Source organism: Pagrus major, chromosome 16 (assembly GCF_040436345.1).
Source record: "Pagrus major chromosome 16, Pma_NU_1.0".
In the NCBI taxonomy this organism is placed as follows: Eukaryota; Metazoa; Chordata; class Actinopteri; order Spariformes; family Sparidae; genus Pagrus; species Pagrus major.
This window is the reverse complement of record NC_133230.1, coordinates 1236004-1308092: the sequence shown is the minus strand read 5'-3', so window position 1 is coordinate 1308092 and position 72089 is coordinate 1236004. Positions and strand designations below refer to the sequence as shown.

General features: G+C 43.5%; 1 protein-coding gene across 1 annotated transcript; it reads left to right on the top strand.

The window, feature by feature from the left end:
* Positions 1–22372: 22372 nt before the first annotated feature.
* Positions 22373–45737, top strand: prkd1 (protein kinase D1). Its single transcript, XM_073482926.1, has 20 exons — positions 22373–22502; positions 29151–29282; positions 29380–29552; positions 30125–30148; positions 30475–30682; positions 31846–31923; positions 32013–32214; positions 32301–32424; positions 33054–33131; positions 33273–33440; positions 33700–33811; positions 35256–35308; positions 38209–38281; positions 39135–39241; positions 39741–39902; positions 40021–40119; positions 42215–42375; positions 42625–42731; positions 44823–44908; positions 45519–45737. The coding sequence occupies exons 1-20, from the start codon at positions 22388–22390 to the stop codon at positions 45735–45737; spliced, it is 2481 nt and encodes an 826-aa protein (XP_073339027.1). The 5' UTR covers positions 22373–22387.
* Positions 45738–72089: the final 26352 nt, after the last annotated feature.

Sequence of the window (72089 nt, the reverse complement as noted above, 5' to 3'; positions counted from 1 at the left end):
CAGATTGCTCCTTTAATGAGTAAATTAGTTTTTTAAACGTACGTCTTATTTGTGTGTTCTTATTTCCACTTTACCTGTCAGCTTCTTTCCCTCAGCAGCTTCGTGTCAGAGACGCTGACGCAGGTGTGAAAATCTCAATTATCAACCTGTTGGAAGTGTTGAAGTCGTCAATCAGAAGCTCATTTGGCTGATCGTCATTACAAGTGATCAGCGTCCTCAAACCTTCAGTGGAGTCAGTCAGAAAAACTTTAATATAAACTCAACATGTTTTGATAAGTCTGTACCTGTATGTTGGAACAAAGGTCCTCATGTCACGTCTCCCTTCAGTTTTTCTTTACCTGTCCACCAGATGTCTCACCTGCCCTGCAGTCACCTCTTCACCCTCACCTGAGCTCCTCCACACCTGCACCTCAGCACCCTCATCAGTACACCAGCTCAGATCACTTCACCCATGTTGCTTCATCAGTTTCTTGTTTTCGAGTTTCTTTTATTTAAAATGATTACCTGGATCTACTCACCTGTTACCGACCTGTACCAGGTGAGCCAAAAGCCAAACCCTCTGCCGTCCTCTGTCTGCATCATCTGAGTGTGAAACCCCACCTGGGAGTCTCTGGACTGAAGCTGTGGTGGTGATTTCTGTAGAGAAATGCTGCACAGATGGAAGAGAAGAAGAAATAGACGAGGAGAGAAAAGAGGTGACGAAGTGTCATAAATATGCCGACGCATACGGACCGTTCAGTTAGAGCCTCATCAGACGGGTCAGACGGGCAGACGGCCTCAGCTGTCTCAGACTGTGTCGTGATTTTTCAGGTGAAACAACAACGAGTCACTTTGATTTTGCACAGCATGAAGCTTCTGTGTTCACATATTTGCACGGACCATGTTACTCAGTGGTGGGAAGTAATAAAGTACAAATACTTAGTTACTGTACTTCTGGAATGGGGAGAAAAGGCGTGTTAGTGTCTCGTATCTGCAGAGAGTTTCTTATTTTCTCTCTTTGTTGCTGCTCGGGACGCTTTACCAACCCAACATGTGGCTGTTTGACGTCCTGGGAATGAGACTCAACAATCAACTATCTTTGTGGTGCGTTCAGGAACAGCTGGGACAAATCCTACTGACTCAACCTTTAACTTTAATAGTCTTTGAATTATATTAATATGACGTGAGCTTCAGTTAGCTTTGACCACAAATGTCCTTCAGAGGGAGACTTTTTACTCTGATACTCTGAGTACATGTCAGAGCCTGTACTCGATTACTTTTACTGGAGTATCTGAGTGTGTGTTGAAAACACTGAGAGGATCTGACACTGATTCCTGACTCTGGCTTCAGTTTTGGTTTCTGCTGTGATGACGAGTTGAAGAGTTAATGAGTCGTCAGCTGAAGCAGAAGCTGCAGAACAATCAGGATATTCTTCATCTCTGAGAAAAACACTCTCACACTTGGCGTCTCGTGTTTGTCTCAGTGTTTTTAATGTTTTGTGAAAGCGAGGTACAATCTCAGAGAATGTGAAAGTAATTAAGACAAACTGTAACATGCGGGAGGCGTGACCTGTGACCCGCAGACTGACACGTTCCGGTTTCCTGCGGCGCGTCCCACCGCCCCTCCCACCGCTGCCCTCTGACTACTGTTGTACCTCGCCACGCGCCGCCGTCGGCAAACTTCCCCTCAAAACATTTGCACAACAACATACAACAACGACAGCAAGTTTACTGGGAAGAGACGGCGGCTTTTTAGCACTCTGCCGCAGCTCGCACACCCCACGGTGACGGGAATAGCACCCATGGAGGGAGGAGGGGGCTGTCAAAATGTAACAACGGGTGGTGGGTGTCAAATCTGTCAGAGAGAGTGTGTGTGTGTGTGTGTGTGTGTGTGTGTGTGTGTGTGTGTGTTCTGCTTTAGTCATGTACGAGTGTGAATGAACAGTGTGTGTTCGTGTTGCCACAATGGTGTGTGAATAACTGAGTATCTGAGCTGTTTGTGTGTGTGTGTGTGTGTGTGTGTGTGTGTGTGTGTGTGTCTGTCTGTGTGTGTGTGTCTGTGTGTGTGTTGTGAGGTGTTGGAGGAAGTCTGATCTGAGCGTGCTCAGTGTGGCGAGGCAGACAGCCTCCATGTTGGAGCAGAGGAGTCCCTCTCATGTGAAAAGTCAGACGTTTTAATCACAGTGTGTTTGAATCCGATGATTTGTGGAGCAGACTGTGTGAGTGTGGAGGTATACTCTCTCTCTCTCTCTGTTGTCTGTTTTAATCGTGCTGTGAGACGCCTCCACAGACAAACTTCATCGCAGAAAAAATTAAATATGAATCTAAAAAAAAACAGCTTAACACCACGTCTCACCAGAATAAATGCTGGCAATACACGTTTCTTTCTTCAGGTTGCGACTTTGTTTTTCTCCTCCAAAAAGCTGCACTTGAACTCACCAGACAAAACTACAGCCGACGGCCAGCTAGCTCGTACTTTATGGTGAGAGGAAATAAGGCCTCTGGAAATATCCACAGCTCTCCTTAAAAAAACACCAGTTAGAGTGGATGGAAATGTCTCCAGGGATCCTTCAAAAACCACCTGGTTAGGGTTAGAAAATCATCATGTTCTGGATTAAAATACCTGGTTCTGTCTCCGCAAACACGGCTGGAAAATGTCCAGATGGTTTGTTGGATGGTCGTTGGATGTTGGATGGATGGTCGTTGGATGTTGGATGATTTGTTGGACTGTTGGCTGGTTTGTCAGCAGGATTACACAAAAACACATATTTCCACCAAACCTGGATGGAGGACGGTCTCGGCCCAGAACAAACCCTGTTAACTTGCGGTGTGGTTCCTGATAAAGGGACCGGTCCAGGAGTTTCCCTCACTTTCTTTAACATTGTGAGAGAGGAGGCGTTTCTCAGGGAATCATGTGTGGACCTTGATGAATAAAAATCAACATGACAATAAAGGATTTTTAGCAAAATTTCTCCTTTTCTTTCTTTTCTTTTTTCTTTTCTTTCCAGTTCTGTATCTGGTCAGGCCACGTGTCCTCAGTGTGTCCTCAGTGTGTCTCCAGTGTGTCTTCAGTGTGTCTTCAGTGTGTCTTCAGTGTGTCTTCAGTGTGTCCTCAGTGTGTCCTCAGTGTGTCTCCAGTGTGTCTTAAGTGTGTCTTCAGTGTGTCTCCAGTGTGTCTTAAGTGTGTCTTCAGTGTGTCTTCAGTGTGTCTCCAGTTTGTCCTCAGTGTGTCTTCAGTGTGTCCTCAGTGTGTCTCCAGTTTGTCCTCAGTGTGTCTTCAGTGTGTCCTCAGTGTGTCTTCAGTGTGTCTTCAGTTTGTCCTCAGTTTGTCCTCAGTTTGTCCTCAGTGTGTCCTCAGTGTGTCTCCAGTTTGTCCTCAGTGTGTCTCCAGTGTGTCTTCAGTGTGTCCTCAGTGTGTCTCCAGTGTGTCTTTAGTGTGTCCTCAGTGTGTCTTCAGTGTGTCTTCAGTTTGTCCTCAGTTTGTCCTCAGTGTGTCTCCAGTGTGTCTTCAGTGTGTCCTCAGTGTGTCTCCAGTGTGTCCTCAGTGTGTCCTCAGTGTGTCCTCAGTGTGTCTCCAGTGTGTCCTCAGTGTGTCTTCAGTTTGTCCTCAGTGTGTCTTCAGTGTGTCCTCAGTGTGTCTCCAGTGTGTCCTCAGTGTGTCCTCAGTGTGTCTTCAGTGTGTCGTCAGTGTGTCTTCAGTGTGTCCTCAGTGTGTCCTCAGTGTGTCCTCAGTGTGTCTTCAGTGTGTCTCCAGTGTGTCTCCTCTGCTGGTGGTTGTGACTCTCAGTTGAAGTGTGTTCACAGTGCTGTGGTCCTGTTGGTTTCAGGTCTGCAGAGTCTCTGGACCCACAGATGGACTGACAGAGATCAGACGGTGTCTCAGAGCTGTCAGTGTCACAGCGTGCTTCACACATAACAACACATACACACAACACATACACACAACATACAGTCACTATGAACTTTACGGAGACAGATCAGAGTCCTGACTGCATCGATAAACTGACTGACTTCCTTTTTGACTTATTGGTTCACTGATTGGCTGTTTGTTAAAACCTGTCAGCCAGTTATAGCTGGCCATTCTTCATGAACTGCATGATGCCATCAGGTGGATAAAATGGTCGACCTGGGAAAACTGGATCTTCTGTTATAACCAGTTATTTTTGTGCTGAAGAGAAACATGCAGCAGGTCGGCGAAGCGACCGGACAGGAAGAGTTTCAGGATCAGAGTGGGAGTCTGCGTTTCCTGAAAGCAGATGAGTCACCTCACATTAAAGTATGAATCAGTCAGAGTGATTCTTGTGCTCGCTCACAGCAGCACCGGCTGATGTTACACACCACAGAGCTGTTTATGGAAATCCTTTAGTGAGTTCTGAGTCTATAAACGGATTCGGATGTCATCCGCCTACGTCCTCTAACAGCTCCTCAAACCTCAATGATAAGCGAGCTGCGTTTGTCCAAAATCATTTCATATGAGTTTAGTTGAGTTCAGCCGGTTTAAACAGCTTCATTAACGTGTTAAACTCACGTTCTGTGCGTCAGATCATCAGCGCTGATCACCTCAGTCACACCAGCATTCATACAGCAGCAGTCACATTTGGGATTTATGAAAACCGTAATTCATCTCAAAACGACGACGACACAGAGCCTCAAACTGCCAACCAGAGATTCACCCACTGGATTGTCAGTTACTGTTTTGAAGCCTCCAGTTTGGCAGTGCAGACGTTGCTGTACCACATTTGGATGAGAAGGTGGAGCCGGGGAGGATCTCCTGATTGGATCTGACTGAGGCCCGGAGTCATTTCCTGCTTTATCGTCTATTTTACTGTAGATTTTATCTTTATTCACAAAATGAACATCGTGCTGTGGTGAAGAGGCCTGCAACCATAAACTCATCAGGAAACTGCAGTAGGGTCATTTTCTCATAAGCTTACATGCAGTCAGACTTGTTTTTCGAAACCGGTGCAGGTTTGCAGGTTGAAGGCTTCACTTGTCAGACCCGGAAGCTCGGTCCATATCTTAATGGTCGGGACTGTTTCTCGTTAGTCTTTGCTGACGAATGAAGTTCCTCCGTCATGAAGTTCGGTGCCAAAGCATCATCTGCTCTGATTCACCACCATCTTACTGTTTTAACACACTCTCTATAAATAAGGACGATTACTAGACTGCACATTTCCAGCCTGGGTGGATCTACAGGGAGCTGAACCCTGGCACAGTGAATCACTGCTGAGAGGAAGACGCGTCTGCTCCGTGAACATTTTACAGCTTCGTACGTGATGATGTACAAACTGCAGATGAAGGCGGGAGGGGAACTCGCCGTTAACGCTTCCTTTGATGGGATTACTGCTGGATGTGATGAAAATGTAATCTCACACAGGAGCAAAGCACTTCCTCCAGGTTAATCTGTCACCAGGACGCAGCAGCAGCAGCAGCAGCAGCAGCAGCGGATTAATCCAGACGGAGATTTTTAAATCACACTTTCATTTATAATCTATAGATTTATGTGACGTAACCTTGATTTTCAACCAAAACAAGATGTAAACTGTTTGAGACTGAATGTTTGAGTGTTTTTATTGATCTGGTGTGAATAAACGACTCACTGAATCATAAAAAATGTAATAATATGACAAAATAATATTAATTACAAGATTTATACAAAGACAAGGAGGCTCAAAACGACCACGAAGAGACTTGAAGCGACGAAGGCGAGGAGGAGACTCGAAATGACGAAGAAGAGGAGGAGAAGGTTCGAAACGAGGATGACGATGTAGAAGTGATTGGAAATTAAGATGACAACCAGGAGGACGTTCGAAACAATGAAGACGAGGAGAAGACTCCAACCAAGCATGAGAAGGAGAATCGAAATGAAGAAGACAAGGAAGAGACAGTTCGAAGCGATGAAGATGGAGAGGAGGAGGTTTGATAGGAAGAAAATAGAGGGGTTGGTATTGATACAAAGATGACGACGATGAGGAGGGTCGAAACGAAGACGAGGAGGAGGACGTTCGAAACAACGATGGAGTCATGGAGGTGGTTGGAAAGGACGAAGACGAGGAGGACAAGGCTCGAAACGACGAAGAAGAAGAGGAGAGCGTTTGATACGAAGACGACGACGATGAGGATGTTCGACGATGAAGACGACAGTATTTAGTAACTATGACAGAAGCTGTCTGAAGCTCTTTGTTGTCATCTTCATCCAAACACCGACCTGCTGACTTGGAGTATCTCTCTAACACACACACACACACGCACACACACACACACAGCGTATGCCACGAGTCTGGCGTCGTCCTCGGTAATAAATGGAAGTAAATTGAAGGCAAGGTTGAAGCGTAGGAGGGCTGTCAGGAGTGTGACTCTGTGTATACATCTATGTGTGTGTGTGTGTGTGTGTGTGTGTGTGTGTGTGTGTGTCTCCTAGCAACCAACACACTTCACTCTGTCTGTGTCGAGCCGACAGCAGCAGCAGCGCTCTGAGGAATCTGTGCTCACACTCAACAGGTGTGTGTGTGTGTGTGTGTCACATCAGCAGTGACCGACGTCTCCGTCCAATCAGAGTCTTTGTCAGTCGACACGTCTGTCCAGCTGCTAACATGTCGTCCTCTCCGTCTGTCTCTGACTCCAGGAGGACGATGTCCATCTTATTAAAACCGCCTGCAGAGCTCTGATTGGCTCGGTGGTTTGAATCCCTGAACCACTCCACGACAGCAGCAGTTCAGAAGCTGCAAACAACCTCCTGCAAATATCACAACGTCACTGTTGATTTTGGTTTGTTCAGGTTGGATTTTCTTTCTCTCTCTTGTCACATCACTGTGTTTCAGCTCTGGTTAGGTTCAGGAAAACATCGTGGTTTGGATTAAAACCAAAAACTTCAGAGGAGGTCCGACTTCCCCTGAAAAATAGCCGATTTTGACGCCACAAAAACAGATGGAAACGTCCTGATATCTCCTTAAAGATATCCGCTGGTGAGACTCAAACTGCGGCCGTGTCGGCTATAAAAACGTTCATATGAAATCAAAAATAAAACTCAAAGCTGAAAACACTTCTTCATTTGTCCTTTCACTCCTCGAACACGATACTGTCTGTCTGCGTCGATTACAGGACATGACGCAGGAGAGGACACTTGGTGGTCTCCTGCCTCCGTTACTGTTTGTTTTACACTGCTGTTAACTGCACTGATATCGTATCTGTGTCTGTATTTATACTGTATTATTATACTGTCCATCTTTAATTGCAAATTGTTCTTATTCTGCATCTTAATCTGATAATCTGATACGTCTCAAACTTGTATCTTGTGTTTTTCCTTTTTAAAACTGCACTAACAGGATGAGTTTTATTCTTCGGGGCAGCTTGTTTCTTTAATTGTGTTTGACAATAAATGACTTTTGCGTGACTGAGTCTACGTGCACAGTATTTGTTTATGCACAAATCAACTGCCAGTAAGAAACAACATACATGAACGCTCCTCACCGTGGCAGCGACAGGCTTCTGGATCTTTGTCGTACGCTTTCTGTAACTTCAGCTACGTTGCGTCTGACTTCCTCCTTTGCTGCTGTAATAGTTACGACCACCACTAGAGGTCGCCGCCTGACAGCAAACATAAATATGAGTCATAATGAGCCGTGTTAGTCGACCTTTAGGGTCATTTTCCCGATGAGGACGGATCGATACCGGATTTCTTTTTACCTACTCCTAATATCAGAAGGAATCCAGTATCAGTCCGGCTTTAGTTACTTTTGGGTATCAAGTAATGGACTCCGTTTCCATCCGTCCACGTCAGGCTTTTTCAGTCTCATTAAAGTCACTACATGAAATCCAGATTCAGTGTTTCTCCACCAGAATCTTTCCTTTAAAGATCTCAATCCACCCGAGGGGCTTTATTAATGTTAGAAAATGAAAAAGACAGCGAGCGCGACGCCGTGCAGTCTGGGACTAATTATTGTGACAATAGAGACAAAGTTCTGAGAGTTGAGTTTTTAAACAGATGGGACAGCAGAGCAAATCCAATGTGAAGAATCCAAATAATTAAAGAGTCCTGGGAGGGTTCTGGGTTCTGGACTCACGAGACTCATTTTTAAGGGCTTTTTTCTTTTTAACTTTAATTTAACAATGAAGAGCTACAGTTTGTTTAAAGATGATTAAAACACCTCCAACCAAAAATATAAGAGCTCCTCCTGAGCTCCATCTCCTCCGTCCTCCATCCATCTCCATCTCCATCAGTCCGAGGTTTCCCTCTCTCCTCTCCTCCCTCCTCCTCCTCCTCTCCAGCCACTGTTGACGTCCATGGCTCTGTCACCGCATCACCGGTCTCCACGCTCCTCTCCTCTCCTCTCCTCTCCTCTCCGGTCCAGTCATGTAGTCATTATGTCTCTTTAATTCCCTCTGTATTCACATCCTGTCTCTGTCTGTCTCCTCTGCTCTCCTGCAGCATCTTCTCTCTCAGTTTTGTTGGAGTTAGTTATTAATCAGTCGTCATCGTTTCTGTCGGAAACTCTTGTTTTTTTTGCGCTTTGGGGACTTTTTTTTTCGTGCGTCCGAGCATCCCGCACCTCTCCACGCTTTTTTAACCCGCTCCACCTGGACCCGCCGGCTCCACCTGGACCCGCCGGCTCCTCATCCACTCACCCGGGCGGTCACTCATCATCTCCGCGGCTCCTAATTGTTTGTTGGCAGGTTGGAAACCGCCGGGGAAAAGGCTCATATGAGTGCGCCTCCGCTGATCCGTGCGCCCAGCCCGCTCCCGTTCTCAGGGGGGACAAGCAACACCGGCAACGGGGGAGGAGGAGGAGGAGGAGGAGGAGGTGTTGCAGGAGGAGGAGGAGGAGGAGGAGGAGGTGGTGTGATCTCCTTCCACATCCAGATCGGTCTGAGCCGGGAGCCGGTGCTGCTGGACGCCGCAGAGCTCAGCCTCAGTCAGGTCCGGGAGGTGGCGTGCTCCATCGTGGACCAGAAGGTAAACCAGGTCCTGAACAGACCCGAAACTCCTGCAGAAGTTCTGATAATGAGCCGAAAGTTACAGGAGCTTCAGTCTCATTGTTAAATGTTAATGCAGGATTTTTTTTCTCACCATAAAACTTACAAAATGATTTTTCACCTAAAAATTAAGAGATTTCTAATCTGGTTTGGTTGGAATCTGTCCAGAAGAATCTGAAAAAAATAAAAAAACAAGTAATATATTGATTTAAATAGGCTGCTTTGAGTGAAAACATTAAAAAGTAAAACACAGAAAAGTTTCTGAACGCTTTAAATCACGGCCTGATAAAACTGATGAAGGTTCCCGGGGCAGAAATGAGCCTCTGGGCCCCACACGGTGCTGTTAATCTGTAAGAGTTTCACTGTGGTAATCTGATTAAACGCACACATGTAGGAGTTTGTGTCATTAGTAGAAACTTCTTAAAGGAGCTGTGGCGTCTGTGTGATAATCAGGGTGGACTACTGAAAGTGTTTCGTCACACTAACCAGTTCCTCCTTGAGTCCACGTGGAGGTTCCCCTCAAGGTGTTCTTGAGATATCATGTGATTGGTTATGATGTGGTTGTGATGGAGCCCCGGGAGGCGTGAAGCCAGTTCTCATAGTGGCCAAACGTGACGCACTGCAGCCCAAAGGCTTTTTCCCATAAGCTTACATTGTGAAAGAAGCGTCTGTGAAAGGTGGTGCAGAAATGACTCGTTTCACTGTCAGAATTTGATCCATTCGGTCGGATAACATTTGAAAGGCTAGAAGAAGATTAGTTAGCTGGACGCTAAACCGGAAGTTAGCCGGCTCGGTTGGTGGAAGTCTCTGGTGCGCGGTACGTTCTGCGGGCCGCACAACACGGATGATCTGGGCATGACTTCACCCGGGAAGTCGAACTCTTTTGGCTTGGAAATAGGAATGAATGTGGCTCCGTCTCCAACACTGTAACGTCCTTGGTTATGTTGCTCAGACTGAATTTGCTAAAAAAAGACAGCAGATGTAAACGCTTTAAGTCGACCTGAAGCCAAATCAAAAACATCTCAATCTCACCGACAGACGAAAACAAGTTTCATTCGGAGGATTAAGTTCTGAAACCGTCAACGAAATGAAGCTGCGAGGCAGAGCCTGGAGTTACAAAGTGGTCTCATTTCAAGCGAGAGGCCGAGAAGTGAGCTAGAACATCAGTACGGTCCCTGAAAACTGGCTCTCGCTTAAATTGCGTAATGGCAGCGTCCTCTAGCGACGCCAAGGCAGCTGTTCTATCACGGGGCACAGCCACCACGCACTGCAAACATAAAACAACCACAAAGAGACTTAAACGCACCACAGACGGTGTAACAGGACTGCAAAGAGGTGTAAATAACCATTAAAAGGCATAAAGCAATCACACAGAGGCTCACAACGACCGCACAGACCCAAAATGACAATAAAGAGACCTTAACCTACTGCAAAGAGACATAAAACGACCACAAAGAGACATAAAACAACCACAAAGAGACTTAAACGACTGCAAAGAGACATAAATGGCGTAAAATGACCATAAAGTTATATAACGATCGCACAGAGACTCAGAACGAGCACGAGAACAAACACAAACTAAACTAGTGTGAACATGTTAGTGATTGTTGAGTCAAACAGTCTCTGACTCGACTTCATGCAGACACACATGTACTGAACGAGTGTGTGTGTGTGTGTGTGTGTGTGTGTGTGTGTGTGTGTGTGAGGGGGAACATTCAATAACTAACATGTATGGATGGTGTGCGACGCCACAGGCGAGGCCGTCTATAGTAACACTCACTGAGTCAATGACTTTAACCTTTGTGACCCTCGTGATGGACAACAAGTCACATGACACACGTCACACAACACAACACACAACACGTCACACGACACGTCACATGACACGTCACACGACAAGTCACACGACACGTCACATGACACATGACACACAACAAGTCACACGACACGTCACATGACACACGTCACGTCACATGACACACGACATCACACTCTCTCCTCCTGAGCAGTTCCTTCATTAATCAGCGTCCCAGAAGCTCAGCCGGGGTCTGTAGTTCGTGCAGCACATGTGTTTTTGTGTGTTGTTGTGTTGTCGTGTTGTCAGGATGAGAGGATCAGATTAATTATAACCAATAATGGATTTAAGAAAATGACACGTCTCATTTTTCCAAACAATGAGACGACAACAGAGGCACCTTGTTGTTGGTCTCAGTTTGCTGCTGGTGACAGTGTGATGTTTGTTTCTCTTTATTTTCCTGTTTTATTTCATCATTTTATGAAAAAATAAAAGACGATGCAGGGAGGAGACGGAGGGACATGTTTGATTTTGGACGTGTTTTTGTTCTGGGACGTGTTACATCTTAAATATGTGTCCTACGTGCACGGGTGTTTCTTAAAACTAAGCTTTTTCTCTGTGTTTTGGCTTCCGTACACATAAACGGTGTTTCAGGTCACTGAAAACTGAGCTTTTGGGAAACTCCTGCCAGGGTGGAGACATTCAGAAACGCCATTTTCAGTATGTGGACAGGTAAACCGGCGCGTTTCCTCCGCGGCGATGTGCCGTGACCGGCTCTAGGTCGGCTTGGAAAGGCTCGGAGCGAAGGTGGCTCGCGGCTCCAACCGTGAGCTTTACAGCGACCTCCCGCCCGGACCTCGCTGCCTCCTGAGTGCTTGCTGGCCTCTTTCTCCCGGTGCGACTGTCGATCGGGGCTGACTGTCCTCAATGCTCCCCAACCACGACGCCAGGGCGGGGACCGGCTCACGCGATGTTGGCAACCCACCGACCCGTCTTGAAACAAAGACCAAGGAGTCTAACGTGGGCGCGGGTCAGAGGGTAACGTGACAGCAGGGTTTCACCGAGCCTCGTTGCATCGTTGCTTTGGCGTGTGCTTGACAGCCTGCGATTACGTTTAATGCTTTTTTAAATACTGTTGGTGTGGACGGGAATTTATTTGAATACCCGTGTACGTGTGGACTAGTTCTTAAAGTCACCTTTAATCCAGTCTAAGTGCTGGCTGTGAACTTCCTCTGAAACACTGTTATATATTTAGATTCAGGAGCTAACAGACCGTCGCAGTTTTCATCCAAATGTGGCACAAAGTTTAACCACTTTTTGAGAAATTTAAAAAAATAATAATATCGCAATCTTATTGTTTTGATCACGATCACAATTCATGATCTGGATCTTTCTCTCCGTAGAACACAGACACACTTTAAAACTTGATTTTCTCCACTAAAACAAAATATTGCCTTAAAGACGGTTCTGAACTCACATCGCGTCCCTTACAGTTTATCACCCAAGGAATATATAAGATACAGGAGCCGCTCTACAGTGTTTGAGTTAGGAGACGACGTCACTAACGACACTGTTGGCTGTGACGTCGATAATGACGCATTTTCACAGTCTGACGTTTCATTAGTTTGATGACAAACTGACAAACATCATCCGTGTGATTCACGACACAATTCAAACAGGATCAATACATTATTTGTCTCCAAAGATACGTGACTTCGGCTCTCTGGAGAAAGTAATTGTTTGGTTACATGAAGTTTGAGGATATTAAATACGACAGTCTCTAAGATTTGGAAGCCTTCAGCTTCAATCACGATCTCAAACCACCGCACCGTTTACTGAGGTGTAGATATTAGGAGTTGGTTCGTTGAGATAATCAGCAGGTGAAGCTTCTCCAGACGAAGTCAAAGATCAAACCACGTAAAACTGAAAAACATGATGGAAATCTGACATTTCTGGTGGTTTCATGTGTTAATGTGAAGAAATGTGAGTTTATCTCCTTGTTACTTTGCTTTATTCAATAAATAATCTCTTCCAACTTCCCTTCCTTCCCATTTTCTGCTCGTTCTCTCAGGTTTTATGTGCTAAAATTAAAAATCCACATGAAGACACAGCTGTTGTTCCTCGGTGACGGACAGAGTCGCAGTCAGTATTTGTAAAGCGTCTTTAAACATCGCGGCCGCTGACGAACACATAAACACACAGCGTCCCTCTGACGGCTGGCAGTGTGTTCAGCAGTGTTTCCCTCCCTCCATGTGTAACTCGTACAGTATGTGAGCCCGGGAAGCAGTTAGTCAGTGTGGTGACTCACTCGGAGGCTCAGTCACTCGTCGTTGGAAACAAGATGAATTCTGCCTTTGTTCGCTCGCTCTGCAGGGGTTTCTCTGTTTTTCTGGCTTTTGCTTCGTGAACTGAAGCCGTTGCCAAGCGTTCACAATCGAACACACGCACACAGACAGTGTCAGTGTCCTTATGAATGTGATAGATGTCCTCGTTCTCACATAAACAAGTCATGAGTTTGTGAATGTGAGCTTGTTTTTTTCTTCTCTCAGTTGCACAGTAACAATCATGTTGTTATGAATGTGATCTCTCTGTCAACAACAGACCGACCAGCGTCTCTCTCACACGTGACACATCCAACCCTGCATGTCAATATGCCCGTGAAGTTATTTATTTATTGATTCAGAAGCTTCATAATCTCATTTTATTGGATTTTGTTTGTTTATATTAAGTTTTAATTGGCTCATTTTACTGTGATATAAGTTCAGTTATCTCAGGATGAGGGTCAAGATGGTACCATGACCGGATCAGGGTGGGATTGGGAATTGGATCGGGAGCAGCGGCTTGTGTAGATGAACTGGATTATAATGTGATTTAGTATAGGATCAAAATGGGGTTGGAAAGGAACCGGGTCAGGATCAGGATTAGGACTGGGTCAGGATTGAACCGCCAAGGGAACGTGATGGGTGGAATGGAAGCAGGATTGGGATGGGACCAGGATGCTCTCCGAATTGGATGGGAGGAAGTTCGGGATTGGGATCGTTGTGGGATTTGTGCTTGATTTGGACGAGATCGGGTTTGGCTCGGAACTGGATTGTGGAATGATCGGGATGGAATCGGACCAAAATGGGATTGAAAAGGGATTCAGACAAGATGGAAACAGAATCGGGATGAGATCGGGCAGGGATGGTTCTTGGATGTGACCAGAACAAGTTGACAATGAAATTGGGGGAAGAATGGAGTGAAAATGTGACGCCAGGATCAGCAGTTAACAGAAAAAGGTCCTGATTGTTTCGTTCTTTGTCAGGAAAGTCAGGAAACGTGACGGATGTTCAGTCCTCGACAAACTGTCCCACTGAGGCCGACGCCACAACATGAAGACGGCATCTCCAGATTTTCTTGCTCCGGAGAACAAATCAGAAAATGGTGGAAAAACATCTGCTTAGTGTGACTGCAGGCCAGAAATAGAGATAAAAAAGGCAAATTTATGCAGATTAGTGTGGTCACGCTTTCTCTTACCCACACACACACATAATCACGATGATGTGTCCATTATCTCTGTTCAGACTCACTAATCGTCTCATTTCAGGTGAAAATCACCTCATTTTCCCACAGTGAGACTTTTACACCTGAACGCAACTCACACACACTTACCTGAAACCTGAGAGCCGGGACGCTAACGGCTTGACACCGTATGACACTCTCTCACACACACACACACACACACAGGTTGTTGATTAAAGTGATTATCAGCAGGTTGTTGTGTATTCTGCAGAGGAATAAAAGTACAGCGGGTCACCTCGACACCTGTTCACACACCAAACCAGTGTGACATCGCTCGAAACATGCAGCGCTTAACACTTCAAATAGCACCAAATGAACTGATTAACAGGGTGTGTGTGTGTGTGTGTGTGTGTGTGTGTGTGTGTGTGTGTGTGTGTGTGTGTGTGAGAACAGGTGTGTTTGAAATGGCTTTTAATAAATATTCTGAAAGGTTTTCAGGAACTCAAACAAACTGTTTCTCTGCAAAAAGTTTCTCTTCCTCTGAATCTGTCAGTGTCGGATCTGAGGCCGTCTGTTTGAGGTCTTTAGCTGCCTGCTGATTGGCTGTTGTGTCTGATGAGGGCGGTGGTGATGTTTGCAGAGACTGTGGCTGATGTCAGTGTTCAGTCTGCTGTGTTTGGACAAATATTGAACTCTGGATTTGGGTTGGAAAGGTTGTCAAAGTTGTCTTTTAGCTCTGTTTTTGGTCTCCACCACCTCCTGAGGGAAATATCTACTTCTTTAGCTGCTGAACGCTCCACTATGATCACCAACTAGTCTCAGCAGGTCGTGTGCAGTGACAGTGACCGCGTCATCCTCTGACCAAATTACGCTTTACGTAGCCGAGTAACTGAAACCCAAACAGCTGCAGATTCATCACTACCAGAGACGCCCAACACGTTGTCGCATCATTTCCACTCATTTCCTTTGTGAAGGGTTGTATGATGGGTCTGGAGGTGTTGAGGAACCCAGGGAGTGAGACCCGGTGTGGGGGCCACGCCTCGATGAGCTTCATCATCCCCCTGTGGTTCATGTATTCAGAGAGGAGGAGGAGGAGGAGCAGGGTTACAACCTGAGGAAATGATTTGGAAACTGGATATTATTGCTGATGCATTTTTTGACTTTTTGCCAGACAAATGTAGTGGTGTGAAAAGTACAATACGCCTGTACAACAGATGTATGGATTAATTAATTGAATATCCACTGAGAGCTTGACAGGATGAAACGACCAAACAGCCAAGACAAACTACAAACCCTGCAGACAGCCGACATTTATAAAAAGTAAAGTTAACTTAACTTTAACAGGTTCTGTACGTTAACATTACATTCAGGCGGCCATCTTACATGTTGCTACTAGAAGGAGTACGTTCCAGGATTAACGTCAACGGTCAAGTCGCACCTGTGATCAGCTTCTGACTGATCAGCTGCTCTGCAGTGGGGTGAACAGCTAGCTGGGCTAATGCTAATGCTAATGCTAATGCGAGGTGAGCAGGAGCGACAGAGAAAGTGATTCATAGAGATTTATACAAGCAGAGTGAGTCTGTTGTGTTACTGCAGAGTTACATGAACAGAGCCTCACAATTAACCTCGAGGTGGACGAGAACATCACCTGTAACCATGGTAACTGTACACAACAGAGAAACTAGCTAATTTTAAAAAAAATTACTAAAACTCGTCGATCAATCAATCAGGTGATCAGAGATAAATGTTATTTTTAGGCTTTGGCTCGACGACTTTTCTCCCAGTGATGACACAAAACGCTGTCCAACACTCACACACACACACACACACACACACACACACACACACACCGCTCTGTAACAGTAATAATAAAGCTGTGTGTGCTGTGTTTCTGTCGGTGGCGGTTTCTCCTTGTTGCCTGGCAACTGATGATGATTGCGGCTGTGAAGTGTCCTTCTGAGGGCCATTATGAGACACACACACACACACACACACACACACACACATGCACACACACACACACACACTGAATGAAGCAGAGGAGAACAGATGTGTGTGTGTTGGACTCATTGTTCTCTCTCTTTCATCTCCTCACTTTTTTCATCCATTCATGTCTCTTTATTCATCCGTCTCCTCCTCTTAATGTTCCCTCTCCTCCTCCTCTCATGTTCCCTCTCCTCCTCTCAATGTTCCCTCTGCTCCTCTCAATGTTTCCTCTCCTCCTCCTCTCATGTTCCCTCTCCTCCTCTCATGTTCCCTCTCCTCCTCTCAATGTTCCCTCTCCTCCTTCTCCCATGTCCCCTCTCCTCCTCTCATGTTCCCTCAACTCCTCTCTTGTTCCCTCTCATGTTCCCTTTCCTCCTCTCATGTTCCCTCAACTCCTCTCTTGTTCCCTGTCATGTTCCCTCTCCTCCTCTCATGTTCCCTCAACTCCTCTCTTGTTCCCTGTCATGTTCCCTCTCCTCCTCTCATGTTCCCTCTCCTCCTCCCATGTTCCCTCTTATGTTCCCTCTCCTCCTCTCATGTTCCCTCAACTCCTCTCTTGTTCCCTGTCATGTTCCCTCTCCTCCTCTCATGCTCCCTCTCCTCCTCTCATGTTCCCTCTCCTCCTCCCATGTTCCCTCTTATGTTCCCTCTCCTCCTCTCATGTTCCCTCTCCTCCTCCCATGTTCCCTCTTATGTTCCCTCTCCTCCTCTCATGTTCCCTCTCATGTTCCCTCTCCTCCTCCCATGTTCCCTCTTATGTTCCCTCTCCTCCTCTCATGTTCCCTTATACTTTGTATATTTCCTGTTGGTTTGATAAAAACCACAGTGACTAAAACTTTTTATTAATGTTTGTAAAGATTGACGTCTTCAGTAGGAACCAATGAGCCACAGACAGGAAGTCCGACAGCATTGAGAGACGGACGAACATCTTCATTAGAGTGTTTCCAGCTTTATTCTTTAACTTTGAAGGTTTTAAACATCATCGAACTGTCTCAGGTTTAATGTGTCAACACACTGATATCATGATTCTTTTATTTTATTTTATTTATGTTGCAATTCCCCATCTCGTCTTTACAGAAGAGGAGTCGGGCTGAACAAAAATAAAAACGTTGACCTTTTTTCCACTAATCTGTAGTTAGTTACTTAACTAAAAGTAAAAAAAACAGATAAAAAGTCGGAGTTGAGTTTAAAGTGGGAACACTGAGGGAAAAAGTTGCAAATGGGGAAAAAAAGTAAGAATCCTGCCCAAAAATGAATTTTTTCCAGTCCTAATTCTGTCAACATAGATACATTATAAGAATTGTAATACTTTGAGAAAAAATCTACAGAAGACAGTTAATATTTGATTTATTTGATTTATTTGATTCGATCATGGTTGAGCCTTTTCAGTACTCGAATCACAAATCAATGTAGTTGAGTAAATGTGTGAAGTAACATAAAATGAAATACTCGAGTACAGATACTTTAAAATTCTCAATGTAAGAACCAGTTTGTGTCTGACTCAGTCTCAGCTTCACACACGCACGCACGCGCACACACACACACACACACACACACACACACACACACACACACACACACACTCAGTTATAACTATATCTGCTGCTGTCACTGCTGATGTCACTAAGTAATGATCACACACACACACACACACACACACACACACCTTTATAAACGGCTTGCAGCATGTCCTGTCGTCATGGTGATAGCCGCTCTCAGCCCCATTAGGTGTGCTGAGCGAGGACCAGTACATCATCGCTGCTGCTGTCGAGTGAAAACCTCACAACTCCAGTTTGGATGATTTTCTGAATGTTGCAGCTGCAGCTGAAGGGTTTGTTTCAGTCTTCAGCGTCGGTTCGCTCACATAAACTAGGACCTAGGACCCTGGAGCCTGCTCATCTAGATGCAGCTGTGGTTGATGTTATTGATCACAGCTGAGCTCGTCCTGCTGTGAGCGTCGACATGTCGGCAGCTTTTATTCTGCCTTTTATACCGAACGTGTCCGACAACAGTTCAGAGAAGACTCACTTCAACACGTCGGGACATTTTGTCCTCTCACTCTGTGGAAGGTCGACACGGTCTCCACGGCAACACGAACAAGACTAAGATGCAAATGGTTTATTAATGAAATGATGAAAGAAATACATCATAGTGTTAACCCTCATTTAATGTCTGACCCTTCCCCCACTGATCTTACTTTCTTCCGACTTTAATCTCACACTTCATTTTCCTCACTTTTTACTTTGTTTGGCCACATGAAAGTTGTCCTCAGAGCCTGGTGCTCCTCCTGGAGGCCTGAGCTCACAGCTAGCGACCTCGCTACATCCATGAAAATATAATAACAGAAACGATGTCGGTCAGTAAAGAGCAGCTGAAGAGTGAGTGCGTTTTGTTTCAGAGTACTGAAACTACTGCACCAAGACTCCATCACCCACAATGCTTTGCAGGCAGTCAGAGCGCTGCAGGTGAATCTATGATTTGGTACATTCAGTACAGAAAGTACTGAACCGAACTGAACTGGATAATAAGAGAAGGAGGAGGAGAGGAGTCAGCCTTGAGTTCGTGCAACCATGACAACAAGACTAGCACTGCTGCTATGGTGACCACACACACACACACACACACACACACACATAAAGATGTATCTATGAAGTGTATTGTTGAGGGTCTTATTGAGAGGCAGAGAGAGAGAGGTAAAGGCCTAATGAGGAAGACTCCTCTCCTCTTCATCGTGTGTCCTGCTCCCCCCTCTCCCTCATCTCCTCCACATCATCAAGACTTCTTCTCTTCCTCATGTTCAGTTCTTCTTTCACCTCCTCCTCCTCCTCGGCCTCTATCTTCTCCTCATCCAGACGTAGCTCCAGCTCTGAAACTCAGAGTAACCAAACGTTCATCAGTGATCTGCAGGCTGGAGACAAATGAACATGCTGCTGAACTGAGGTTCGCTGCGTCGTGAACGTAGATGTTCACTTACTATACGTTTACTGCTTGTGTTACTGGAGGATACTAGAGATGTAAGGATACACCAGATTTCCCGATATTGCGATAAAAAATGCTGCCAGCTCGACTCGGCCTCTGATTGGTTGGCTTCGTTGGTTTCGTTCTCCATGAGAAAAAAGTCGAAACTGAGAAAAAAGTCTGTATTCTGAGCACTGAGTCAGAATCCTGAGTTTAAAGTTGGAAATCTGAGAATAAGTTTGAATCCCGAGAACCGAGTCAGAATCCTGAGTTTAGTTGAGTATGTTCCTTGAGTTAAAATAACTCTCAGTTGACTTTTGGTTTCAGACGGGACACAGACAGCAGTCCTCTGGGTGACAGTCCAGTGTTTGTTGGACCCGTCCGTCCACACTCTGTCACTCTTCACATGACTTCCTCCTTTGCTCAAACGTAAATCTGGGTTGTTTTTTTTCACAGACGATCTAAACATCCATTTTTCTGCTGAGACTGCAGAGACGGTGTCGTTGTATTCGTTAGAACAAGGCATTTTTATGTGTGTTTCACTGATGTGTGTGTGTGTGTGTGTCTGTGTGCGTGTGTGTGTGTGTGTGTGTCTGTGTGTGAGATCGATAGCTGTCTCAGCGGTGCTCTGCAGTTGTGATGCTCATTTCAGCGATGCCTCATTGATCCTCAACATAACAGCAAACTGCACCTTTAACTTCCTGTGGTGTGTGTGTGTGTGTGTGTGTGTGTGTGCGTGCGTGCGTGCGTGGGTGTGTGTGTGTGTGTGTGTGCTCTCATACTTCTGTCTTTCTGTGTAATTAAACTTTAAACTTGATTCTCCTTCAGCTTGAAGTCTTAATGGATTTACATTTGATAGCAGTAAAAATAATCTCATCAGAAGTGGACTGAACCTCCTGAAACACCTGGTCCTCTTCTCTTCTCCTCACCTGTATCATCTACGTGTCCTCGTTGTGTCAGATTATGTGTGAATCCACGCCTCCTCGTCTCTCCTTCGTCCGGCTGCGACAGAAGGGACATTTTTGGTCTTATATATGTGAGATGATGACTAATTTTAACAAAATGTCCACATTTTAATAAATCCTGTGAATATGATGAATGACAAGATAATATGATAAGACTGTCGGGTTTCTGTTTATTACTATTTGATTAATTTGATTGAATTATCGCTGTCTGAAGCTTGAAGCCTAATTACCTGAAGTTCATTACATGATCATGATCATGTAATGAACTTCAGGTAATTTGAGTTCACAGTCTGTAAATTTACCACATTAATGTTTTTGTATTAATTTATTCTGTTAGATTATTCTGTCCATCACCTCCTGATGATAATTTGTATGATTTATTCATCTGCTGATGAAGAACAAAGCTCCTTCTCTCTCTCTCCCTCTCCCTCTCTCTCTCTCTCCCTCTCTCTCTCTCTCTCCCTCTCCCTCTCCCTCTCTCGCCCTGACTGCCTCTCTCAGATTTAAATTAGCATTATTGCTATGACCATAATCAAAGGATAGATTCAGTGTGTATTAACACAAAACTCACATGCTTTTAAAATGTGAAGACATCAGGTAAATCATAATGGATTGTTAAAGATAAAGGGATGAAGCTGTGGCAGCGGATACTTCAGATGGCAGCAGGTTGAAGACCGTAGCTGTGGTGGCTGTTGACATTTAATACTCTTTGGGCTCTGTGCAGGCAACTACTCTTCTGTAGCTTTGCCTTAGTAGCCTGTGATGCTTTGGATCTGCTGCCACCTCTCCTTGGAGTCGTTGATGCTTTGGATCTGCTGCCACCTCTCCTTGGAGTCGTTGATGCTTTGGATCTGCTGCCACCTCTCCTTGGAGTCGTTGATGCTTTGGATCTGCTGCCACCTCTCCTCGGAGTCGTTGATGCTTTGGATCTGCTGCCACCTCTCCTTGGAGTCGTTGATGCTTTGGATCTGGTGCCACCTCTCCTTGGAGTCGTTGATGCTTTGGATCTGGTGCCACCTCTCCTTGGAGTCGTTGATGCTTTGGATCTGCTGCCACCTCTCCTTGGAGTTGTTTGATGCTTTGGATCTGCTGCCACCTCTCCTTGGAGTCGTTGATGCTTTGGATCTGGTGCCACCTCTCCTTGGAGTCGTTGATGCTTTGGATCTGCTGCCACCTCTCCTTGGAGTCGTTGATGCTTTGGATCTGCTGCCACCTCTCCTCGGAGTCGTTGATGCTTTGGATCTGCTGCCACCTCTCCTTGGAGTCGTTGATGCTTTGGATCTGCTGCCACCTCTCCTTGGAGTCGTTGATGCTTTGGATCTGGTGCCACCTCTCCTTGGAGTCGTTGATGCTTTGGATCTGCTGCCACCTCTCCTTGGAGTCGTTGATGCTTTGGATCTGCTGCCACCTCTCCTTGGAGTCGTTGATGCTTTGGATCTGCTGCCACCTCTCCTCGGAGTCGTTGATGCTTTGGATCTGCTGCCACCTCTCCTTGGAGTCGTTGATGCTTTGGATCTGGTGCCACCTCTCCTTGGAGTCGTTGATGCTTTGGATCTGGTGCCACCTCTCCTTGGAGTCGTTGATGCTTTGGATCTGCTGCCACCTCTCCTTGGAGTTGTTTGATGCTTTGGATCTGCTGCCACCTCTCCTTGGAGTCGTTGATGCTTTGGATCTGGTGCCACCTCTCCTTGGAGTCGTTGATGTTTTGGATGTGCTGCCACCTCTCCTTGGAGTCGTTGATGCTTTGGATCTGGTGCCACCTCTCCTTGGAGTCGTTGATGTTTTGGATCTGCTGCCACCTCTCCTTCTGCCAATGTCTCAACTTTGCCTCCTTGACACCAGCTGTCAGTCTTGCTCTGGTGCTGTTGTGTTAGCTTGTCACCTGACTGAAAGGTTTATAATAAAAGAAAAACTTACTGTTGCAAATAAATCATTAAAAGTTAAATAACTATTTCAATTAATTAAATAAAGGAGTGTTTTCTCTCAGGCTTTGACAGATTTAACTTCCCCAATTAAATACATTCTATACTTTGGGTCTTAAAGTCTAATCTGGTTTTAAAGTTAGATTTTGGTAACGATCTTCTTCTTTGTGGCTGCAGTGTAGCAGGAAGCTTCGTCTCTACCATCATCGTCTGATGATGCTTCATGCGTCTGGTTGCTCAGTATTCATACATATAATCTGTTCACTGCTCTGTTCTCTGTTTCAGATACCAGAGTGTGTTTTCTATGGGATGTACGAGAAGATCCTGCTGTTTCGTCATGACCAGACATCAGACAACGTGCTGCAGCTGCTGCGCTCGGCCTCTCAGATCCAGGAGGGAGACCTGGTGGAGGCCGTGCTGTCAGGTGAGGCAGGCTGGGTGGTGACATCACAGCTGGGTGGGGCGATGACGTCGTTAGCAGGAAACACATTACTATCATTAAGTTTCTCTGCATGCTGGAGCCCCACTTGAACATGTTGTAATTATTACTGTGGTGAGAAATGATCCACATGCACACTCCAGAGTTCAAATCACCAACCAGCACAGGTTTTAAAAGTACATTAACCCTGAGAACCTGCTCAGAAATCACTCAGAAATCAGTCAAACAGGAAAATTAGAATTAATTTCATATAATTCACATCAGATTAGATTGAGCTTTATTGCGACTGCACACAGTGAAACTTAATATAGTTTCGCTTCTAACCAGATTGTGCAAACAGCAGTAAAAGTGCACAAAGAGACGTGTGCAGATAATGTGATTTACACAGTGAACAGTAAAACCACTGAGGTAAAGATGGTCAGAGGTGATGTAACTGTGATATAATATAATATATAATATGTTCAGTATGGACAGAAACCCATAAACACTCTACTAAAATACTTCCTGTTTGTACCAACCACAGCTGCACATACTGTACATCACAACTGGATACATGGAAAGAAAAATACAATTGTTAAATGTCATAGATATTTTTATACTAAGACTCAGAGCGTCCGATCAGCATCTGTGCAGCACTGACACTGTCCTCACATACACACACATTCACCGTGAACAAATATCTACTCTTCTTCATACAAACTGACCTGAAACATTTAAACTTCAACTCACAGGACGGCTGACATGTCTGGATAAGAACATGTAACTGTGTAGATAAAGGGAACGAACAGATGTGGATTTAAAGTGAAGTTGTGTTTGTGGAGTCGAGTGTTTGACTGTGAAGGAGTCAGACGCTCAGCAGGTCACACTTCAGTCACCCACTGACGGATGAGTGTGTGTGTAGTATTAAGTATTTCTACTACTTCCTCTTCACTACATTCAGAATTAAATATAGTTTCTTTGCAACTCTGCAACAAATGAATGATGAGATATTATTATGGATAACGATAAAACTTTATTGATCCTTTGGTCCAATAAGTCTGAACAGACCGAACCTCAGAGAGCCTCTCCAGGTGTCGTCTCGCTGGTTAATTGGTTCAGTAAACAGATGTGTCGGCCTCGTCAAAGAATCCAGATGTTTAATGAAGATCTTCTGTCTCAGTTCGGTGTCTCACTCGTCTGTCTGGCTGCCGTCCAGCTCAGGACTCAGGTGTTCACAACACGCTACGCTAACGGTCTGACAGCTGCTGCTAACCAATTTCCTGCCATTCTGACACCTGTGTGTGTGTGTGTGTGTGTGTGTACATTTGCATAATGTTTGTCTACACACGTGTTTTCATGTGTCCTTTATTTAATGGGTAATTCTTGTTTCTTACCGCTCGTGTTTTCTTGAGCGAGTTCGGTGAGTTTATGTGCAAACGCTGCACGGAGCTGAAGCGACGGGTGAAACTGGAGCCATGACAGAAACTTAAGTGGGAGAGTTGGAGCAGCTGAAGCTGTTGTAGTAAAAGGATATGAAGAGTTATTTGAATGCAGACTGAGCAGCCGGTCTGCAGGATATAATGTCAGCGGTTAATGTTTCTGCAAACCACAGATACGTCCGAGGTCATATCACGTTCACATTTATGATTTATTAGTTATTACAGGCAACAAGGCTGCAGTTTGACACACACCTATTTTTTTTACACCTGGGGATACTTCTTGAAATCGACCTGCAGACATTTCCATCAGTTTTTGTGGCGATCCATCTGTGATCGTTTCAATTAATCAGTGTTTATATTTATTGATATTTCGATACTTTTAAGAACACTAAAAAACACAATAAAGAATGTAAATGTCTGCAGGTGTCCTTAAAAATATCCAGTGATGTGACTCAAACGCGGGTCGTCTGTTTGGCAGCCTGTGATGACTCCACCTGCTGATGTCACCGTCAGCTGAGGATCATAATACTGACGTAAATGTTTGGTACACAAGTCAGCCTCAGACGTATCTGTGGTTTGGAGAAACGTTAATGCTAAAGTTGTATCCTGCAGACCGAGCTGCCTCTCCTCCTCCTCCTCTTCGTCTTTACTCACTTCTCCTTCTTCTTCGTCTCTTTGTGAAACTTTTTTGTTCTTCTTTCTTCCTCCTCCTCCTCCTCCTCCATCGCGTCTACCTCCACTCCGTTACCATCCTGCTCCTCCTGCCCCAAACATCTTTCTCTTTCCTCCCCTGATCATTTTCCACTTCATCCATGTTTCATCAATCCTTCCTCTTCATCTCCCCCACCTCCTCTACCTCCTCTACCTCCTCTACCTCCCCTACCTTCCTCCCTCCTCCTCCTCCTCCTCTGTCAGGATGCTGACACTCAGTCAAAAACACTTTTGTTAACAGCTTTCTGTCAGTCTCGGCGACAGCTCCAAGTGTGGAGGAAACAAACAGGAAATTGACTTAGTGCGGTGTAACAGGCAGCTGCAGCCAAGCGAGCTGATTGGTCACAAACGACCTGTAAAAAAAACATCCTGATAATTCCCCAAACACGCCTGCAGACAGGTTTTTATTGGCTGTGACTTTAAACAGGGAGACGAACTCTGTTGTTTCCTCCTGTGTTTTAATCAGCTCACACGATGACTGAGTTGTTTATGATCCACAGTAAACCCCGAGGAGGTTCCTGTGATTTACTGTTTTCATTAAAGTTTGTGAGAAAGACAAACATTCACATCTAAAAAGCAGCAAACAAAATGAAGCTACAGCGTCGTTCATGTTCACATCTAAGCTCTCATTTTAACTCTGTTTTATACATCGACGCTCCGTGTTTCATAATGAGGACACCAGACAGGTCAGCTGAAGTATGAATAAAGGTAATTAAACCTTTATATTGACCTGCACGATGTTTCACCGCAACACAACCAATGCCAGCGTCATCTTTGACTGTCTGATGACATGAAGTTTTGATGCAGGTTCAACATGTTTCATGAAAGTAAAGACCTTTTTAAGCCTAACAAGTTGAATTCATGTTTATAATATTAGTATCTGATGACCAAAACATGATATTTAATAACGCTGATATAATTAATAGCTCTCCTGGTAAAGAGCACGCCTCATGCAGGCTGCTGAGATTCAGGCTCGGGTTGAATCCTCCCTGTAGTGAAACCTGGCCGTCATAAAATGAAAGTTTTTTTAGACGTCCTTCACCGTCTGCAGCGACTTTGAATTAACGTCTTTTGGATGTTTTATGAAACAAAATGGCAGAACAAAGTACAAGCTAGCATTAGCATGAGCAGTTAGCGGCAGCGAAAAGTCCTCTCAGCTCTCTCAAGTGACATTTGAAAACGTAGTGATGATGAGTTTATGATACTCAGAGAGTTTTTAGGTGCAGAAATGTTTATAGAAGATGTTCAGAGTTTTATTAAATCTGATCTCTGCGCTGAATGTTGATATCTCATAATTAAAGTTTAGTCTGCTGTTGCACAGAGTTACTGAGCTAATCAGCTAAAACATGAATATAATTATTAGACGCCACACCCGGCTGCTGGTTCACAGTTTCTCCACCCGCGGTGTTTGTTTTGTGGTGGTGGGTTAACAAGCCAGCAGCGAGCGCTCCTTAACGCTCCTAATTCCAGCACACATAAACACAGGCATTTATATTCAGACTACCTAGGAAACCCTCACACACACACACATACGCACAAGTCATTTTCTGAAGCATATAATAACAGTTCGGGAGCTTGTTCAGACTTCCAAACGTATGTTGGCCCTCCAAACAAAAGGCATAAACAATAATTTGAATAAATGGAGGTAATTTCCTGCAGCAGAATGTCTAATCAGAGCCGTATTCTGCTGGAGGACCACCGCACAGGGCCGCCGAGTGTTGCTGTGTGTGTGTGTGTGGGGAAGAAAACGAAAAAGGCGAGGGAGATTCAGAAATACATGCAGAGAGAGAGAGAGAGAAAGAGAAAGAGAGCGAAAACGATATCCCAAACTACCCATCATGCCTTGCCAAGCCCTGCTGGCCAACCAAACAAACACTCGGTCCATCTGCGCCCGCTAAGAGCCTCTCATACCTCCCAAACATTTACAAAATACCCGCTAACAACCCATTCATTACTCTTTGTCTCTCCGGTTCTGTTTATCTCCCTCCACTCCTCTCGCTCGCTCTCTCTCGCTCCATCTCTGGCGAGTTGAAGCAGAACTCCACTTTTATTCTATATTCTTCCTCCTGTCAGTGTGTTTGAACACCAGACTACCTCTGATGGAAAGTCGGCTGAAGTTTCGTAGTCCACAAAACAGGATCGGTGCCAGAACTTGGTGTCACAGTAAAGACGATATTTTATCAGAATTTGTTTAAAATCAAAACAAATGTCAAATCATGTGGTTGTTGTCTCCTGTTTGTTGCTGAGGAGTTTGTTGAGTGTTTGTGCAAGAACATCAATTACACCGAATCAAACATTTAATATTTTTGGTGCTAGTTCAGTTAATCCAACAGAGTCTGCAGCTTTATTTAGCTGCTCTTTACAGGTGAGCAACATCCATTCTCACCCGTCACCCGACTGTATTTAAAGGATGAGTTCACCCAAAAAGTAAAATCCAGTCATCATCTCCTCCCTCCATGCTGACGGAAAGTCAGGTGAAGTCCACAAAACATTTCTGGAGCTTCACAGTGAAACAGCACCAGCAGCCGTTACATCAAATGTCTCCACACAGCTCGTCTGCTGTAATCCAAGTCTGCAGAAGCCCCGAGATCCCAAACTGATTTAAAAAGATGTTATTTACACCCTCGATGTTCGGTCGAGCTTGTGCACCCACTTCAGACAGAGTGCATGCTAACACTTTTAGCTCAGCAGCCACAGCAAAGAATTCAGCTGTTAAAAACGTCTTTCCAGATCAGATTTGGTTGTTTTTTCCGTTTTAAATCATCTCCAGCTGCTTCAGCTGTTTAGCAGAATGCTGCAACTCTGTTTTACTGTGAAGCTCCAGAGATGTTCTGTGGAAACTTCAGCTGACTTTCATCAGAAAGGAGGGAGGAGATGATGACTGTGTGTTCGTGCTCTTTCCCACTGGGAAAACTCACCTGAATGTCCTCTCAAGTCGGAGCAACAACTCAGAAAGTCAGAGAAAATTTGGTAAATAAGTTGCAGAGTTGATAAAAGTTAACATGGTGTCGATGGTAAGAAAGTCAAACAGTAAATATTATTTAAAATCACACTTACATTTGTATTAATGTGATTTACTGACAGAGTGCAAGAACCGCTCGAGTCGGTCGTACAAGAGATTTTAAAAGTCACGTTGAAGAACTGAAAGTTTCACTGAAGGTTTCACACTGAGACAGCCACAGCGCTTGTGTTAGAGACGCTGCAGACCTCACAGCTGTTTTCACTTCAGGCTCACTCAGTCCTCAGAAGAGCTCTAATCAGGTACAGAGAGTGAAAACACCTGTGCAGGTCCAACATGTGTCTGTGGAGCCTCAATCAGCCGTCACTGTGTGGGAGTGTTGCTCAAATTACAAAAGGATTTAAAGATAGATGTGATTATATTCCTTAAAACTGAGCTTTCATATCCGCACTCTAATCTAAAAACTTAGACAACGTGTCGTCACGAGCTCGTTGAGACGGCAGAGAAGAACACAAACAAAACAGATGTTCAGAATGATATTGATCCTAAACTGTCTCCCAGCTCGTTGAACCATAACAGAGTGAGAGGTCTTACCTTCAACAGGATGACAGAAACTGGATTAGATTTCAGAAACTGTGAGATTTGAGTTTACTTGTCAGGCCGGTTGATTCCTCTGTGGTGTTGTGGCGTTGTGGTGTTGTGGTGTTGTGGTCGGTCAGCAGGAGCTCGCGGCGCTGCCAGAGTGCCCAACTGGGTTTTTGTGACAACAGCTGGAGGATGTTTATGCTCGGATGGATGTGATGGCCGCGGGCCCAGTTACCCTGATCAGCAGCTGCTCGTCTCTGAGACGATTTAAAAAACATTTTGTAAAATAACTCGGCACCGCAGAGACTTCTGTGTGTAATACTAAACTGTTGTTTTGTTTGCTTTTGGTTTCGTTGCTCGTAAAAGTCTTGAAGAGGGAAACATCACATTTTATAGAATAATGATTTCAGCTGTTTGCACATGAATCTCCAGACAGAACATTTTGGCTTCTAATTTTCTGGTAAACTCATTCAACGGTTACTTAATCGCCAAAGACTCCTTACTTAAAAGTACGACATGTTTTGCTTCAGCTGACATTTTAACTCCTGCTTCATTGTATGAATTTAATCTGACACTTGACATTTTATAACTGCTCAGAGCTTTAAACTTCACTAACATCCCCAAATATTAATCCAGTCACCAATATAGGCTACTTCTTGGAGAAAGTCACCAGACTCCCTTTAAAAAAATGCTCAATTTAGGGAGTTGTTGAGTTAGGAGAAACTTTCTAAACTTTGTGAAACACTGACTCTGACAGTTTCTTCATTATTTGGGCCTTCTTGTTAATTGAGCAGATGTTCTCCATGTGCTGAACAGTGAGATCTCATCTCAAGTGGTCACTCAGAAACATGTTAACGAGCTGAACACCAAAGATCCATAATTTCAAGACTCATTATTTGTTGAATATGAAGATGTTCAGCAGAACTGTATCATATCCTGACATCTTTGATTTTCCTGCAGCGTCGGCCACGGTGGAGGACTTTCAGATCCGTCCACACTGTCTGTTTGTCCACTCGTACCGAGCTCCGGCCTTCTGCGACCACTGTGGAGAGATGCTGTGGGGACTCGTACGACAGGGACTCAAATGTGAAGGTACGACTCACTGATTTATTGTTGTTCATCAGTTTTTACATTTCAGACAAGTCAAATGCAGGTTAATGAAGCCGCCGTTGTCCGTCTTTGTGTCCAGGCTGCGGTCTGAACTATCACAAGCGTTGTGCCTTTAAGATCCCCAACAACTGCAGCGGCGTGAGGAGGCGTCGCTCGTCCAACGTCTCCCTGACGGGGGGGCTGGTGAACCTGGGCCGCCCCCTCTCTGCCGAGCCCTCACCCCCGCCTCACTACACCGACGAGGCTTTACTGGTCAGTGCATTAAAATCTGCAGGTAGATGGTGACTGTTAGTGACTGCTGCTGCGTCCCTTCTGCTTCTGCTCGATCTGCACACGACTGTGGCAGATTTATGATCAAAATTCACTGTCATCTTCAAACAATGGCTCCTTGATATCACACAGAAGTCGACAGAAGAAGCTCCTCATTTCTGTGGTTTCACCGTCTGTGGCCGACAGGTTTTGTTGGTGCTCCAGAGATAATTAACATTTGACTGACGGAAACAAGAACCCTGCAAATGTTCTTAATTATGCACTTGATGGTGGATCAGTTGTTGGTGATGATGGAGGCTAAAGCTAACAGGTCCTGTTTCCTCACCTGTTGATGATCCATGCAGAAGACTAAACTGCAGTGTTAGTAGAGCCAGTAGAGTGGTGAAGGGACAACATATTTCTGTAGCAAACCCTGAAGTTAGCAGTTCTGGTCTTTACTATCACTGTCAGTTGTCCAAAAAAGTACAACAAGATTTTTGTTTTTCTTCCATCAGAACATTCAAACCCGACTCTAACGTCTTTCTTTCTCTTGTTCTCGTCATCTCATCCTCCAGTCTCCAGTCAGTCCCAGCATGGAGGTAAGTCACATCCCTTTTATCACTAATGATGCTTTAAAACAAACTGAGGGAGTCTATCGCTGATGTACTGTACTGCATTAAACTTGTGTCGCATTTATGCCTCTGATTTATTTGTTTTTAACCAAATGACTGTAACAGACGCTTCACAGTCCTGACAGTCATTTCAGAGAGCTCGAAACCCAAAAAAACCTCAGACCCTCAGTGCTCTGAGGTTTGGGTTTGGGGAAAAACAGTCTATAAAAACGGACGTGAATCCAAACATTTTACCACCCGGCTTGTCTCCACCCTGATCTCCTGATCTTTGTCTCCGCCTCTCCTCGCAGCAGAAGAACCAATTAGATTACTTCCCTGGCAGAGAGCGGCGCTCCAGCTCCCAGTCGTACATCGGCCGTCCCATCGAGCTGGACAAGATCTTTCTGTCGAAGGTCAAAGTCCCTCACACCTTCCTGATCCACTCGTACACCCGACCCACCGTCTGCCAGCACTGCAAGAAGCTGCTGAAAGGCCTCTTCAGACAGGGCCTGCAGTGCAAAGGTCAGACGCTCTTCAACCGCAATCAGTTTCAGAGACAGTCACAACATGAAAGAGTTGGACGGATCAAACAGCATCTAAAGATACTTTTCTGAGATCTGTTCGACAGTTTACTGCAACGACAAAGTTGTGTTTTTATCGAGCGCAGTGTCGGCTTTAATGATGTGAAACTGTGTGAAACGTTGTGCAGCCGGGTGTGTCAGAAGTGTCACCAATCAGCAGCGAAGTGCGTAGAAATCACCGTAATTACAAGGCAGTGCACTTGTTCAACACACTACCAGGTCTCTTTCAATACATTTTCCTGTGTTGTGTCTGAACGTGCCCCTGTTCAGTCATGGTACTCAAACATTTGACTCCAGGGAGGTGAGAGAGTCCGTCTGTAAAACGCAACAACAAAACTTTCACCCAATTTAAAGCAGGAGGGTAAAACTACCACCACAGCTAGCAGGCTGAAAACAGCGTTTAATCCAGCATTTTACTGTCTGTACCGGGTGGTTCTTGTTGTTCTGGTATTATTATGGATATTGTCCTTCTGTTAGGTCGAGTGAATAAGTCCTCATAAGATGCTTGTCAACATAAAACAGTCCCTCCAGGATTTCGCAGCCTGAAATACCTGATTTTGCAGCAGCTTTTCTAAAAGATTACAGTGGAAGTTGTGATATTTTTAGGTGATTTTGAAGTTGCAGGAATGAGTTTTGTAGGTAAATGTGAGACGTTTGCCGAGCACATGTCTGCATCTTCAAATCCGGAAACAAGGAAGTGAGTTCGCTGAAGGCAAAGAAAAACTGCTACGATTGGTGGAAATGCGAGGTTGCAATTCACGGTGATTGGCAACAACGCGAAATCCTGGAAGGACTGATTATAAGACATTTACAAGCACTGATATAAATCTGTCAACAGTTCATACACCTTAATAATGCTTATAATTAAAAATATTATTAGTTTATTTTAATTGTTCATCATAACATTACACATAGACTGACAACACATTCATTAAAAAAGTTAAAAAAAAAAAAAAAAAAGCCTGTCTCAAACAGAGAGGCTTCCTGCTGACTCGGTGAATAAATGATGTTTCCAGATGTCTGAACGAACGTGCAGCACAGTGTGAACGGCGGACAGTTACCTGCTGTGACCTGACGCTGCTCTGCTTCCTGTTTCTCCCTCAGATTGTAAATTTAACTGTCACAAACGATGTGCCGCTAAAATACCAAACAACTGCCTGGGAGAGGTTTCCAAAAATGGAGGCAAGTTTCCAAACACACTGAAACCTGAACCTAACACGATCCTAACCTTGATGCTACCGCTAACTCCTCACTTCCTCCGTGTTTTGCAGAGCTCCTGAGCCCGGGGGCGGAGTCAGACGTCGTCATGGTGGAGGGTTGCCTTGACGACCATGACGTGGACAGAGGAGGCGACCTGTTGGACGACATGGATGAAGCTCTGACATCAGAGGGGGGTCTGATGCTGGAGGCGGGGCCGAGCGACCTCTGCGACATGCACGACCCCGACCTGGACGAGTCCAACCGCGCCATCAGGTAGAGAAACACACACACTGAGGACGCACACACACACATATATGCACACACAGGTGACAGGATGTGCTTTGTCCCGCCCCCTGCAGCCCGTCCACCAGTAACAACATCCCTCTGATGCGAGTGGTTCAGTCCGTCAAACACACGAAGAGGAAGAGCAGCAACGTGATGAAGGAGGGCTGGATGGTGCACTACACCAGCAAGGACACCCTGGTACTCACCTGTCTGTCCGCCTGTCTGTCTGTCCACCTGTCTGTCTGTCTGTCCGCCTGTCTGTCCACCTGTCTGTCTGTCTGTCCACCTGTCTGTCCACCTGTCTGTCTGTCCACCTGTCTGTCTGTCTGTCCGCCTGTCTGTCTGTCTGTCTGTCTGTCCACCCAAAAGTCAGACTTATGTAAACATAATTTTCAGCTTTGTTTTCAGTTTGATCTCTGAGGATAAACACGGGGAATATTATCTGTGAACGAGCTTTGTTGAGTCTGTTGTTTTATTTCTCTGATTGTTTGTCGTTTTCTTTTGTTCGTTCGTCGGCCGGCCCGTCTTTTGTTCCGTCTTTTGTTCCGTCCTTTGTTCTGTTCTTTGTAAATAAAGAAGGAAAATGTGCTGAGAACTGGATGTGACATGAAAATTAGCCATATTATTAATAATATCAGCAATATGATTAAATCAGGAACGTTAATGGACAGAAAGATGACTGTCACATGAGAAAATGTTTAAATTCTGACGGTCAAGAAACTTTTTCGGAAGCTTTTGAAACAAAACTCTTTCAGCTCTTTTTGTAAAAGTTGAAAAATGTGATTCTGTCGAGTGACGTCAGTTTCTCTCCTCTCTGCCTCCTTCAGAGGAAGAGACACTACTGGCGGCTGGACAGTAAATGCATCACGTTGTTTCAGAACGACACAGGAAGTAAATACTACAAGGTAAAACGAGTCCGTCACCGCCTCTTCAGCTACGGCTCGTCTGGAGTTTTTGCTCTTTTCTTCGTTGTTGTGTTAAACTTCCACTTCACTCACCAGCGCGCTTCAAGTGAACAAACTTCCTTCATCCTCTCTGGTCTGCAGGAGATCCCTCTGTCAGAGATCTTGTCTCTGGAGCCGGCTCAGACCTTCTCTCTGCTGCCCGATGGAGCCAACCCTCACTGCTTCGAGATCGCCACGGCATCGCTGGTTTACTACGTCGGAGAGAACCTGACGAGAGCTGAATCATCTGTGACCGGCAGCAGCGTTCTGGTGAATAATATGCAGCTCTGTTTATAGACGGGTACATCGGTTCAGGATGTTAAACAGCATCCTCTTCTCTCTCCATCACCGCCTCCGGAGGGTCCGGCTCAGCTCCTCCTGTGATCACTGAGCTGCATCTCCAACTGTGTCATGTCGTATAGAAACAAAAGCTTGTTCAGATGTCCTCAACTGTAAACACGCACAGAAAACATGCACTTAGAAGAAAAGTTTGAACTCAATCTCAGGTAACTTGTCTGACTGGTTTCAGGTGAGCGGGGTGGGACAGGATGTGGCCCGGATGTGGGAGATGGCGATCCAACACGCTCTGATGCCGGCCGTCTCGACAGGAATCTCACGCAGCTCGCACCGCAGCGGACACAGTAAGACACCGGATTTCATTTCCATTTTAAAAGCTCAGTAACCATAAAAGTTCAGACCAATTTTAATTAATTTTATGTCAACGGATCAGTGTTTTTCTCTGTTTGGAGCCTCATAACAGAGCTGAATGTGTGCGCTGTGTGTTCATACGTTCAGAACGACATCTAAAATATTCACATTTGATGGAATAACGCTTCAGTGGAGAGCTGAATCAGTGTGACACTGTCAGACAGACGCTGCGTTTTCATGGACAATCCTTCTTTAATCTGATTTAAATCATCCTGATTAGAGATTTCATTCTATCCGATAATCCGATAAAGATTTGTGTTTCCATGGCTGAAGCTTTAATCATATATAAGTATAACTTTTGTTGTGCAGCGTCTAATCTGCCAGAAAAACAAGAGAGGAAGTTTTGTTTGCAGCTGTCAGCATCCTTTCCACGTGACGTTAGCGTGAATGCAGTAATGCTGCTGTCCTCTTGAGAAGGAACAGGAGGACGTCATGTTCGCCACTCGTCGCTCTCCCGTCAGGCTCATCTTGACTTTTAGCTTCGCCTTCAAACTTCTCCGGTGGTTCTTGATTTGGTTTCAACAACTTGAAGTCTTTTAAGACCTCCAGCAAATAAGTCTTATCAGCCACAGCCCAGGTCTGTTTCTGTGCCTCCTGGAAGCAGCGTCACCTCTGATGTTCCTCCTACCTGAGGCGAGCGTGTGCCGAGAATATATTTATTCCCACCAGAGAGAAGTCTCCTCCGACTGAGGTGTTTAAACGAGGCATCTTTATTCTGATTATTAGAGGAAACGCAGCTGTCGTGGAAGATCAGGATTTTTCCAGCCTTTAAGCAGAGGGCAGCTTTTGCACACCTTAAGGTCGACCTCTGACCGACCTGGAAACCTCAGGAAGAGTTACGGAGGAGGGATCCTCTCGCAGGACGGACACACAGGAAATAGATGTCGCATGTACAGCTTGCAGCCGTCTGCGTGGCGGAGGATCCACCTGGAGTGAAGCTGGACGGATGTAAATGTCATCGTGTGCAGTTCAGACTCTCAGCTCAGGTATTAATGCTCACGATGCTGCCGAGTCCTCCTGCAGTCGCTCAGATCCCCTCAGGGCCGTCGACGCCCACACGAAGCCCATCACAGATATTTCAGACTTCACTGACGTCAAACTGATCATGACTAACGTTTCGCTGCGGTCTCTGACTCTGTTCACCTGAGAGGAGTCTCAACCTCCAGCAGGCTGCAGGCTGTGATAACATTTATTACTAACACGCACAGCTGACACACAGTGAACACACAGGTTAGTTCAACTGAAGCTTCTGGGAGCAAAACTGTTTTTAAAGGTGAGGTGAAATTAATTTGCACCTTTTTTTAAGTTCTTGTTATCTGCGAATATTTAATACTTTCCTCAAGTTTTATGAATTTGATCATATTTGTGTCTCAACAGAGGAAATCTCCATCAGTATATCTGTGTCCAACTGCCAGATCCAGGAGAATGTGGTGAGACACACACACACACACACACACACACACTCACTCACACACACACACACTGTCGTTTAGTGGTGGACGTCTTCATCAGAGGAGTCACAGTCTGTCCTCCAGGAGAAGTTCAGGTACTTGTGTAAAAACAGACTCTGGTAAGAAGTACTGACTCAGCTTCTTTACTCCAGTAAAAGTAATCGAGTACAGGCTCTGACATGTACTCAGAGTATCAGAGTAAAAAGTCTCCCTCTGAAGGACATTTGTGGTCAAAGCTAACTGAAGCTCACGTCATATTAATATAATTCAAAGACTATTAAAGTTAAAGGTAGAGTCAGTAGGATTTGTCCCAGCTGTTCCTGAACGCACCACAAAGATAGTTGATAGTTGAGTCTCATTCCCAGGACGTCAAACAGCCACATGTTGGGTTGGTAAAGCGTCCCGAGCAGCAACAAAGTGAGAACATAAGAAACTCTCTGCAGATACGAGACACTAACACGCCTTTTCTCCCCATTCAGCCTCCCTCTCTGTCTGCTCACGTCTTTGTTTCCTCTCGCTGCGTCTGCCGTGCGTGATGTGCTCTGATAGGTCGACATCAGTCTGGTGATGTTGGGAAGGCGGCGTGCGATGACGCCAAATAACAATAATCCATAATTCACCTCAGATGCATCAAACTAAAGTAACGAGGCTGTTTGAAGCTGTGAGGAGGAGAAAGTTCAGGTGTTTGTGTTCAGATGTAGAGAGGGAAAGTCTCAGAGATACTCAGGTACAGGACAGATACCTGAAACATGGACTGAAGTACAGTAACTAAGTATTTGTACTCAGTTACTTCCCTCCTCTGTTGGTTAATGACTCTGGCAGTAGAGAGCTCGTTAAAGGCTCTCACACCTCCATATGTTCCTCTCAGAACTCATGAATAAACATTTCTCCTAAATTATTTTCTGTCACAACTGAGAAAAGTTGAGAACTTTTATCTGTCATGAATAATAAACTTTCATCACGTGTTACCGACTGAAATGAAAACAGTTAAAACAATATAAATGATTAAACTTTTGTCTGTTTGGTCGTTCAGTTAATTTAACAGAAGAACTGAAGAAGAGACGTCTGAAGCCTCATAAAGTTCATATTCTTTATGAACTTTTAATATCTTTGACGCCCAGTCGTCCTCCTGCAGTTATTTTGGTGAAAGAAACGCAAAAGTAGTGTAACTCATTACTCTATAGGACCGTATTACCTTTAAATGATTGTAACTAGCAATATGTAATATATTACATTTTAGAAGTAACTTGCAGGAGAACAGAAAGTGGTGATTATTGCTTCCTTTAAAGGGCCACGAAGAGAAGAAATTCAAACATGAGATAATAATACAAACTTTTTGTCCATCAGGGAATAAACAAGCTGCTCTCAGAGGAAAATAAGTCCCAGAACACTGTTTGAAAGCTAGAAAGGTGGCAGGGTCCGCCACATATAAACACAGTAAAACAGTATAAAGTGTGTTGTGTCCAGCTTGTTTGTTCAGTCATGAAGACAAAGAGAGTTTGATTATTTAGTTTGTTTAGACAGACGATCTTTCTCTTCTTCCCTGAAGCTACAGACTGCTCCTTTAACTCTCCTCCCTGACGTTCAGACGTCTCCTCGGCCTCAGACTACCTTCCTGTCTGTGCGCCTCCTCTCTCTCTCTCTCTCTCTCTCTCTCGCTCTCTCACCTTTCGTCTCTGTACATTTACATCATAAAGATTTTTTTTTACATAAAACTCTCCTCATGCAAATGCCGCCGCGGAGAACAGCGAGTCCCGTTTCCACGCAGACGCGCTTCACCTCGCCGTCTCCAAGGTGAGCACGTCTTTTCGAGCACCTCAAATGGAGATTACTGTGATTACTCACTCAGCCAAACGGTTTCCATGGCGACGGATGGTAATTAGGCAGCGAGCTTCGGGGAGGAGGTTTATAATATTGTATTTCTGTCCTCCTCGCCGGAGGTGTGATATTAGGCTGTCAGCTAACGGGGGAGAAGAGGGAGACGTGATTGCAGACAAGGAGAAAATATTTAGCAGTTTTGGTGTCAAAGCTGTGGCAGATCACTGACGCTGTGGAGTTACACTGAGGGAGGCGCACAGTGGGTTCTCCTCCACAAAACCCGTCTCTGAGCGGTCCACCAGGTGACGAATTGATCCAATCCGCTCTTTTGTTGAAGCCACTTTCTGTCAGCCGGCTTCACCTGCCTCCACCTCCCTCACACCAGCGAGCGTCTGGCCTCAGGTGTGTTCACAGCGCAGCCATTATAAAACCAGCTTCCTGTTTGTTAAATAAACATCTTTCATCGTCTTCATCTTCATCTAGTTCCATCCTGACTCATCCTCACACAGCCAGAGGGGGGAGTAACTGAGTACAAATACTTAGTTACTTCAGTACATGTTTCAGGTATCTGAACACAAACACCTGAACTTTCTCCTCCTCACAGCTTCAAACAGCCTCGTTACTTTAGTTTGATGCATCTGAGGTGAATTATGGATTATTGTTATTTGGCGTCATCGCACGCCGCCTTCCCAACATCACCAGACTGATGTCGACCCATCAGAGCACATCACGCACGGCAGACGCAGCGAGACGAGACAAAGACGTAAGAAGACGTAAACAGACAGAGAGGGAGGCTGGAACTGAAATCCAACATCCTCACTTATCTTGACTGGATCTGGATCCACTCAATACTTTCTTTTTTTTTCATCGTCTTCACTGCTTGACGACTCCATCTTGTCTCGTATCGTGAATTTTCACATATAAATCAAATAAAAAATGCATCAGACTCAGTTTGCCAGGTTTCTGTGCGTCACATTTTTTATCGTATAGATAAAAATAGGACGTATAGAAGTCCTCCGTGGTCCTGGAGGTGGACTCTGAATCCTTCTTGTGTTTTTCAGGACATCAACTCTGTGTATCAGATCTTCCCAGACGAGGTTCTCGGCTCAGGACAGTTTGGTATCGTCTACGGAGGTAACCTGTCGTCAGTTAACTGTTGTGGTGTAAGTTTGTGGTGAAGCTGTTTCCTGTTTTATTTTGAAGTCCTGTCCTCTTGTGTCGTGTTTTGCTTTTGATTTCCTCCCTTCGTCCTTCGTCTCCTCCTCGTGTCTTAGTGCTTCTTTGTTTTTTGATGCCTGACTTTTGACTTTTGGCCTTCAGACAGCTTATTGTTAAAGCTCCTTCTGGTTTCACCCCGACAGTAACACCATGTCGACATGCAGCATCACTCAGTTATTCAGCAGGTGGAACATTTAAACCTGCTGTAACTTTAATGTTTCAGGGAACAAGAGAAGTTTTTACATGAACTGAAGCATTTTGTCAAAATATTTAGAAAATAAGAAAATTATATAAAAGATTTTTCTCTAAATATTTGGAAAAGAAGCAATATTTTCATAATAAAGTTGTAATATTTAGAAGCAACCTTATTTCATTATTTTATTATTTTCTTATACATAAAAATATTAAATCTGCGTCTAAGACTCTATAAGTTTGTTTGCGTTCATAGTAATAATAACGATCCTGTCAGCTGAGTCCAAACATGACTTGATTTAGTTTATTAAAGATAAAGAAAAAGAAAAGAAAGTAAAAGTAATAATTTAGACAGAAAGGGTTTGAAAAATCTGTAATCTGAATAAATGTAGTGGAGTAAAAAGTACAATATTTACCTCTGAGATGTGGTGGAGTGGAAGTTGCATAAAATGGAAATACCCAAGTAAAGTACCTTGAGTGTATACTTAAGTGCAGTACTTGAGTAAATGTACTCAGTTACATTCCACCACTGCTAACAGCCGAGTGTGTTCCCAACGTTGATGTTCGTGTGTTTCAGGGAAACACAGGAAGTCCGGCCGTGACGTCGCCATCAAGATCATCGACAAACTGCGTTTCCCGACCAAACAGGAGAGTCAGCTGCGCAACGAGGTGGCCATCCTGCAGGTACACACACACACACACACACACACACACACACACACACACACACTCACACACACAGCGGCGCCGCTCAGGAGCCTGTTGGCAGTGAGTGAGACTTCCTGTCGCGAACGACTTAATTACCGTGGCAACACTGTAGGGGTGTGACATCCTGTAATATTCCAGCGCTGCTCAACCTGCAGACGCTGCTGCTGCTGCGACACACACCTGCAGAGCTGCCTGTTCACTTCACCTCCGCTCAGCTCAGCTCTGATCTGATCTGCTGCCAATATCTCCGCTCGTCCCAGAGGTTCAGGTCCACTTCAGTGTCTCTGTTGTTGCTTCTTCTTCAACCAGAAAACTGAAATGTTCTGATTTTAAGCTACTTTATATTCTGCTCCACCACATCTCACAGGCAGACTGCAGTAGTTATAGAGGGAAAGACTTAGACGTTTAGAAACCTAATCCCAACCTGAGCTTTCAGTGAAGATCAGTCCTCCTCCTCCTCCTCCTCCTCCTCCAGAGTCTGCACCACCCGGGCGTGGTCAACCTGGACTGCATGTTTGAGACGCCGGAGCGAGTGTTCGTCGTCATGGAGAAGCTGCACGGAGACATGCTGGAGATGATCCTGTCCAGCGAGAAAGGACGACTGCCGGAGAGGATCACCAAGTTCCTGGTCACACAGGTGACACACACACACACACACGCACACACACACGCACACACACACACACACACACACACACACACACTTGCCATTTGAAGTGTTTTAATCACACTGGTCTGTTTGTGTGTGTCGTCAGATCCTCGTGGCTCTGCGTCACCTCCACTTCAAGAACATCGTCCACTGTGACCTGAAGCCTGAGAACGTCCTGCTGGCTTCTGCAGACGCTTTCCCACAGGTACAGTGTGTGTGTGTGTGTGTGTGTGTGTGTGTGTGTGTGTGTGTGTGTGTTAGCTGCCTTTAACTTCAAATTATTTTTGATTTTAGTTTATTTGTGTTTATTTGTTTAGATCAGACTTTAAGGCCCCGTGTCCACATATTTTTAGGTAAAAAGTGCTGGCTGTGCGCTCAGGAGCGCTGAGATGGAGCTTTTTGTGCACGTGCATCTCGTCTCTATGACAACAATATCTTGACGACCGCCACTGTATGATGGACACCGACCCTTTGTGGTTTACTATCTATTTTTTATTTGACATCAGAGCGAGGAGGATGATGGTGATGAAATTATCCATAGAGACAAAAATACGGTGAATATTATCGCCGAGGCGACGAGAAAGAAAACGAGCCGCGGTTCTGAAGAACTTAGTGTGTGTATTTGTCAGAGGATGAAACAAACAAAACAAAATATCTGTACAAAAATCATAAAAGCAAATCATACATTAACGCCCCAAAACCCTCCACTGAGGACTGACTGCAGTCGTGAAGCTTTCCACACTCACTTCCTTCCATTCTGTCCTGAATCGTACGTAACGCTTCTTTCGAATTAGAAACTATGAACCTCTCCTTTGAATTTGTTTCCATATTGACTAATTCAGTCTGGAGCAGAGAAAGTGTTAAAGCAGAAGATCCTGTTCAGGCTCCCGAGCCGATGGAGGAGAGGGAGAACGGGTGTGCAGGTGGGCGGAGAGGTCAGATGATGGTGAAAAGGCGGGAAGGCGGAGGTTACAGCGGGGCAGGTGGGAGTGGGCGGATCTGAACCGACGGGAGGAAAATGTGATGATACAAAGAGAACAATGAGCGACGCAGACGGTCCATTAGCCGTCAGTGTAACTATCAGCAGCTCTCTGCAGTTCTCAGTCTCCTCTCCAGAAATAGCTGTTTGTGTCAGACTGCAGTGATGCATCGGGCCGGCTGCCTCAGGATTCCTCTCACACTTTACGTACCGCGGATCATCTGCAGAGCTGCTACTCCTGCTAACACATCAGGAAACAAACACAGCTGAACGTCTTACACATGAAACCCAAACCCCCAAAACACTGACTGCAGGCGCTGACGGGCTCATGTTTGTTAGCTTCAGAGCTAACGTCGTCTGACCGGCACGCTGGCTTTCGTTTTCTGATTTTAATTGATTCTCCAAACCCAAACTTTTGCATCCAGACTTCAGCGAGGCCGAGCTCACACGGCCGACAACAGAAAATCAGCTCATCTTTGTCCATTTTGTGTAAAAAGAAAAAAACATTTTCCAACGACGCCAAATCTTCCGTATCCACGTGTTGAATCTTGTTTATCGAGCAGGTGTATAAATAAAATGGTAAAAACAAGATATTTTGGTTCAGCATCGGAGCGATGTGTTGATTGACAGCTGATGATGTGACAGGAGAAGATGTGCTGTCGCAAAGTGAGACGGGTCCAGGTACGGTGGACGGACGTGTCAATCAAGGGAACAAATCTGAAAAACAACAACAATGCTGCTGCAGGTTCGAGCGACACTGACGCCTGGACACCGGGTCGGTCCGCCTCCGTCTGAATCTGCACCTGAATGAAGAGCGACGGCCTCGATAGCGACGGCGTCACCCAAAATAGACGAGCGGAGAGCGGCGCCGACTGAGGAGGACTGATTCATCACAACACGTCCGCGAAGCGAGCCAGCGTTTCCCCGATCACTTCCATCTTCCTCCTGAGTGTGTGTGAATCATCCGGCACAGATAGCAGCCAACAGCTCTTCACTGTCAGCAGCTTCATCACACTCGCCCTCCATCCAAACACCGACTGCTGCTGCACAGCCAACAGGAGGACGGATTCAAAATGTATCATTCAGATTAATTAAGACTTTCCTCTGACCCGTCTCCTCCCTGCTGCGGCTGTGACGGGGAAAAATATCAAATATTACCCACAACTTAAATTAGTTAGAGCTGCGAGGACGGACGGTCAGGAGCAGATATCTGTCAGTGTCCGTGGTGCAGTGAACGAGCCGGGCAGATCCTCAGAGTTTAATCTTAAATCAGCCGGAAATTGAAAGTCGTATCTAACCCACCTCCGTCCTCTCGTTCCAGGTGAAGCTGTGTGACTTCGGTTTCGCTCGGATCATCGGTGAGAAGTCGTTCAGGCGTTCGGTGGTCGGCACGCCGGCGTATCTCGCTCCCGAGGTCCTGAGGAACAAAGGCTACAACCGCTCTCTGGACATGTGGTCGGTGGGCGTCATCATCTACGTCAGGTAGGACGCTCGTGTGACGGCTGCACCAGCGTTTTTCTTTCTTTCTCTCACCTTTGATTGTTCACTTCCTCGTCTGTTTCACGTCCTGACTGAAATTTAACAAACAAAACACTGAAACAGATGAAACCTGAACTGCTGTGACTACAGTGAAACCGTCGCTGGGCCACAATCATTCACTGACTTACAGGTGAAATCTGTCGTGTGCTTTCTGTACTTCATATTAAACTCCTTGTTTTCGATGCTCTGCAGTCTCAGCGGGACGTTCCCCTTCAACGAAGACGAAGACATCAACGATCAGATCCAGAACGCTGCCTTCATGTACCCTCCTCATCCCTGGAAGAAGGTTTCCCAGGAGGGTACGTAGACATCATGTTATAAAGCCTGAGGCCTGCAGAGGCTTCCTGTACCAACAGATATAAACAGTGTGAGCGTCCCCCGTGAGGCTGATCAAAGATGGACGCTCCGTCTCTGCTTCCTGTGGTTATTTTTTGTCCTCAAACATCAGCCGGGGTTACTTCTTGCCGCTGCAGCTCGATACCTCCGACACGTCCTTGAAGACGTTTCGAGCTGCTCTCTGCTGCTGCGTGACTCACTTAGTTGTCGTCATTGTCTCTAAATGCGTCCGCCTTGTGTGTTGGCTGGATTTGTCCTGTTGACTACGAGACAGATTTAAATCAGCCTGACTCACTCGCTCCTCGGCCGGATCCCCAAGGCGCTCTTAACCTCCCCTCCACCTCCTCAATCCCGCCACCGGCGACTTGAGCTGCCGCTTCAGAATAAATGTTGTAAAAGTCGTTGCTGTCAGCCGCGGGAGGATTAAATGTCAGAGAATAAACTCTTAGTGCGTCAACAAATCTGCATTTTCAAAGATCACTTTAACAGGAGACACTTTAAAGAGCTTCTGTTATAGAAACTCATTTTCTCCTCTGCCCACGAGCAAACATGAGTCAGCTGTCCTCGGTGAAGACGGTAAAGTTAGGGCACGCTGAAACTTCACGATGTCAAACGACAGGTTTTGTTTCAGGAGCGTAGAATCAGCTTCCACCACAGAAACATGGAGCAGGAAGCAGTTTAATCTGATGTTGAGATGGTGAGAAGCGCCTCATCTATTGATCTATTTTCTTCCACTTATGGATTTCCAGCTCCTCAGGAGGGATCCTGAGGCGTTCCCAGTGTTATCCCTCCACCGAGTTCTGGTCAGGCCCAGAAAGCCTCTAAAGAGAGGCGCCCAGGAGGAATCCTAATGAGACGCTCGAGCCAGCTCAGCTTGTTTTTTAATGTTTGTGTTGGATGAGATCAGATGATTTTCCTGCTCCGGCTGCACAATAACCTTTTTCTCTGTTTGCCTATCTATTGTTAATATTGCTGACTTTGTTCTGCTGTGCAGCCCGAGTCGGCACCAGGTGTTTTATTTTGTAAGCCTTCATTCTCAGCTTGTTACATGTGAATGTTTCCTGGTTTCTTTCCTCCTCTGAGGACAAAACGAGACATCTGAGGACATTTTTCACCATTTTATCAACCAAAAGTCTCGTCGATTAATCCAGAGAAGAATCAACAGACGAACGACAGTTAAAATAATCGTTAGTTGCAGCTTTAGTTTCATGTGCACTTACGTTCAAAAAACCCTTAATAAATGATTATAAAAGTTATTAAATAAACTAATAGAGGAGGCTGCAGCATGCCGAATTTAAAAGACGGTCTAAATAAAGAAGAGTTTGTCAGAAACAGCCTCACAAAGTCTCTCTGGACTCAACACTCACAAAGTTGAGTGATTTTTAAAGGGAGTCTGGTGACTTTCTCTCCCTCTCCCTCTCCCTGCTGTTGTTGATGCTTTGACCTCAGTATGTTCGTGTTCGAGTGCAAACCCTTCTCAAAATGTTGTAAATTATTTGTTATTAACGATTAGATAATAAACATGAAATGGTAGAAAACATCGCAGCAGGAAAAATGTTCATCGTCTCAGGAAAACCAGCCTGAGAGCTGCAGCTGTCCCACTCTGAGCTCTGAGCTCTGAGCTCGGGTCGGACCGGCTGACGTCGCCGTCGTTCCGCCTCATACCAGAGCGGGTCATGTGACTCCTCTGAGGAAGAATGAGGAAGGGATATGTTGGGCGCTGGGAGGCGGTGAGAGTCCGGGCCGGCAGAATCGGGTGGTATTCATGTGGTGGTCCATTCATGTGCATAATGCCAAGCGATGGAGGCCCCTGTAGGCCTGAGGGGCCCCGGGGCCCCCGAGCTGTTCAGACCGCTGACCCCTGAAGAAATGTTAACATCATGTTAGCTTTGCTCATTAGCCCCGGCTGGCCCCTCACCACAGGGGGGCCCCGACTCTACATCCCCCTCCTCCCCCCTCCGTCCTCCTGTTACGACCCTCGCTGACATTTTCTCATCACTTCCTCCTTTTCTTCTTCTTCTCTGTTTCTTTCTTTCTTTCTTTCTTTCTCGCAGCGATCGACCTGATTAACAACCTGCTGCAAGTGAAGATGAGGAAGAGATACAGTGTGGACAAGACGCTCAGCCACCCCTGGTTACAGGTCAGAGCTCCATAAAGTCGACGAGTTATTGTTTATTATTTCTGAATCTGTTATATTCATAGTTAATTAAGTATAAAAGAGAGAGAAGCAAAGAATATTAGAAGTGAGACGATTAGTCGAATAATCTGCATTTAAAATAACTGTTGGTTGCAGCTCTACAGGTAATGCCATGAGGCTTTTATTGAATACAAGCAGCTCACATTTTAGTCGTTTACAAAACTTTTTTAAAGATCACGAGATGACAACCGAGCAAACTCCTTCTGCTGAGGAAGACCCTGAGAAACGAAGGAGTCTCCAGAAATATTACAAAAACTTAAGAGCTGAGATTTCTTGTGTTCAAGTGAACCGACTGTTGTTCCTCCTCTTCTTTGCTTACGGGTCATAAAGCGGGTCGGGTCGAGGGTTCTGAATGTTTCAAAGATTTCCAGCTCTCCGTCAAATTTCTGATTTTGCGTCGTGTGAATAAAAAACACCAGAAAGTGGAGCGATGGACGAACCAGTGGACGTGGTGATCCTTCGTGAGCCCAAAAAATAATTTCCGATCAGAAGAAAAATCAGCTTCTGTGTCTGTGGACTGTTTGTTTGAGGGTGTGTTTGTTTTCTCCACCAGGACTACCAGATGTGGCTGGACCTGAGAAACCTGGAGTCCCGGATGAACGAGCGCTACATCACCCACGAGAGCGACGACCTGCGCTGGCACCACCACGCCCAGCTCAGCGGCCTCGACTACCCCGTCGTCAACGGCCCGCGCTGCGACGGCGGGCCGGAGCGTTACTCAGAGCAGGAGGAGGAGCTGGAGACCCTCAGCGAGAGGGTCAGTGAGCTCTGAGGACGGGAGGCGTTCGGCCTCCGAAAAAACTGCAGCAGTAACAAAAATAAAGAAAGCACAAATTAAAATAAGTGAGGAGACGTTTTAACGTTTAAAATCGCAGCCCGTTCAACCCAGAACATCGTTTTTAAGGATATTTGGAGTTTAAGCTGTAAACCCGCCTGCTGACTGTGGAAGTGTGTCGCATTCAAAATCTTTGATGAAACTTCTCATAATTACTTCGACCGTATCTCACGATTATGAGAAAAATACCTCGTTAGCTTCATAATTAGCTTCAGCTACGAGCTTTGCAAGATCCCTGAGGTCCTCGTCTTGCTTTTAAAGTATCAGGACAACGTGATCTTTTTTATGTTGAAGATAACACGACATCTTCATTATTATGAAGATTTCAACATCATTTTTTATTTCTTGAAAGGATTCTTTAATTACTTTTTTGCGTGATTATGAAGTCAGGATCTTTAATCATTTGATCTTGAACTCATGAGCTCCTTGTTTTTAATTTGATCTCAGATCAGTTTTTTGTAATTATGAAGCAAGAATGTCTATTTTCAAAATGTAACGGATGTTTTATGACGTGAACGCAGTTTTCAGATTCTTCTATTGAATCGTTCCATTTTCCTTCAAATTTTACATTTGTGTTGAATATTTTATGGCAGAATACGACATCCTTGTTTGATAATTACAGATTAAGGATCTCACAATCATTTGATCAATGATCAGGTGCTTGTTTCGTAATCAAAAATTTTATAACAAACGATTTATTTCTCCAGCTGGGTGATAATCTCTTTTAATTATTTCATCTCGTAACTCCATAACTTCAAAATAAAATGTATAATTCTGTGGTTATTGCGATGCACGTCCACAGTTTTCAGCCTGGACTCAAAGAGTTTTTATCAGGTCGGCTTCTTCTCTTCGACAATCAGAAAACTAAAGATGTAAAAACACAAACTAACTCGTTCCTCTCGTGCGATCATCACTTTTCTATATTCAAGACTTTGCACTTGTCAAATTATGGAAATAAGCCACGACTTTAAATTAAATCTTGAATCAGAGAGGCGGATCATTTATGAATATTTAAATTGTTTAAAGACATAATTTTCAAATTCTTCTATTGTTATGGTAGATATTTTTTTTTAAGTTTGGCCCTCTTGGCCACCATACATTTCACAACAACTGTCCTTTCATTTGACCTCATGTAGAATAAATGTTTTAATGCTTAATCAATAAAATCATTTCTATATTAATCAACAGTGAAAAAAATCCAAACTGATGAGCAGCAAGCATCATCAGACCTGACAACATACATAACTCTGTGTGAAATATTAATTCTTTAAAAAAAAGTCTTCTGTTTATGTAAACAAACAGTGTAAACACATGTAGTTCCTGATGTTTTCTGTTGGGTAGCGATGAAATGTTGGAGGTTTCATTCCAAAAGCTGAAATCCAAAATAACTGACGAACAAATCGACTGCATCCATTAAAAACAATCCACGTTAACGACGAGTACTCTGGTGTTTTAGTACCTTTTTGTTTTCTGAAAATGGATATGTAGCATTTTGGAATGAAAATCCTCAATTGCTCAAAAACAAACAAACAAACAAACAAACAGTGCCAACAAAAACCAAAAACCACAAGACGTAAATGTTTCAGTTTTCCTGTATTTTTCTGTTTCCGCAGTTTTCCAACACTGGCAGAAATGTTTGGATGTTTTTTTCATGTTTTTAAAATTCTTTGTGTGATTTTACGTCACAAATCATTTCAGGCTGTCTGAACGTAGCAGAGTTTTACCAGCTGTGGTTTGAAAACAAAATGGCCGCGTGTCACTTCATCTGACGGCGGCTGAATCTTTTCTCTGAGAAAACACGTTTAAATTACTGACACCTGAAATCTCAAATCATAACCAACGGCCTGGTGTGTCTGTTGTTTCGGTGCGCCTGATGCTTGCATGTCTTCTGTAAATAATATGAATTTTGTTTCTCAGCTCATTTATTGTAGCCCAGATACATGCTGCTCTCTGTATGGGATGTAACTTTTCCAAAATGTGTTGCATCTTTTTCAAAAGATTTCGCCTCGCTAGCCTTTCGGATGTTATACATTATGGGACACTCAGCTAGCTTTGGGTCGAAAGCTGAACGTTGACGTGAGCTGAAGAGAATGAAGCTGCAGAGACGCTAACTCTGCGTTATCACGACGCCGTGACGGCTGTGACCCGCCAACAACGAGCCAGCTGACTGTCAGTTACAAAACGTACTAGCTTTGCTCGCCATCTTGTACAGAAACCACAGACAGAACGGCAGCTACTGCAGGTTAGGTTGAGATTATGATTACAGTACATTAAATAAATTATTTGGATAAATTATACTTTTATGCTTTGGAAAACAAAATGCTACGCTTCCACAGGTAACCACGCACTGCCACCAGATGTTTTTTGTTTTATCTTTATTGATCAGCTTATAGAAATATACCCAAATATATTTTGAATACTCACATTTACAAAAATGTAAATTTTTACAGCTCATACATAAACATGAAACAAACATAAAAAGGATAACAAAAAAGAAAATATAATACAAGCAGTGGGCCAGGACTGGCACAGTGGCTCAGTTTGACCCACCAGAGGTTTCCAGCAAGAAGAAAATGTAAATTAACTGTGAATTATTGATTATTAATAAGGTGTTAATATTTAATGCATCTTAACATTACAAGTGGCGCCTGCTTTTGGCCTGTTTCCCACCATTAAGTTCAAGTTTTGACCCTTTAAATGAAAAAGGATATATTCATTTATCTGCTTCGACCTCCTTTCTGTCTTTTCTCATCATCATGTCGGTTGTTTTGTGATCTGGACGAACAGTCCATCTTTCACTTTTTTTGTGAACAGTTTTTTGTTTTGTTTCAGCGTTTCTTTGTGAACGTGGGAATATGAAGCTCGTTAAGTTGAAGTAATCACAGTCCCCTCTGGCTTGCCGTATTTCTGGCGTCCACGCAGTAAATACTGAGTTGTTTCTCGTCGAACATGACTTCAGACCTTGTTCCAAATCATTTGTTACTTTGACACTTCAGCAATCAAATGTTCAGCTTTTTCATGTTCCTCCTACAATCTTTTTCCACCAGAGCACATGGTGGGCGGCTGTAGTGATCACTGCAAATTAATTTTTTAAAGTTTGCAGTTTGCTGGCCTCTGTGCAGCTCAGCGGACAGTCACGGTTCAGAAAAGGCCTCCCGACACGCTCGACTGGACGTCTGTTTACCGATAAGCAGGGCAAAGATGAAGTGCCACATTTTGAACTCCTCCCATACAGAGACAAAGGAGAACAGCATGTATCAGGGTTATTACATTATTATGATACTGCCATAGATCTGAAAAATAAGGGCTGTTCCTCTGAAGCCTCCATGGCCTTGTCTTCTTCGTGCCTCTCTCTCGCTGATCAATGCTTCTGACGTTTCAGCTTCACCTGAACAGAAATGTCACCTGTCTCATGTTTCTGTCTGAAGAGGTGACTTATCAAGCATTTGTTAAAAAAAAAAAAAAGTTTTGTAATTGTGTGTACAAATGGTCCAAAAGTGCTTTGTGTGTGTTAATTATTGCAAAGAAAGTGTAGAGGACTGAAAGTACAGGAGCTTGGTTGTGATTATCAGTGCAGCTACAGTTTGCTACTGAAGGTGTGAACAGGAAGTAAGGAAAGGTGAGGTTATATCAGGTGACCAGGTAACATTAGGACTCATTTCCCACAGACTGGATGCCTTTCTCAAATAGATCACGCCAAGCTTGAGCTTGTGTCCGCGAGGAGTTGAACTCAGGAGTCCAAACTCGATCCTCATAATTTATATTTATACTAAACAAAATCATATATCATACACCACACTGCAAGTATTTGATTTATTTCATATATATTTATAAATATGTACTTGGGTGTGGTGCGATGTGCAAATAACACAAATGCAATGTTGTACAATAGAAAAATTAAGGTTAAAGGTGCCATTTATAAGAATTGTATTTGAAAACATTAAAATTATCCACAGAAGAAATAACAGTTTTGATGTTATGAAGTCTATGTGCAGTGCTGCAGCGATATCACCTGAAGTTAGCATGCTAACCAGCTAGCCCTGACGTGTTGATCCAAAGCTCCTTTGTTAGTGGTATGAACACCAACAGTTTCCTGGTCCCAGAGCCTCCAGTCCATACCGCTAGCTGCACGGCTAACTGAGCTAACTAGCAGCTAAAGTTAGCAGCAGTAAGCAGTTACTTTGGTGATATTGCACCTCTAACTTTACTGACAGATGAACCAATTATATTTAAACTCTGGGACCTACATTTAATGTACAGAAGTTAGTATATCTCCATATTTAAACACTACGGACGCATCAGAACCACCAGTAAATAATCAAAGGGCTTAATACATAAGACTGTACTCACCAGGCGTGACGACGCATGTCAATCTGCAGGTGATCTCAGCGACCAGCTGCTAACACGTCCTCATATCTCAGAAAACGCTGGACGGTCGAGGATCCTGCGGCAGTGCACACAGGTGATGTTAAACAAAGTAGTCTGCTTCAGTAAGTTGGCTGCTGTCCTTAAAAAACAGTGGCTTTGATGCCAATAACATCACTGATCATGTCGGCTGCTGTCCTTAAAAATAAGCTGGTTCTACACCCCAAAAACTTACTGGAAATGTCCACTGCTGTCCTTAAATACACGCACGGCTTCGACAGCACTAAAATAGCTGATTATGTCTGCTGCTGTCCTTTGAAACCACCCAGTTTGTCGCCACTAGAACAACGGAAATATCCACTGCTGTCCTTAGGAAATGCCCCCTACCTTCAAACATCAGTATGGGTTGTGATAAACTGGTTGCACGGACGACCTACACAAACATTTTTCTGGGTAGGACCGGCCTGATTTTATGTCTACAGATTTATAAAAGTTCTTGTAATAAAATAGAAAATGTTACTTTGGCTGAGGATGAAATAGTCCGGATGTTGGGATTTGTTTACATTAGAAGTAGGACGGGTCTGCGTGTGATAGGTCAGATTTGATGCTGTCTAGGAAGTGTGGTGAAGTCTATAAGAGTAAACGTTGAGCAGTTTGCTGTGTTTTTCAGCTCAGTGTTAGTGGAGTGAGGGGAGGAGTGAGGGGAGGAGTGAGGAGGAAGAGTTTCCTCCGAGTGTTTTAGCTTCGGGCTCAGAGCTGTTAGCCTCCAGTGTTAAAGTGTGTGTCCTTTTGTGCTGAACGAACTGTTTGTTACGTGGCTTCACTCCTCTGGCCGTCTGTGCTCCGAACAACCTGCCTGAAGTGCTCACAAAGTGTTTGCTATCTGCAGGAACTTTAAAAGATGTATTTTTTTTTTCTGGATCATGTTTAAATAAAGATATTTTAAAATCAACTTGGAGATGTGTTCACTGTCTTACAGAACTAACGTGGTACATGTAAAGTGCTGTGAGATGAAACTACAAATCAACTGTCAACACTTTGTTTTCTTCTACGGCGACAATCACTGGATGACATTTTATATGATCAGAGGATCAGCGGCTTCAGGAACACTTTGTGCCACACAGTCAGCGTCTTTGGAAATGTTACCGGAGGACAAACCGTACAGGTGCAGTTTTGAGAAAGATTATAAACATTACAGCGGTACGGCCTCTTATTTAAAAAAAAAAAATGTATTCAGATGTAACCAGCCTCATGTAAGTCGTCTGACAAGCTAACGTTACTCCATGACCGGACAGTTCGGCGTCGTGACTTTACATTATGCACACTAGCTCTCCTCTTTTTACGTTAGCACAGATAACAACCAGGCTAACAGGAAGAACAGGACGTGAAATAGTGCGTCCGCTCTGTAGTTTAGGCAACAAAAGCACTTTGGTCAAGCTGAGGAAAACACACTTTCAGTTTATGAAACTGTCAGGAGGTTAAGGGAACGATTGTGATCTCAATTAAATCACGAATCGTTAGGATTCGTGTTCACGGACTCAAATGTTAAACTGAAGTCGTGTCTCGAAGGCGGTTCTGGGCTCAGTGCTATTATCTCAGTAAGATCTGAGCCTGGTGATGAAGGAGAGCAGCTCCACGTCAGCGGAGGTTTCAGTCCGGTCAGACTTCCTCCGTGTTCACGCTGGATGTTGATGAGCGGCGACGGAGGAAAGGCCTCGGCAGGACGAGGCGGGAGCGGGTCAACAGAACCACTACTGCTTTACTTCAACTGCTAATACTGCTGTACTAGAGGAGTACTGCAAGCACTGCTGTAAATACTACAAAAGTACTACGACTACTGCTGCTACGTCTATCACTCTATCTTTTAGTACTGCTTCTGTAACTACTGTATTATATTAATACTACAGTTACAAAGCCTACTGTAGTATTACTTCTCTAACAGTACTGCTACTGCTATACTGAGAGTACTATAAGCACACTGAAAATACTACATTAATACTCACTCTAGTACTTCTGTTATAATACTTACTGTAATAAGTGTCCTGTAAATACGACATGTTTCCAGTGCTACATATACTGCTGCTGCTACCGATGATGAAATGTAACTAAGTACATCTACTCAAGTACTGTATTAAGTACAACTTTGAGGGACTTCTACTTTACTTGAGTATTTCCATTTTCTGCTCCTTTATACTTCTACTCCACTACATTTATTTGATAACTTTAGTTACTAGTTACTTTGCAGAAAAGTACAGGACAGTATATACATACATGTAAATATATGTATCATTAAGTTTTACTTGTACTTTTGATACTTTTATTCCCAGAAAATTACTTTTGATACTGAAGTACTTCTTAATATCAGATATTTTAAGACTTTTACTCGACTACTATTCATATGAGTGACTTTCACTATTTAAAAAGTAATATTTTAACAACATATCATTACTTTTACTCAAACCTTTTTTGACAGCACCACGTGTAACTACTGCTCAGTAATGGGATGTAACTAAATACGTTTACTCAAGTACTGTAGTACAATTTTACCCGAGTATTTCCATTTTCTGCTACTTTATACTTCTACTCCACTACATTCTGAAGCCAAATATTTTACTTTTTACTCCGCTACATTTATTTGATAACTTTAGTTACCAGTTACTTTGCAGAAAAGTACAGTAAAGTATATACATACATGTAAATATATGTATCAGTTACTTTTAACCATGAAGTACAAGTACTATTCATATCAGTGATTTTCACTTGTATTTGATAACTTTAGTTACTAGTTACTTTACAGATTACAAGCTGCATGATCATGCTTGAGTAAAACTCTTAAAGTATCTGATATTAAATGTACTCAAGTATCAAGTAAAACTAAATGATACCTATATTTACATGCATGTATATACTGTACTTTTCTGCAAAGTAACTAGTAACTATAAGTAACTAAATAAGTAGTGATCAAAACATCCATATGAGACAATTCTTCAACAGAACAAGTTGAGTTAGAGGATATTTTTACATCCAGTGACATCAGAGCTGCAACAATGAGTCAATTAATTGATTACCGTTAATTATTTAATTAACCACCAACTATTTTGATAATTGATCGTTTTGAGTAATTTCTTAAGAGCAAAAAGTCAAAACTCTGATTCCAGCTTGTCAAAGGTGAATATTTAAACACAGTACAGAGTAAAGTACATTTACTCAGGTACAGTTTTGAGGTACTTGTACTTTACTTGAGTATCTTTCTTGATGATACTTTATACTTCCATTCCACAACATTTATCTGATAACTTTAGTTACTAGTTACTTTACAGATTACATGCTGCATCTTTGTTAAAGGAATTGATTTTCTCATCATATGTGGATCAGTTACTTTACTCATACTTTGATACTTGAGTACATACTTGACCTGATACTTGAGTACATTTACCATCAGATACTTTAAGACTTTCACTTTTTCAGAATCACGTTTAAACAACAAACGTTCATGTTGTAGCTACTGTGATCATTAGTACTGTACTCAAACTACAGTAGTGTAATATATCTTTACTTCTACTCTTATTACTACTTACTGCTTCTCCTCCTGTAACTAATACTGATATTACATTACTCAGAATGAGTTACAGATATTTCAGTGTTTCGATGGGAGTCCTTATTTTGTGTTTTGTGAATATTTCTGGTCCCTTAAATAATTCGACACATTAAATTTGTTACTAGAAACAAGCTGCTCTGCTGACGTGACGACATCATCGTTATACAGCTGAACTAAACAAAACGTTTTAGAAAACTACAAAATACACATTTTATTACACATTTAATAAATATATATATGTACCAGATATATATAAGAAATATTGAGGTAAACATTATTTTATCAAACTTTTATGAAGTCTTCAAAACGCGAGTTGCAACTTTACAACAAACAATTGTTTAAAAAATGTTTTATAAAACATTTCATCGCTTGTTTACAGTGAAATTACTATTAACTAAAGTTTAATTAACTATTCATTTTAAATATAAATGATTGTTTATTTCAAATATATATATTAAAATATAGAAAACATAAAGAGGACATGACCTCCCTGTCTTATTTAAGTATTATAAAGACTAATTTATGTTCTTATTTCATGAAGTTTAATATCTGCCAATGTAATCCTGTTACAATTATTATGATTACTGATATTAATGAGTTGTGCTGTCGCTGCTGCAGTAAAACTACAACTACTCATAAAATACTTCACCAGTCTCTGCAGACTGAATCTTCAGCTGTGCTCAGATATTTATTCTCTACAGTTATAAAGTAAACAACGTTTTATTCTTTTATTTTGACGACGATATTTAAAGTAAACAACGTTTAAGGGCAGACTCGAGCACAGCTGAGTGTTTCTGGCTCTGACGTGAGAGAAAGAAACACGAGTGTGTGTGAGCTCTGCTGCCGGCCGCTCTGAGGGAGGACGTCGCCACAAGATGGCGCCCCATGAGAGGCAACTGCTTCCATCTGAGTGTGTGTGTTGTGTGTGTGTGTGTGTGTGTGTGTGTGTGTGTGTGTGTGTGTGTGTTTCTCTGTGAGGATGTGTGTCGTTTTTGTGTGTTTTAACGGATATTTGCCTCTGAGTTGTGTGTGTGTGTGTGTGTTTGTGTGTGATTTCCCATGGTATGAGTCTTTGTGTATTTGTTGTCTTTGTGTGTTTCTGTCCCTGTGTGTATTTCTGTCTTTGTCATCTATTTTGTCTTGTGTATCTCTGTGTGTGTTTTGGTCTGTGTGTGTGTGTGTGTCTATGTGTGTGTGTGTGTGTGTGTGTTTGTGCCGCTGAAAGCGCCTCCCAACACCTACCGCGGTGCTTGTTGGGACACCGGGGGCCACATGAACACGAACACACACATTTAAGAAACAGCAGACAACAAAAACAAACAAGCCTCCCTATATGCCAATTAAAAAAACACAGAGACGAGAGAGAGCAGAGGGAGAGGCGGGTTTAAGACAAAAAACTGAATTATTTCAGAGAGTCGCAGTGAGCGAGGAAAGACAAACAGCCATTAGGAGCCACGAGATGAAACCCTCCTGATGTCATCTCAGGGACATGAAACACAACAGAGCCACCACAGAAGAAGAAGAGGAAGAAGAAGAGGAAGAAGAGGAAGAAGAAGAAGGTGTGTGAAACAGGACGATGAATCTGAACTGTCGTGTAAAAACACAAACAGTTTGTTCAGTTTGTTTGTCTGCAGTGAAACACACACACACACACACACACACACACACACACGCACACACACACACACACACACACACACTGTCACATGTGTGTAAATGAGTCGTCGGATCAAAGCTGCTGCAGCAGAACTGAAGCCGTGTAACGTCTACACACGCTTTATTATAACAACACACAGCAATAATCATCATTTCACAGCTGATTTATTATTAATACAAAACATATTTAAACATTTGAAACTCAATAAATCAGTTTGTGTGACCTCACTGCAGTCTGAGTTAACAAAGTGATGTTTTTCTTGCTGGTTTTGAGGGAAATTAATTTTTTCTTTCTCTTTATTTTTTGTTAAACTCAAATAATTGTTATAATTCTGTCAATATGTTTTAATAATGTATCATTATTATGGAACACATGAAAACTGATCAACACATTTGTGTGGAAAATAATAAAGAAACAATGTAAATTGCAATAAAAAGATGTTTCATTATTACATGTTTTTGTGTTTATTCTTTATCATAATTAGATTTTTACATAATAAATATATTATAATATGTAATTTATTTAATTTATTTAATTTAAGACAGGAATAAAACAAACTAACTGTGTTAAATCAGTAGAAGTCATAATTTAGCATTTTAAACATGTTAAAAAACTGCTCATAATAATAATAATAATAATAACAATAATGTTATTTCTAATTTTGGTTTATGTTATAAATGAGCTCACTGATTGTTTTTGGTTTTTGTCAGAAATAACCTGTAAAACTTCCTTCTGACTGATTTTAATACTAATCATGTTTTTGCTTGTTTATGATTTAAAAAAAAGAAATAATAATAAAACAATAACAACAGAAATAAACAAGCTGCTGTTGTGACTTTAAAAATGAACTCAAATAATAAAACAGACGATTGTGATTTTACTGACATCCACTTCTAATTAAAACCACAACAACAACAACAACATGATGCAGAAACAGTGTTACACTCAAAATGAACAATTGTTGCTTTTATTTATTAATATTATTTGTTTTTGTTGATTCACAAACTGTTTACGTCCTGAAACCACAGACACCGACACAAGGTGGGTGATTTATGAGGTGATTTAGACTCCAAGTGTTTAAATTTGACATAAAATAATAAATAAATGCTTCAGATGTTTCCCTCACTGATATTTATGTATCTGTCTGATCATGAAACAGACAGAAACATGAATAAAGTGTAAAGAGTTAAATCAGAATAATATTTTTATCATCACATTTAGGAGCAGAAGTGTGAGTGAGAGATGTTTTTATGAATGAGTCGTGTCTGGATGTATCGCTGCTCTAACTCTTCTTCTGTTCTTCTGTTGTTTTTGCTCTCTGGTTCTTCGCCTCGTCTCTTTTCTGAGCCGTTTGTTTCCTGCAGCTTCGGTTCAGCTCGGCCGAAGAAGCAGAAGCAGAAAAAACACACATTCTTTGTGTTGAGACTTCTCGTTAAGCGTCCGCCTGCTGAGGCTGCAACCAAACCATAAAGAAACCTACATATAACACCGCATCAATTATTCTATAGCGTGTACAATGAACGCACTGCAGGGAATTCAAGCTGCGAGCACGAGAAACCTCCACAGATTATCAATCAGATGCAGCTTCTGTCATTAAAGCGGAAAATAAGACGAAGCGGCTCAGAGATAAATTCACAGATTTCTTATTATTTGCGGTTTGAATATTAAAGCATGGATGAAAGTCAGACGATCGATTCTGTGGAAATTAAAATTAAAAGCACAAATGGAGACAAAGAGCAGAGACGTGAGATCAGATGATTCCTGAGCTGCAATATAAATATTAAAGTTCAGTGTATGTGATGTTTTTATGTTTATTTTCTTTATTTTCTTTATTTCCTGTGTGAAATCACTGCAGCAGCTTCAGGTTTAGATTTTGTTTTAATTTGCATTTTTGTCCCAGTTCTTTATTTTAATGTTGATGTTTGCAACATTTAGTCTGTTATAATCTGCACATGACTTTATTATTATCATTTAAAATGTGCTCGTTTATTCCACGTTTCTTTTATGAGCATTATTTTATTTCTTTCTTTCCTTCTTGTCTGTATTTATTTTAGATTCGTGTTCAGATTAATGTGTCTGAGGACAAACTGAAAACTGCAACATTTGGAAATAAATGCAACAAAATGTAACAATTATGTTTCAATGTTTAGCTTTTTATTAAAACATCAAAGACATGTTTATTTTTCTTCTCCTGTTGGTAAATGAAAACAGCAGCAGACTCAGAGATGCTTCAGGATTTATTTGTTGCCTCAGTTTATTTTCCCTGCTGTGACTCTTCTGTTAATCCGGTCTAATCCAGGATTTATCCACATATCATACCTCACTGTATGTTTGTAAATGTAAACAGCAGCTCAGATCTCATTCACGCTCTGTTTTAGACTCTAGTTTGGATTTAATTCCAGTTTTGTGGCTCTGCGGACGCTGCTGATGATATTTATTCTCTCTGCTGCTGCTGCTGTTACCTCCTCACTCTCTCAGCCTCCGTCTATTGTCTCTACCTTTTATTTCTATTTTTACATGTTGTGTTCCCGTGTTATTCAGAGCGGTGAGGCGAGCTGTCAGCTCGACGCCGCGAGGCAGAAAAGTCTGCAAACCAGCAGCCACCATATGTCTCTCGCTCTCCCTCGTTTTCTCGCTTCATTACTCTCTCTCTCTCTTTTCATTCCCTGATCCTGCTCGCTGTATTGATTTATTTCTCCCTTTATCATTTAATCTCTCTGCTGCTGCCTCTCACTGTCACATCTGAACATTCAAAAGCTTTTTATTGGACGTTTAGCGGGAGTCTAACAAAAAAACACTGAAAACTGAGCATAAATTCAGAGGTTTTTTACAGTAAACCTGCTGATAATCTTTGTTTCTTGCAGCATTTTCTATCAAATATTGTGTCTCTTCTTCCTGAGCCACGCTGCTGTGGATTAATCCGCCGCTGGAAATAGTCCCCGACACACCGAATACAATAAATCTCTTTAAACTTGAACACAGACGCGACGCCCTCTTTGTTTTTATTGTTGCTTAAACGCTCCGAAGTCTCCAACCAACGATCAATTAATCGGATTACCAGAACTGACTGACGAGCGGTGAGACCTTCAGGGGCCCCTGAAGACCTCGAGGGTCTGAAGCAGTCGCCCTCTTTTGTTTGTGATCCGGCCTCGAACACACACAGAGACACTTCCCTGAGATCAGAACCAGAATCTGATCAGAATATGAACTCTGGACTCGCGTATGATTCCTTCAGCAGACGGAGCAAATGTTCATAACGTGGAGGTGAAGCGTGAGCGAACCACAGCCCCACGCAGACAAAGGGGATTATGGGTAACTGTTAATTTATACACACACGTACAAAGAAAAATCACTTTATTGTTAAAAAATCTCCCGACATCAAACTCAACAACGCGTCCGTCATCCGTTTGTTTCCTCCTCGGTGACGTGAGCTGAATATCTGATCGATTAATCCAGAAAATAATCAACAGATTCATCGACGATGAAGACGAACGTTTTCTCGTCCCGGACGTTTTTACACAACCGGGAATATTAAAGGTGCGACGTGAGAGAAAAGGCCTCGTGTCTGTCGGGCTGAAGCAAAGAGATTTTACTGTTTCATAAAAATATAAAATAGGAACAAGATTATTTACTTTCCTGACATTTTGTGAGTTTAATCTGTTTATTGATTAAAGTAAAAGCAGATACGTGCGGGGGCTAACTGGTTAGCATGCTAACTGACACGTCAGAACTCACATTTCTTTACTTTGTTTGTTGATAATTTTAGTTTTAAGATAAAATTCTTTCATGTTTCACCTTTAAGAGAAGTTTATTAGCTCACAGCTCGAGACGAGAGTCTGGTAACAAGGACCGTGAAGTCATACTCGAGTAAAAGTCTTCAAGTATCTGATGTTAAATGTACTTAAGTATCAAAAGTACCAGTAAAAGTAACTGATACATATATTTACATGTATGTATGTAGTAACTAGTTACTTAAAAAAGCACAATATTTGCCTGCAAAATGTAGTCGAGTGGAAGTGTAAAGTAGCAGAAATGGGAATACTTGAATACTTGAGCAAATGTACTTAGTTACATTCCATCAGCGGGAACAGAAAAAGTTATTTGTGTAACTGAGATGATTACAAACACTTCCTGTAGTTTATTACATCATCATTTATCAGTGTTTCAACCTGGAGAGTAACTAAGTACATTTACTCAAGTGCTCAAGCTGCTTTACTTGAGTATTTCCATTTTATGTAACTTTACACTTCTACTCCACTACATCTCTGAGGGAAGTGATGTACTTTTTACTCCAATACCTTTGTCTGACAGCTTTAGTTACTAGTTACTCTTCAGATTACCTTCCTGTCCAGTGAAAACCACGTATCTCCAGATGTGTTGAATGTTTGTGATAAACTGACAGTGTTGTAAAAAGTACCCAAAAGTCGTACTCGAGTAAAAGCCTTAAAGTATCTGATGATAAATGTACTTAAGTATCGAAAGTATCAGTAAAGTAACTGATCCATATATTTACTGTATGTATGTACTGTATACTGTGAGTCAGCTGATCATCACGATCACTGTTTTTATCTGATTGATGAGAAAATCAATTCATTTAAAAATGTGCAGCATGTAATCTGTAAAGTAACTAATAACTTAAGTAATCAAACAAATGTAGTGGAGTAAAAGTACAATATCTGCCTCCAACATGTAGTGAAGTGGAAGTATGAAGTAGCAGAAAATGGAAATACTCAAAAGTACCTCTCTACTATACTTGAGCACAGTACTTGGGTAATTGTACTTAGTTACATTCCATCACTGCTCTCAGTTCTGAGGTACTTGTACTTTACTTGAGTATTTTCCATTTTCTGTTACTTTAAACTTCCACTTCACGACGTTCTGAAGGCAAATATTGTGCTTTTTACTCCACTACATTTGTTTGATAACTTTAGTTACTAGTTACTTTACAGATTACATGCTGCATCAGAGCCAAAGTTACTTGAGTACTTTTCATATGGGTAACACAATATTTTACTTTTACTCAACAGTGACTTTTGGGTACTTTTTACAACCCTGCTGCATGTTGAGTACTTTTATTTTATACTAAAAGTAAATTTTCTTGATACATTTACTTACTTTTAATTGTAATAGAGTATTTTTTATTTTTAACTTCTTGAAAGTGAAATAAAGTGAAGATCTTGATTCTTCGTCACATATATATTTATATTCATATTTTGTATTTGTTTTTATATTTTTGTAATTATACTCTGTAGTTATATTGATATTTTATATGTATATTATATTTATATGTTGTGTTTATATTTATGCATCTATATTAATATCAACATGTTGTATTTATGTATTTATATTTATATTTATAGTAACGTAACAGGCCCTCCAGCCTCGCGTTCCCTCATGTTCTTGCAGTACTTGTACGTGTGCAGGAAGTTTTTCATGTAATATTTCTGTAGTTAAATGAAACATGAAGTTTATTCGACTCGTTTGTGTCTCAGCAGCTTTTTTATTGTTTTTCTTGTAAAAACGGTCAGAAATCGTCGGCAGAGAGAAAGAAACCGACGGTGACGCGACTGCTTTCCGCCTGGTTTGATTTCTGTTTTCCAGCGTCTCTTTGTCTTCATCTCTCCTCCTCTTCCTCCTCTCTCCGTCTTTCACTTCTCTCTCTCTCTCTCTCTCTCTGGCAGACAGAGGGATGATGGGTTTGTTGCCGTAGTAACTCCTCCATTCAGCCTCGCTCTGTTGGCGCCGGCAGCTTCGCCCGATGACGACACACAAACACAACAGTTTTCCCACGTCGAGATGATTTAGTTGTGTCTGTTAGGAAACAAAATGAGGCTAGACAACACTGCACCCTGCCTCCCTCCCTGCCTCCCTCCCTGCCTCCCTCCCTGCCTCCCTCCCTCCCTCCCTGCCTCCCTCCCTCCGTCCCTCCGTCCTATCCGTCCCTCATCCCTCCGTCTGTCCGCCATGCTCACTCGCATGTTGATTACACACAGCAGCAGAAAAGACAACAGACGAGTAAAAACAAATGAATGGAGCCTCACAATCATCGCCCCGCCGGCGAGTCGCCTCTCGTCTCGGAGCGGCTGTTTCTGCTCTCAGATGTTTGTTGTTTGCGGTTTCATCGAGATGAGATGAAACGTTATTGATCGCAGCGGGGAGGCGAAGAAGTGACCCGGAGCACACGAGCAGGAGAGAGACGAGAAACGAGGCAAGATGAGATCTGCCCAAATACAGAGAGGCGAGACGAGGAGGCTGTTTCAGCTTCTGTCTCGGTTTTACTTCCTGTTGAGAACAAAAACAACAGCACCTGTTTCCAGACGTCTGCAGCAACCTGTGTTCACCTGTCCTCAACCGACCAATCACGACTGTCGGGTACAGAGGCAAACACGCTCTGTGACCTCGTGGAGGTCGAGGAGGACAGAAGGTCAACAACAAATCATGTGACAATGTTCAACAAGTCCTCCAACACAGACGACCAGAACACACAACTTCTCTGAGAGATCCACATGATCTGATCTGCTCTGATCTGATCTGCTCTGCTCTGATCTGATCTGATCTGATCTGATCTGATCTGATCTGATCTGACACCTCCATCACCTCCATCACCTCCGTCACCTCCATCACCTCCGTTACCTCCGTCACCTCCATCACCTCCATCACCTCCGTCACCTCCATCACCTCCGTCACCTCCATCACCTCCATTACCTCCATCACCTCCGTCACCTCCGTCACCTCCATCACCTCCGTCACCTCCATCACCGCCGTTACCTCCATCACCTCCATCACCTCCGTCACCTCCGTCACCTCCGTCACCTCCATCACCTCCATTACCTCTATCACCTCCATCACCGCCGTTACCTCCATCACCTCCATCACCTCCGTCACCTCCGTCACCTCCATCACCTCCGTCACCTCCATCACCTCCATCACCGCCGTTACCTCCATCACCTCCATCACCTCCGTCACCTCCGTCACCTCTCCTTGTTTAACTGTAACCATGTTGTTTCCTTCGCCACAAACTGGCGCTGAGCACAGACAGAGGTGGCAGAAGAGGAAACAGTCAGATGGATCAGAGATGGAAAAATAACAAACACTAATGTGTGTTTATGTGTAATTGTCAAGTGAAAATGAAGTGTTGAAAAGTTGCAAGAAAGAAAAAAAGATCAATGCAAACAAGCTGCGCAAAGTTTCCTCAGTGCGTCGGCTCCACGGGGCTGCAATAAACAGAGCAGAAGAAGAAGAGGAAGAGGAGGTCACAGACAGGAAGCACAACCAGATGTTTGCAAACCGCCAATAAACATGAGAGAAGAAGAAGAAGAAGAAGAAGAAGAAGAAGAAGAAGAAGAAGAAGAAGAAGAAAATGTTGCCCTCGTGATGGGACGACGGCGTCAGATCAGAAAATAAATGTTGGTCACTGTGGAAGGTGAACGACACCTGGTTTTATTGCCCGGGTCAGAACACTGTGGTTTGATTCCTCCACAGAACTGTTGTTTCTATCTGGAGCCGCCATTTTAAAAGCGACGTCCAACAACAGAGAGACGACAGGCGAGTCAGACCGCTGCAGGACAGGTACGTCAAGCTGAACCGACCCGTACGTGACGTCACTTCCTGAACCGGAGTTTGGATCCAGGAGTTTGTGTCCAGCGTGGGCGTGCAGCAGAAAGCGGACCCTGTGACAGCTCAGAGTTAATGCAGGTCTGTTCCACAGTATTTATAAAAAGACTCGCTAACCTCTTCACCTCACATGGACGCCGCGGCCCTGCTGCTGCAGCTTTACTCATCGACGTGTTTCCATTTTAAATCCTCATTTGAAGGCTGAAGACATCATAATGTGTGAAGCGGGTCATCCGACCTCGAACCTTCCTGGAACTGCAGCCGTCTTCTGCCTGAATTTGGACAAAGTGTGATACAAATTAAGCTTCAAATGGTGCAAAAAACTGCCAAAAAAGGTTCTGAAGGCTGCTGTAAGTCCCCGTCTGTGATCAAAGTGATGAAAACATGTTAATGTTGTCGTCTCACGTCAGTCAGATTCTCCCGCTCAGACTTCCTCTGAGCAGATTAATTCTGCCTGGATGTGAGAGAGGAAACAGTCCAGAGTCAGACCGACACCGGGCCTCTCTCTGCGGCTGGGATCCAGGTTCTGTCCGCCGGCTCGTCCTGTCACTGCGGCTGTTTGGAGGATGATTTGAGTGAACCGACGTGTACGCTGTTTACTCGCTGCGTGTTTATACGTTTAACTTGACTCAACTTTACAGTCGAGATCAGAATGAACGTCTCAGCGACTGAGCGAGTCAGTGAGGAGGATCCTGAAACAGAAACAATAAACATCTCGTTGTTTTCAGATGTTTTAATAGTTTATCTCTGAGAGAAGGAGCGAGACGACTGCCGCTGAACTGTGATGACACAATCCAACATCATGTGTTCCTTCCTCTTCTTCTTCATCTTCCTCTTCTTCATCTTCTTCTTCATCTTCTTCTTTTTCTTCTTCTTCTCCTTCTTCTTCTTCTTCATCTTCTTCTTTTTCTTCTTCTTCTTCTTCATCTTCTTCTTCTTCCTGTTCTTCTTCTTCTTCTTCTTCTTCTTCATCGTCTTCGTCTTCTTGTCTTCCTCTTCTTCTGCATCATCTATTTGCTTTCATTTTGTTTCATTCTTTTCAGCCACCATTTTATTTTATTCTGTTTCTTATTACTACTTTCATTTTTATATTCTGCAGCTCGGCGAGATGCTTCGCTGCTTCGCTGCTTCGCTGTTTTGCACAGACTTGAATCTTGACTCACTTCCTGTCACATTCTGATTGGTTGGTTTGTCGTTGTGCACTCGTAGCTTCAGTGTAACTAAAAGCTAACAGCGTGTCACTGACGCTGTTAGCTTTTAGTTACACTGAAGGACATTTATAGATTAACTACACAACAAAGGAGGAATAAATGTCTAAACGTGAGGTGTTAAAATAAAGGTCATATATGTAACACTGACTGTGATGGAGTGCCGACAGTTTAACTCGTTAAGGACGAGCAGGAACATGATGATGTGTGTCAGTATTCTGCGGGCTGGTCCTTTAACGCAGCGAGCTGTCGGGATGAGGAGACTCAGACGGATGTTTCTCCTCGTGGCCTTTCTCCCTCCCTGTTTAAAACAAAGCGCTGGCTGCTGTCAATCACTCGGTAATAACCGGCAGAGGAGAGGCGGCGAGGTCGTTATGACTTCACCAAGCGTCTGCTCACGAGCTGATTGGATGAATTAGTGACCGTAATCGTTAGCGGCCGTGCTGCAGACAGACTCTTAATGTCTCTGTATTAGCACTAATGGAATGCAATTTCAGCTCTCCCTCTGCTCTCCATCACCCCGCCCGGCCATGATCCCGGGGGCACCGCCGGACCGTCGTCTAGGTAACTGTGATCACGTGCCGACGCCACGTCCCCGTCCTCCTCCTCCTCCTCGTCCTCCTCCTCCTCCTCCTCCTGCCTCGAACCCCTCGGTGAGACAGAGAGAAAATTAGAGATGGCTCTTAATAAGAGTCCTGGTGCTAAAAGAAAATGACCAATATTCTTGGTGAGGCAGGGAAATGATTTGAGCTGCAGCCAGTTTTGTGAAGGAGCAGCGGGGGAGATTAGCTCGATTAAGGCCAAATCAGACCTGCTTCCAATTTGATGAGAGAAGGGAAGATAATAGCTCTCAGATTGGTTCCTCATGCAGCTCCGGCCGTCACTGAGGGAATTAAACCACTCTTTGTCTCCCAGTCTCCCCGGGTGACTCCACTCCCCCGAACCAATCAGACGAGCTAGCTGCTAAATTAGAAAGCTAATATAACCTTTTCTTCTGAGAATTACTTTCGGCTCCAACTTGGTTTCATTAGCTAAACAATTTTTTATGGATGGGATCATGTTTTCAACTCGTACGCAGGCTGCAGGAAATAGTTGTTTGTGACCCGAGGACTCAGTTCAACAGTTCGACCAGAGCTCAGCAGATTTACCGTCTAAACATGTGACGCTGACGAGTGAAGCTAACTAGCGAGCTGTAATTACGCTTCTCTTAATTTAAGATACGTCATCCGATATCCAGAATGAATGTTAGCTGAGGACGTTTCTTTATGTCGCAGCTCCACGTTAGTTTCTCTCTCCTGTCTCAACGCTGCTCCGGTTAGGTTTAGGCACAAAAAAAATTGCTCGAGTTATAATCTGAGCTTTGTGGGGGAGTCTTTAAAATCACTTAAACTCACTTACGTTAGAGCGGAGTTAGACAAGAGAGAGCCCGTCAATTCACACCTGGCATTAAATGCGTCTCGAGTGATCTCACTTCCCGGCTGTAAATGCAAATGTATGTATAATGTTTGCCAAATGAACAAGAAGGCCGAAACAGTGAAGAATGTGTTGTAGACAGCGTTTCTCAAAGTTCATAAAGTTTCTCTGAACGCAACGAGTCCCAAAATTTAGCATTTTTGTAAGGGAGTCTGGTGAAATCGGTGGATGAGGAACAGACAGGCTTTAACAGCGATGCCACAACAAACTGACGATCTTCACAAGGAAAGAAACATCCTGATGTTTTGCATTTAATGACAAATTTACAATAAGGAACAAATAATTAAGAATTTGCTGTTTCACAAAGTCTTAAAATCACATGAATTGTAATGGAGTCTGGTGATATTGCTGTTCCTAGTGGTCCGTGTCTTTGGCTTTCACACACACACACAGCAGCTCACTTCTTGCAACAATTGTGTAAAGTAGATCACAGCAACAGTTATTCAATTTAAATAAAATGTAAGTTGTTAGTGACCCCACAGATGAGGAAGCGCAGCTCCAAACGTAACTCGAACCCCGACACAAACCACCTGGTCAGGGTCAGAAAAACATCTTGGTTTGGCTTTAAATATCTGCTTTGGTCGCCACAAAATGGCTGAAAACGTCCCCACAGACGGATGGTGATCAACTTTAATTAAATGGGAGAAGAAATAAAATACAAGCTTTCTGTGATTTCTTAATCAAGTCTATTTATTTTGTTTTTATTCAATTTTGTGAACAATTTAAGTTTGACAAACCCTCTGTTTTATTCTTAGTAACAATTTAATCTTCTTCAGTAATCATTTTATTTCATCCTGCAGCTCAGGGAGGAGCGCCGCTGTCTCATTGTTCTGCACAGAGACCGTGAAGACTCGAACCAAAGACGTTACATTAAATCAGGACACAGTGTCGGAGGCAGAGCTCCGTTCAGTCCCATGAAAGCTGTAATAACGTATATAATAATAATCGTAACAACACCACCTCCGTCACCTCCGTCACCTCCGTCACCTCCTCGTGTGAAAGTCAGCTGATAATCATATAACGTGAACGTGATACGACACCTTTGGTACAAATGTATGTGTGCAGGTTATGAGTTAGAGTCTTTCAAAATACATGCTTCATCTTTCAGGTACATATATTTAATGCATTTTCCAACAGTATTTTTGTATATTAATCATATCATGATCCTGTAATTGCTCAATTTTATCTGTATAGTTTATTTCAGTGACAGTTTAAGTGAAGTTGATCTTTGTTTCTACGAGAAATGCAAGTTTTTTTTAAAGATTTTGCAATTAAATTATTTTTAAAAATATCATTATTTCTTATCACAACATGTTGCCAATGAGAGGAGAAGTTAGAGGACCAGCCTCCAGGTGACCTTTAAATTTCAATATCAAGGGTTAAATTTAGATATAAATATTTGGACTCAAAGACTCGAGTTATCATGTTCTGACCCGCGAAATATCGTCAAATCAACTCCGTCTCCTCAGAAAACTAAACCTCATGATTCACTCAGTCTTTATCCAACACACACACAGTAACGTGTGTGACGTCATTCAAATGTCAGAGTAAAGTGAGCTGAGGCTGATCTGGAAACAGTTAATTCTCCTCCTCATCTCTCTGTAAAGGTCACATCCAATCGTTTCACTCTTTTCTCTTTTAAATCATTCTTTCACCTCGACACCTCTAAAACACGGTGAGCATCGGAGAGCGAGAGCGGCAGAACGTCTCCTGAATATCTCATTAAATCACACAAATTACCTTTAAACTTTTAAAAAGTATATTTCAGAGTTGAAGCAGAAGTCGTGTGACATTCAGGTAATGTACCGAGTGGAGCTCGTCTGACATCAACACCCAGGATTCAGTTTCCCTCCGTCAGCGTTCACAGCTGTGACCACGGTCTCTTCATAACTTTAAAAATACGAGTACTATTTGTTTTAGTCCAGCTGACTTTAAACCACACGGGCAGAACACGGCCTGGAGTCCTGCGATGTCCAAAAAATCAGAAAGACGCAGCACGTTAATGAATCTTCAGGCGGCGACTACAGTGAGTCTTCGCCGCTGTTTAGCTTGATTCCAACAGAGGGCGCTGTCTACATTTCGATTGGACGATAGGCCTCAAGTTGACTCTTACCTCAACGACTAGTTACAATAGCGTTTGTCAAGACGGAGACATGACTGACCACTTCGGCTGTCGCAGCTGCAGTGTCTCTGGGCTCGTCGGTGGAGCTAACAGGCCGGGTGGAGGAGCAGCGGCGGCCAGAACCAGCCTGTCCGCTCTGTCTAACGAGCCCGGAGACACACCGGCAGCGAAGAGCAGCACCGGAGGATGGCTGCCACCGAGAGGAGCAGCAGAAGACCGGGACAGAGGCCGAAGAGGTCGGTGTGTTTACTGGCGGAGCTAACAAGGCTGCCAAGAGGCCGACAGTTCGAGTCATACCACTGATATTTTTAAGGACACGTGGAGACTTTCCCAGCTGTTTTAATGGCTTCAAAATCTGGTGGTTTTTATCAAGGAGACCTGGAGTCAGCGCCAGCGTTTCTTGTGGCATTAAAACCAGGTGTTTTTTAAGGACACCTGGGGACATTTCCAGCCGTTTTTGTGGCGACCGATGAACAGATGGAAACTAACACGGGACATCGGACCTCTACATCTGTGATCGCTGCGACCAAAACAGGTATTTTAAGCCAAACCGTGATGTTTTTCTGTGACGAGAGAGAAATAGAAGATTCAACCTGAACAGACGTAAAGTTTGAACTTATCTGCGGTTTTACAGAAACATACTATATTCTGGAGATATGGTGGGTTATTTCGTATTTATTTCAACCGTACGAGCTTGTTGGCCGTCTGCTGCAGCCTTCGTGGTGTGTTCACGTGCAGCTTTTTTGTCGAGACACGAGACGTGAGGCGATGCAACAGTCGACCGTCGTCTTGTTGGTTTGTTGTGCTGGAGACCTTAAAGGTTCACAAACTTTTTCTAAAAAAGACATTTGACGTTGGATAATTACGCGAAAACATAAAAGAATATGTTGTTTGTGTAACTGTGTCCTCCTTGTTTTTAGTTTTAGGACTTAAATGAAGATCTGATCACATTTAAGGTCACATTTATGCAGAAAAACAGAAAACTCAAATGTTTCTTGAAGCTCTGCATAAAGATTCAACATTAATCTGACAAAAGAGGGAACGTCTCTCATTTTAAAGTGATCATGTCAATAAATAAAGTGCACAACAAATACAGTCAGTACACAGAGTCAGTGTTGTTGCTCTGAGCAGATTCCTTCATAAACTTTGTGTTGATTATTGAAGAAAACACTCACAGAAAAACAAACGGAGGTTATAAAAGCCGACTCGTTCTGTGTGAATATAACTGTCAGGCGCTCGTGTGGATGAAGTTTGGTTGAAGTTTGTTGTTAAAATGTTTTTCAGGCTCTAATTCGGGGACGAGATGATGAGACGATGATCCGTGTGGGGAAACTGGATCTCACGCTGATGTCAGAACGTCTCGCTGTTTCTCGGCTTTAATTGAAAAATATGTTGAAAAAGTAATTTCAGATTTAGACTTTGAAAAGAAAAACAAGACGGTCATTAAAACTCCAGCAGCCTCCGAGTCTCACTCAATTAAACTGCAATTACACCGACTGCTGCTCTCAATATTTTTAAAGCTCAGAAACAATATTATACTTTTATTTATTACATTCTCGTCTCTGAAGTGCTGCAGGAGTCTGCTGCAGAGCCTCAGTCATTATGTAGACGATTAAATGTGATGTTTGATCACATGTGAATGAAAAGAAAGACAGGTGAGACATTAAAGTCAGTGACTGAAGCTCGATCATTTCATTTGTCTCCAACATACAGATTTACAGGTTTCTGTGTTTCTTTGGATGTTTGCTGGTTTGTTTGTTTGAACACAAACTAACAGATGAAATCATTTCCATCTCACTCGGCCCCGAAACAAAGAAAATATCTGATCTACTGTAAACACACAGAAAAAAGAAGAAGTCCTTCAGCCTCGTTACTTTAGTTTGATGCATTTGAGGTGAATTATGGATTATTGTTATTTGGCGTCATCGCACGCCGCCTTCCCAACATCACGAGACTGATGTCGACCTATCAGAGCACATCACGCACGGCAGACGCAGCGAGACGAAACAAAGACGTAAGAAGACGTGAACAGACAGAGAGGGAGGCTGAATGGGGAGAAAAGGCGTGTTAGTGTCTCGTATCTGCAGAGAGTTTCTTATTTTCTCTCTTTGTTGCTGCTCGGGACGCTTTACCAACCCAACATGTGGCTGTTTGACGTCCTGGGAATGAGACTCAACTATCAACTATCTTTGTGGTGCGTTCAGGAACAGCTGGGACAAATCCTACTGACTCTACCTTTAACTTTAATAGTCTTTGAATTATATTAATATGACGTGAGCTTCAGTCAGCTTTGACCACAAATGTCCTTCAGAGGGAGACTTTTTACTCTGATACTCTGAGTACATGTCAGAGCCTGTACTCTATTACTTTTACTGGAGTAAAGAAGCTGAAGCAGTTTTGTTTTTTAAGCTGAATTCTTCACTGTAGCTGCTGAACAAGTCTCCAGCTGCTTCAGCTGTTCAGCAGAACGCTGCAACTCTGTTTCACTGTGAAGCTCCAGAAATGTTGTGTGGACGACGAGACTTCAGCTGACTTTCATCAGCATGGAGGGAGGAGATGATGACTCCATGAATCTGCTTAGAAATCCTCAGAAAGACTCTCCTCACATGTGCAGAACCTGCCTTAGAAACATCATGTTTTAAGTTTTCTTCAGTATCACAGTGATCCAGTGACAGTTGTCTGAACATCCACAGGTTTGCTGCTAACAGGACGTGCTAACAGCTAATTCGGCAAAGTGTATAGAAGAGTTTTGAGTTTATTTATGTTTTTTTCGATTGTTTTTTACGTTTGAAAATCTCCAGCTACTTCAGCTGTTCAAACTTCACCTGACTCTCCATCAGTATGGAGGGAGGAGATGATGACTGGACTTTCATTTCTTGGTGAACTGTTCCTTTAAAGTAGATGAAACTGTTGACCTGGTCCTGTTGAATGAAACCTTCTCTTCCTGTCTCAGCTCCTCCATCTTGTTCTCCTGCAGCCTGTCTCTCTGTTTCCTGTCTCTCTCTCTTTCTCCCTGTCGGACTCACACACACACACACACACACACACACACACACACACGCACACACACACACACACAGATTAAACGGTCTCGAGACACTAAGACGGCCTCCGGTTGAGACGGGCGGGGCTAAGCGCTGTCACATGTCAGCGGCGGGGGCAGCAGCCGATTGGCCGGTCCGGTGAGCGAGGGCAGCTTTACTGTTGTGTTTCCCCACATCAAACACCTTTTCAACCCGTTGCTTTGACAACCGTCAGCCAGCAGCTGATTGGAGCTGACTGCGGCAGGTTCAGACGGGGCCTCCAGCCGTCCTCACACAGGATCGCCGCGGCCTGAGAGGAAACGCAGCCAGAGAGGATTTAATGATGTGATTTAATCGTGTTTCATGTCAGACGGACATTTTTCTAAAAACGCTGGAGAGGAAAATCCTCCACCTGAAGCTCTTTGATATTAAAACTACATCAGGTGACCGTGTGTGATGTGTGTCTCGTCTCGTCTTAACCTGTCCTCTAAGCCCCGCCTCCTTTAGTTACTGTTGCTAGGCCAGACTGAGAGGGTCACTGTGTCACAGTAAAGTCACATTCATACATGATGGTCCTCGATCGAATCGTGATGTCATCATGAAGGGACCAACTTCCTGGAACAAGACTGTAAACAAACATGGCGTCTGAAGCGATGTGGTCCTCAGTTCCAGGAGCTCTCTGCGCTCCTATTGGTCGACGCCACCAACACGTCACGGAGGGCGAAGAAATTCTGAATGTTCATCTTTCTGCCGGGACGTCATGAGGCGTCGTGAGGCGTCGTGAGGCGTCGCGAGGCGTCATGAGGCACTCTGCACTCTGCCCGATTACTCATAATTAAATGAAGTGTTTCAGTATTTAAATGGTTGCTGTTGTTCTTTTTAAAGACTAACAAACAAAAAATCCTCAACAACGCTCACCCCCCCTCTGTACTACACCTTCTTGGTACGGTCCTGATTCTCCCTCCTTAGAAGCCAGTTGGTTTCTCCCACTTCCTGTTTGACAGTCAGCACCTTCTCCTGCAGGTAACAGAAGCTGAACAGGAATTAATTTACTGCCTTCAACTGTAGTTTGTTTGTCTCCTCATTCATAAAAACTAAAGTGTGACAGAGTCAACACTGAAGCCTCACGTACGTTAGCTTCAGGTCATTTGAAGGAGCTGGATCGTTGAGTTTCAGCCACACTTCAGAAAACAAACAGCTGTGACTTGTCCAGACGTCACATTAAAGAT

Bases quoted from the DNA above. Each gene is read 5' to 3' on its own strand.
- prkd1 (XM_073482926.1), top strand. From the start codon at position 22,388: ATGTACGAGAAGATCCTGCTGTTTCGTCATGACCAGACATCAGACAAC. The intron at 29,283-29,379 runs GTACGACTCACT...CTTTGTGTCCAG, and splicing joins ACAGGGACTCAAATGTGAAG to GCTGCGGTCTGAACTATCAC. The intron at 44,909-45,518 runs GTCAGAGCTCCA...TTTCTCCACCAG, and splicing joins TCAGCCACCCCTGGTTACAG to GACTACCAGATGTGGCTGGA.